The sequence below is a fragment of the Mixophyes fleayi genome, chromosome 1 (assembly GCF_038048845.1).
Source record: "Mixophyes fleayi isolate aMixFle1 chromosome 1, aMixFle1.hap1, whole genome shotgun sequence".
Lineage (NCBI taxonomy): Eukaryota > Metazoa > Chordata > Amphibia > Anura > Limnodynastidae > Mixophyes > Mixophyes fleayi.
In genome coordinates, this window is record NC_134402.1 from 253,505,928 (window position 1) to 253,578,016 (window position 72,089).

Consider the following 72,089-nt stretch of genomic DNA (forward strand, 5'->3'; position numbering starts at 1 on the left):
AATGGTCACAGGCAAACAGCAATAGTCTGGAGCAGGGGTTGGCAACCTTTTTCTATCGGAGTGCCAGCTAAAATCTAGACAAGCCCAGGTGTGCCAGTTGTGTGTGTGTGTGTGTGTGTGTGTGTATGTATATATATATATATATATATATATATGTATATATATAAATATATAAATATATATATATATATATATATATACACATACACACACACACACACACACACATACACATACATACATAGTGCTGCCTAGAGAAATTCATTTTTTTTTTTTTCAAAATTAGGTCTCCAGAGGGTACTCGGGCCACCAAGCAGGCCCAGGCAATTTGTAGCCGCCCCCTCCCCTCTCGGCGGCTATATATAATTATTTCTCATTTTATGAGGCTAACATCATATTAACAGTAAGGGACCAGCAAAAAAAATTGTTATGCCGCACAGTAGTGCCCCAGTTCACATCATACCTCATAATTGTGCCCCCAATTCATACTTTGCCACAGTTGCCCCAAAAACACATAGTATGCCACAGTTGCCCCCAGAAACACATAATATGCCAGTTGCCCCCAGAAACACATAAAATGCCACAGTTGCCCCCAGAAACACATAATATGCCACAGTTGCCCCCAGAAACACATAAAATGCCAGTTGCCCCCAGAAACACATAAAATGCCACAGTTGCCCCCAGAAACATAGTATGCCACAGTTGCCCCCAGAAACACATAAAATGCCACAGTTGCCCCCAGAAACACATAGTATGCCACAGTTGCCCCCAGAAACACATAATATGCCACAGTTGCCCCAATACATTTTATGCCACAGTAATGTCCCCAATATCTTTTATGCCACAGTAATGGCCCCATTGACTCTTATGGCATCAGAATTGCATCATTTTTTTTTTTAGGACACAAATAAATGAATAAAAAATTATCTAATTTTATACTTACCTCTTCTAGCAGTGATCCGGTCCGCATAGGTGCTTGGGAGGAACTGCGCAGCTGGCACTAAACTGCTGCGTAAGCGCTGAGCTGTTGCGCTTGCGCAGCAGTTCAGTGTCGGGGAAGGAATGACAGCCGGAGAAGAGCTGAACCGCTGCGCTTGTGCAGCGGTTCAGCTCTTCTCCGGCTGTCATTTAGAACAGTTGGACAGCCGGTGTGCCAGGACTCAGGGGGCTGCGTGCCACCCCCGGCGGTTGCCGACCCCTGGTCTGGAGGAAGGCAAAAGGTCAGGAAACAGATAATCACAGGAACACTGGAACGCTGGAGGACAGGAAAGGACCTGAAACTCTGGCACAGGAGGTGGGATCCAGAGAGGCTTAAATAGTTCTGCTAGCCAATGCCCTCAGCACTAGTAGTGCTGTCATCGTTCCAGCGCCGTAGCGCTTGTCATACTTTAGCGCCGTATCGCTATCTTCATGCAGCGTCCCGTTGCCTAGCAACGGGAACGCTTTCTGGCCTGTAGCTGGCTGGCCGAGCGGAAGGGGAAGTGATGCGTCTGGTTGCTAGGCAACCAGACGCGCTATGTGGACGGGTAGGCAGCTGCCGAGTGGCGCCTGACACCCAATCCTCAATGACTGGGTGCCATAGTGTTTTGGGTCGAAGCAGAAAAATTCCATGGACCTCTTAAAAATTGCATCATATAGACCTTTAGTTAGAGGTGAAGCAACCATGCAGGGCCATCTTTTCCATTGGGCACGATGGGCAGTTCCCGGGGGCCCCACGGGCAAGGGGGTCCCATAGGCAGGGCTCTTAATTAGAATAAATAATCCTGCAAAAGAAAAAACCTGCAAAAAAACCTTCAAGGGTCACTGAGCAAGTACATCTCTCTATCTCTATATATCTATATCTATATCTATATCTATATCTGTATCTCTATACATCTATATATATATATATATATATATATATATATGTAGGGGCCCCGGTGCACTACTTTGCCCGGGGGCCCATACTGTTGTTAAGATGGCCCTGCAACCATGTGTATCAATGACATACCACTGTCAACTATATGCCGTACATAAGGCGACTAAACATATGGTTGGATCAGCCAGTGGAGGCCCGACGCTGTTTCCCATATTGGTCATTCTTAAACCTGTGAATGTGTTTACAAACAAACTAGACCTCGCAGAGTGTTCAGACTACACTACTAGCTCTTGTAGCTGTTGAACTTCCATCTTCCAAAATGCTTTATCGGTTCAATGGAAGAATCTTCTAAAGCACTTAATTGAATGGGTGCCATACTATATGCTTTGTCAAGGCAAAAACCAATGCCGACCTAGTAGAACATATAAACTTGATTTAACCAATCAGGAGGTAACTTAATAATCATGCCAAGGCTATAAGTATACCTGCCCCTGATATTAACTTGTTCCTATAGCTGATTTTTCTTTAAGAAGATGCTGATAAAGGTACGTACCAACCTTGTCTGTTTGTAGCCATATAATGTAGGTGTTTCTAAGATTTACATATAAAGAACATTACATATTAATCGGCAATAGATTAAATAGTAAAACGTAAATGCCTACACATGAGATATTTAATTACAAAATCAACTCTTTCAAAGTTGATTGCATGGAGATATATAGTTTTAGCTAGTTGTATTAGCAGCGAAAATACATATGTTGACTGGAAAGGCACATAAAGCCTCTCATGTTTGGGAAAGGATGTTCCAATGTTAGTAGGCATGGTGACACCAATCGATTTCATCGAGGCCAACAAGATTTCTATATCTGTAAAAAATCTTGCGGTAAGCTGGGTAGGCCACTGCACTTAACTTGAAAGCAGTTGTCATATAGACACCATTATAATTCCTCCTCATATATAAAATGATGCTTCTCATAGGGCAGTAACAAAACATGTCCAAGCTTGCTGTGGATCCTGGTTTCTATGTAGGCCTCTGAAAAAACATAAACCCATTTAAACACGTCCCTACCCTGCGCCTCCAGCTGTACGGCTGCACACTTAGCTAGGATTTGCTGTTATCCAGCCAAACATGTGAGTGTGTAATAACTAGAGATGGGCGGGTCCGGTTCTCCGAGAACCGAACCCACCCGAACTTTGGGTATCCGAGTACCGAGCTGAGCAGCTCGGTACTCTCCCGCCCATTCCGAATCCAAATCGAGGCCGAACGTCATTGTGACGTTGTCGGATCTCGGGACTCGGTTCTCGCGATACTTCAACTTTATAAATACACGCCTCCACAGCAATCCATCGCCATTTGACAGAGGGAGAGAGCAGGGTGTAGTCATAGGCTAATTAGAGCAGGGACAGAGAATACAATATTGTTCTTGCAATTGCTCTAACCAAAATCGCTAGTGCAGAGAGGAGGATAGAGGTTTATTATTTTTTTCTTCATATTTGGCACCCCCCAGCGCTTTTGGGGTGTCCCCCATAATTGTGCATTAATATTTCTGGCTGTCAAAAGTCATATCTGTCAGCAGTATCTACTAAATAATTTTTAGCACTCCTCAGTGTTTTTGGGGTGTCCTCCCTAATTGTGCATTAATATTTCTGGCTGTCAAAAGTCATATCTGTCAGCAGTATCTACTAAATAATTTTTAGCACTCCTCAGTGTTTTTGGGGTGTCCTCCCTAATTGTGCATTAATATTTCTGGCTGTCAAAAGTCATATCTGTCAGCAGTATCTACTAAATAATTTTTAGCACTCCTCAGTGTTTTTGGGGTGTCCTCCCTAATTGTGCATTAATATTTCTGGCTGTCAAAAGTCATATCTGTCAGCAGTATCTACTAAATAATTTTTAGCACTCCTCAGTGTTTTTGGGGTGTCCTCCCTAATTGTGCATTAATATTTCTGGCTGTCAAAAGTCATATCTGTCAGCAGTATCTACTAAATAATTTTTAGCACTCCTCAGTGTTTTTGGGGTGTCCTCCCTAATTGTGCATTAATATTTCTGGCTGTCAAAAGTCATATCTGTCAGCAGTATCTACTAAATAATTTTTAGCACTCCTCAGTGTTTTTGGGGTGTCCTCCCTAATTGTGCATTAATATTTCTGGCTGTCAAAAGTCATAACTGTCAGCAGAATCTACTAAATAATTTTTAGCACTCCTCAGTGTTTTTGGGGTGTCCTCCCTAATTGTGCATTAATATTTCTGGCTGTCAAAAGTCATAACTGTCAGCAGAATCTACTAAATAATTTTTAGCACTCCTCAGTGCTTTTGGGGTGTCCTCCCTAATTGTGCATTAATATTTCTGGCTGTCAAAAGTCATAACTGTCAGCAGAATCTACTAAATAATTTTTAGCACTCCCCAGTGGTTTGCGCTCAGAATGGATTCAAAGCAGTCCACATATGATCTAAATGAGCAACCAGGTTCTGTCACCAGTCCTGATGTTAGTGTTCCCAGTACGTCATCTGGCCAAGGCGATGTCAAACAACAGAGTGTTTTCAAATTAGTGCAAAAAACAAAAACCAAAAAAATTTTTACTGTATTGAAGCGAAAAAGAAGTGTAACTGAGCAAAAGTTAAGTGACGATAAAAAAAAAATTGCAAGCATGCCATTCTACACACGCAGTGGCAAAGAGAGAATGAGGCCTTCACCTTTGGCTATTAGTGGCAGATCCCAAAAAGTTACCCAGCCTACAATTGGTGCACAACTACTGTTACGCGTCAAAGCCGAGCTGCAAGATAATAGTGAGGCATTACAGGAGAATATTTGCTCTGATTCACAAATGACAACAATCCCTGTGGAGAGTCCATCCAACAGTGGGATGTCTAATCGTGAGCATTCTGCTGATGTGTGCCTTAATAGCCCGAGTGTAGCCGGTGATACCCAAATTGAGGATGCCACTTTGGAATTAGAAGAGGATGAGGGGGAGATTTGTGTAGGCGACGAGGGCGCTAATGAGGATGTTGATGAGGATGAGGTTGTTTGTGTAAGTCCTGCACCAGTGGCAGCAGTTCTGGCACGTGACAAGAAAAAGGCCATTGTCATGCCTGGGCATAAAACAAAAAAATCCACTTCTTATGTGTGGAATTATTTCTACCCAAATCCAGACAACAATTGTATAGCCATTTGTAGTGTATGTGAAGCCACAGTCAGTCGAGGGAGGGACCTTAACCATCTTGGAACCTCGTCTATGTTACGCCATTTAACGAGAGTTCATGGCAAAGTGTTGGGAAAAGCTGAAAGTTCTTCCCAAAAGAATACAAGCACTCCCTCATCAGCTAAGACCCTCCGCTCACCGACATACCGACGGCTACAAAATACACCCACCACACCATCCTCATCAATATCCTCAGTAGCGCTCGGAGTTAGCCCGGCATCCCACTTAAGGCTGGATGACTCCGGCACTATTATTGATTCCTCTGAAGAAAGCGTTAGTCCTGCTGCTGCTGTTGCTGCTGCTGGGGGTGAATCGTCATCCCAGAGGCAGGTGAATAAAATGAGCAGTCCTACATTTCAGCAATTAACTGTGAAACAATCATTTGCGAGGGGAAGCAAATATGACAGCAGTCACCCAGTCGCCAAGCGAATCACAGACGCCATGGCTGCAATGTTAGTGTTAGATCTGCGTCCAATCTCCACAATAAACGCAGCTGGTTTTTCACAATTAATTGAGGTTTTGTGTCCGCGTTACAGAATTCCATCGCGACACCATTTCTCCCGTAAAGCTATTCCACAACTATACCAAAAAGTGTGTAAAAATGTAGAGATTGCGCTGAAAAATGCCATTCTGCCCACTGTTCACTTAACCACAGATATGTGGACAAGTGGAAGTGGCCAAACCAAAGACTATATGACTGTGACAGCCCACTGGGTTGGTCATTCACCTTCACCAGCAGGAACAGCAGCAGCATGTACACCACTACGTAACATTTGTCACAGGCAGGCCACTCTTTGTATCACCGGCTTCACTAACAGGCATACGGCTGACAATTTGTTACGCAAACTGAGAGATGTGATTAATGCATGGCTTATACCACTCGGACTCTCCCCAGGGTATGTCATTTCAGATAACGCCAACAATATAGTGCAAGCATTACAGCTGGGTGATTTCCAACATATTCCCTGTTTTGCTCACACCATCAACTTGGTGGTGCAGAGCTTCCTACGAAATAACCGCGAGGTGCAGGAGATGCTTTCGGTGGCCCGTAAAATTTCAGGCCATTTCAGGCATTCAGCCACAGCATGTAGGAGATTACAGCAGCTCCAAGAGCAGTTTAACTTGCCCTGCCACCAACTTAAGCAAGAGGTGGTAACTCGGTGGAATTCCACCCTGTACATGCTTCAGAGGATGGAGGAACAGCGCAAAGCCATCCAAGCATATTGCACAAGTCATGACATTGGGAAAGGAGGGGGGATGTATTTCACTCTTGCACAGTGAATCCTTTCAGTGCTGTGCAAGGTGCTGAAACCATTTGAAGTTGTGACATGTGAGGTCAGTGCTGACTCTGCTAGTTTGAGCCAAGTCATTCCTTTAATTAGACTATTGGAAAAGCAGCTTGAGAAAATGAAGGAGGAGCTGAAAGCAAGCAATTCAGCAAAGTATGTTGGCCTTGTCGATCAAGTACTTAATTCGCTTCACAATGATCCTCGAGTTATTAAGATCTTGAACTCGGATCAGTACGTTTTGGCCACTGTGCTTGATCCAAGGTTTAAAACCTACATTGAGTCTTTACTTGTAAATGAGCGAGATGTGAACTTTTGCAAGGAGCTATTGCTCAGCAAGTTGGCCGCTGAACTGGGCCTCGGCTTGACGACGTGTCCTCCTTCACTTTCTCAAGCTGTTGCTCGTAAAAAATTAAATTTCCAAAAAAGAAGCAGGGAAGACACAGGGGGCAGACGAGAACAATTTAACATCTGGGCTGGTTTGAAGGATTTTTCAAAAAAATGTGTCACTTTGCCCATAACTCCATCCAATATGAGTATAAACATGCAAAGGATGGTGGAGGATTACTTTCAAGAGGTAGTTGATATGGAAATGTCAGACAGTCCCTTTCCTTACTGGGAAGAAAAGCAGGCCATTTGGAAACACATGTACAAACTTGCTTTGCAATACCTAAGCTGCCCACCCTCCAGTGTGTACTCTGAACGAGTGTTCAGCACAGCAGGGAACTTAGTCAGTGATCGCCGTAGAAGGTTACTTCCCAAAAATGTGGAGAAAATGATGTTTATAAAAATGAACTACATCTTCCACGAGGAAGGCCTTCACCATCCAAGACATCCAAGCACTGACTGTTCTCTAATGGCGGATTCAAGCGGCGATGAATTGATAGTCTGTGATGATGACGTACACACTGATGAGGGTGAGGATTAAGCTGAAGATGATGCCGATAACATCTTTTTAAAACTTTCTATGTAAGTGTAGGGTGCAATCTACCCCCAAAGAGGAAAGGGACTTGTGGCATTTCCATATCACATACCATCTTGAAAGGCTGCTGTTAGGGCAATTTATCCTTAAGGGTAGGGTGTCATAGACGGAGTGACCCTAAACTGGCTTTGTCCATTTTTCATAATATTGTACAGTCTATAATGGCTGAATTTTTGGGTATTTTATACAAGTGGAGGGGGGCCTAGAGAGACAAAAACCAAACTGGCTTTTTCCATGTCAATTAATATTGTACAGTCTATAATGGCTGAATTTTTTGGTATTTTATACCAGTGGAGGGGGGCCTAGAGAGACAGAGTGACCCCAAACTGTCTTTCTCCATGTCAATTAATATTGTACAGTCTATAATGGCTGAATTTTTTAGTATTTTATACAAGTGGAGGGGGGCCTAGAGAGACAGAAACCAAACTGGCTTTCTCCATGTCAATTAATATTGTACAGTCTATAATGGCTGAATTTTTTGGTATTTTATACAAGTGAAGGGGGGCCTAGAGAGACAGAAACCAAACTGGCTTTCTCCATGTCAATTAATATTGTACAGTCTATAATGGCTGAATTTTTTGGTATTTTATACAAGTGGAGGGGGGCCTTGAGAGACAGAATCCAAACTGGCTTTCTCCATGTCAATTAATATTGTACAGTCTATAATGGCTGAATTTTTTGGTATTTTATACAAGTGGAGGGGGGCCTTGAGAGACAGAAACCAAACTGGCTTTTTCCATTTCTTTACATATTTAACTATAAGTGTAGGGTGTAATATACATTCAAAGACGATGGCTGCATTGCCAATATGCATAGATGGAGAGGAAGACAATCTGTTTTGTGTGTAGAATAGGCCTACCAACAAAGAATTAAACTGTTTTTTTTGATGATTTATTACCTCAACAATTACATTACTTGTCTCTAAAACAGTTGGAGCACTAAATTGGGTTAATTTAGGCCCAAAAACATGGATTTTCCCAAAAAATAGCAAAACAAAACCAAACAAAACCAAAACCAAAACCAAAACACGCAAAGGCGGTTTTGCAAAACCAAAACCAAAACCAAAACACGACGGTAATCCAGATCCAAAACCGAATCCAAAACCAAAACACGGGGGTCAGTGACCATCTCTAGTAATAACCTCCTCCATGTTTGAGCCAGAATCAAAAGAATAATCCCTGGTATTAACTATGATCTGTAATGGGTTGTGTATGAAAATGTAGTGGGTGCATCATACTCGCCGGAAGCAGATGTCGTCAGTCCCACTTCCATAGTTTCTTCCGCGCTGAAAGGATCTGACCCCAGGGGCGGATTGGGAACATAAAGTGGCCCTGGGAAAAAATCTGGAAGTGGCCTCATGTGGGCGGGACCAAATCAAGTGTAGGCAGGGCAAACACAAAAAGAGGCGGGATTAATACAAAGTTGATTATGCCATCAAAAGGCTGCTAGACTGCCCATTACATACCACCGTTGTCCCAACATTCCCACTCATGGGACAGAGCCCTAAATCAGGACTGTCCCGCTGAAACATATTCATGTTTATTTAATAACATGTTGCAGAGGAACTGCCAATATAGAAAAATACAGTTGGCAGACTGTCCTGCTCTCTCCTACCTGTTCTTGTTGCTTTCCCTACCTGTGGTTGCTGGTGTCTCTTGATCAGTTGCTACTTGTCTGGATCCTGGAATGCTGGGTGCCCTATTTGGGAAAAAAATAAGTACATGAAATATATAAAATTCCAACAAGCTCCGGTGTTAAATCAAAAGCACCCACATTTAATAAATAGGCTTCCCTCCAGCTCAAACATTAAAATGCTAGAATTCACATTTAATAAATAAACCTATTTTCCTCCAAACAGCCCCAGCAATAAATTAACAACATTTACATTTAATAAATATAACCATTTCCCATGACCGTGCCGGCATTAAATAATTCATATTTAATAAATAGCCCTCTTCCCAAACTCAGCCCCACATTCAATAGCCACAAACCACCCCATCATTAAATTACAGGTCCTGTCACCTCACCTTAAATCAATAGACTCCACTAATAAATTAAATAGCACCCACCATTAAATAATTTGCTCCAACTTGCAGTTCACCATTAAATTACTAGCCTACCTGCCACCCAAATTAAAGTAGAGAACGTCCACAGCTCCATTAATAAATTAATAGCATTTATGTTTAATAAACCTATTTACCGCACCCATCACTGGCATCAAATAAATCAAATTCCATTTAATAAATAGACCTCATTCTTCCCAAACTCACCCCCACATTCAATTAATAGCCCCCAAACCATCCCTTCACCATCACTCCACAAACAAAATAACACCCATTAGTTAACCACCACCTACCTCACACCCATATTACAATGCCACAAGCCCCCTTTGCCAAAACACTACATTGCCACAAGCCCCCTTTGCCAAAACACTACATTGCCACAAGCCCCCTTTGCCAAAACACTACAATGCCACAAGCCCCCTTTGCCAAAACACTACATTGCCACAGGCCCCCTTTGCCAAAACACTACATTGCCACAAGCGCCCCCTGCAGCCTTCACACACACACACACACACACACACACACACACACACTTATTGTCCTCAGCCCCCCCTGCTGCCTACACACATGGTCATCAGCCCCCCCTGCTGCCTACAGACACACAGTCATCAGCTCCCCCTGCTGCCTACACACACACACACACACACATTGTCAACAGCCCCCCTGCCTTCACACACACACACATTGTCATCAGCCCCCCCTGCTGCCTACACACATGGTCATCAGCCCCCCCCTTGCCTTCACACACACACACATTGTCATCAGCCCCTCCCTGCTGCCTACGCACACACATTGTCAGCTGCCCTCCGCCCTGCTGCCTTCACACATACACCTTGCAATCAGCCCACCTGCTGTCTTCACACACACACACACACACACACACACATTGCCATCAGCCCCGCCTCCGCTCACATATACACACACTGGAATCAGCCCCCCTTCCGCTCACACACACTAGAATCAGCACCCCGCCGCTGTGCACATACACTCACAGGAATCGCCCCCACTTCACTCACGCACACGCTAGAAGCGGATAGCAGGAAGGAAAAGACAGATAAATGTGGTGACAGACAGTGAGAAGATAGGGCATAATAAACATGAAGAAATATACTCAAGGGAAAAACTAAAACTGATTGGTATAAAACTGCAGCTGCACTGATTCCACAGGGGTAGACCAGCTGAGCTGAGAAATAAAAGATAAGGGGAGAGCAAAGAGACAGAGAAAGGGAAGGAGAAAAAGTGGAGGAATAAAGAGAAGAGAGGAGGCAAGGAAAATGGAAGAATGAAACTAAAGGAACAGAAAATGAGGGATAAAGGTAAGCTATAAGTACAAAGATACAGTGAAAAAAAAATAATTAACCGAGCCTTTATGTTACAGGTCCCCAGGATTTTGTGCAGCAAAAGAACCACAAGAAAATCCAAGGACCTCCTCTATTTATTCTATTGACTGATGCCAAGAAGCTTACTGAAAACTTTAATCCTTAATAGGTAAGAGCCAGGTACACTCTCACAAATATATTGGGCTTGATTCATTAATAAAGTACTTACTTTTTTTACTTAATTTTTATCCTGGACAAAACCATGTTACAATGTGAGGGTTGAATATTAGTTATTATTTTGCACATAAGGAAACTACTGGCTTTTTTTCCTAGATCAACTTTTAAATTTCAATGTACAAATAAGCTATCAAGTATGTGTGTACTACATGATAAACAGACAGCATTTTCCTTATGTGCAAAATAATAATCTAACTTGCACCCCTTGCATAGCAAAATGGTCTTGTCCAGAAAACTTAAGTAAGAAAACTTACTCAATTTCTTGCTTAACATTCCTTAATGAATCAAACCCATTTGGCCTAATTCATCAAGGCATGCATGCTGAGCGTTTTTAGTATTATACTCACGTATTTCGGCTTTGCGCACTCCCGAATTCATCAAGGCATGTAACTCAAGATGTTGAATTAGGTTGTAGGTCTGCTGTGTTGTACACAAGACAATGCAGGATACATCCAATATCTATTTGGATTATAAAATCGCATAAGAGAAAAAAATGGCTAAATGAATGTCAACTGGTAATAATATAGACATTAGTGATAAAACAGTTATAAAATAGGGAGGGGGGGGGGGTTATATTTTTTTTCCATCAAATTTTTTTATTCGGATGCTGTTAATGTTTACTGAAAATAAAATAATTTTTTACGGTTGCTTGTGATTGCATACACATGCTATAGCATGCCTACGATAGTAACATCACTAGGACTCAGACTAGCCCTATAGCTGGTGCAAGAGATACATCATAAAAACAAGTAAATTTTAGACACTCAGAGCTGGCTGTGTGTGCTTGAGTTTGGCACACCCTTACTGTACAGTGACTACGGCAAAAAGCCCCTTCCCCATCCCGGACGTATGTCCCGGTTCTGGGCATGCGTAGAGTGAATTTGTGTACAATACGCTCCTTGATTAATCAGGCCCATTGAGTTTAAGTGTGTTCGGCTTTAGGGCCCCTCTTATCATACAGTTAATAAGTGTAGAGGAGACCCCACACTGTTTTTCAAGCTTCATAAATTATGCTTACGCTGATGATCAGGTATCTATTTTATCTATACTTGACCCATAAAGAATAAATGCGTTTTCAGTTCTTGTATTCATTGGTGCCACCCTTTTTTTTAACTATCTATATCTGGTAAACTTGTGTTTTTGTTTGTGCAAAGAACTATGTTTTTTAGCTCCAAGCAATCATGTGATCAGCTGTAACTAACATCAACTAATCAACAGTACACTGTTGGTTAATAGCCAAATTAAAAGTTTGACTATTTTGCTGAAATCAGTGGAAAACACATGCTAGATATGCCCAATGAAAATAATGTGATTTTTTTTTAGAGAATTTTTCCAACTGGAACTTACTAACTTATTATCTGCCTGTTATGCTAAAAGATTAATAGCCAGTAGAGTAGCCCACCCGAACTTAGGGGATCTGAGTAGGCTTGCGAGCCGTGTCGGTATCTCTGCGCGTCCTCGGATCTGAATCAAGGCAAAAGGTAATTGTTGCGTTGTCGGATCTTGCGGGTTTTGGATTCCATAAGTACCTCCCCAGGAGATCCAGCGCCATTGCTCACACAGTAACAGGGGTAGCAGTGTTCTTGTCTCTCTCCAGTCTCCAGTGACATTGCTCAGTGCCATTGCTCACACAGAAACAGGGGTAGCAGAGTTCTTGTCACTCTCCAGTCTCCAGTGCCATTGCTCAGTGCCATTGCTCATACAGAAACAGGAGGGGTAGCAGTATTCTTGTCACTTGACAAAAATTTACTGTAAATGACTGGAAATTAATGTTATTGAGGTTAATAATAATGTAGGGGGAAATAAGAGCCAAATTATGTGATTAGTAATAAAAAAAAATAGGGATTTTAGAAAAATCGGGATCTAAAACCAAAACATGCGAGGGCAGTTTTGCCAAAACCAAAACATGTTGATCCAGATCCAAAACCAAAACACGGGGGTCAGTGAACATCTCTAGTAACCAGATTCATCTCACACTGCAGTTCAAATTCCAATAACCTGATCTGTAGCTGGTGTTTCGTTATTTCCCAGCAGAGAAGAGTGTGAGAAAAACAAATATATTCGTTTGTACCATTTTTTTATATATATTATATCATCTTGAAGTGTACAGTTGAAAAAAAATATATTTTGAAACTGATATTTCCCTTTAATCTTGTAAGACATGACATAATCAGTAACTGAACAGTATATTTTAGAGGGAACCCTGTTGTTTATATGGTAGATATACTAATGCATTCCTCACTTAGCTGAAACAGCTGAAGACCATCTCTTGACTCCTATCTTCATAAGCTGTTTGTTAACCTCTTCACAAAGGTGGCACATTAGTGTATTTGTTAATCAAAAAATATATCACAAAGCCATAAAAATGAGGTGATGAAAACTTGTAATTAATCATCCTAATGTGCTCTGGAGGAACTGTAATTGCAGTTGTGTATTTTTCCAATAACTTGCAACATGAAAGCTTAAGCAGAGGGTATTTTCATAGAGTGGGTTATACATTCAGCCGTGTTCGCTGCACTTTTTCAATATTCGGTCCAGTGAGTATGGAGGAAAACACACTACAGATGGATATATAACTGTTTGATGGGTCTGACCTTAAAGTAAATATTTTTCGATACATATATTATCCTATAATTATCTCCATGCAACCAAAGAGTCATTATAATTTCTACACAGAATACTATTTTGGAGAATATGCCTAGAGGCAGTAGTGGATAGTGACAGGGGCATTTTAGAATACGTTGATTTTTTAACCTGGAAACTCCAGCATTCTAAAATGAGGTTAAGCTCAGTTAACCTAATCACTTTTCCCTTTGTACACCAGAGCAATACCACTGACAAAATGCTGCTTGTGGCCTTTTGAGAAGGAATTGCACTGGTTTGATGGAAAAAGTGTTTCCTTTATAATGCTTAGAGGCTGATATATCTTACTTCACCTAAACTCTTATCAACCTTTAACCACTTCAATTAAATTACACAAGATGTAAGTGTGGCAAATCAAATAAATTTTATTTAAATGGTGGTGGAGAAAATAGCAGTGCACGACTACCGCCAGGCAAACAGGAAGTCCTGGCATCAACCAAGAGACAACTGCAAAAAATGGGGAATCTAACCCTGGGTGCACATATCTACCTCCAAGACACCTGTCATGGGCACTACTGAACCGCAACTCTTCTGGGTTAAAGGAACGTACCCACAAGTCTACCTATCGGGCGGTACTTGGACTGAGGCCATAAACAAATGCTCTGAGAGAGGCGGGATCAGTGTGCCCATTACCGTAGTGTGCGCCCGACCACTGGGCATCGTTTCCAACTGCTTTTTTCAACTCTCCATCCTCTATTTCCACTGGCACTGGCCTGAATGCCAAGCATAGTATATCGATCCCGGAACAGCTCGCCTCTGACTGCAGGCATTAATGTAACAATCAGGGAGGGTGGGCAACACCAGGAACTCCAGAGACTGATTCTATCATAATTTTTAATGTTTACTAACTTTTAAAAGTTAAAGGAGAATTAAATATTACAAAGGGGGCTAAATATTTTTTTAACCAAAATCTGTAGTTTTCTGTGTAATGACTTTGCATACTTTGTTTTACAAACTATGTTGTTTAAGCATAATTACTATGCTGAAACAGACACAGGGCATTGGAAAGTCCAAATCTCCCAGAGCAGGCAAAACAGGACAGAAGGATAACAGAGGGCAGGAATTGGCCCGAAGTAACATAAAACGCAGAGGTTGTTTATATTGAAGAAAATGTATGGAGCTTAGCAAAAATTAACTTAACATTGAGAGGTTAGTAATTATCAGCCAATCAGTTCTAAGGCTTAGGGAAGGGCTAGGCTAGGGAAGGCTTCTAAGGTCGGTAAGTGGCAGTTGGCTTTCTCTTGCCTTCTAGAGAGTTCTCCGCCCACCTAGGCCCTTTGCTCATTTTTGTTTTTGCCTGTCTGCTGTGTTTGTTGCTCTGCTTTTTCTTCCTGTACGGTCCAGTTGGCAGAAACCAGTCCAATCAGCGGCCATAATGACTCATTTGAGTGGCGTGTTGGGCACGCTCCCCTAACAGGGATGGGAAATTAATTAGACTACCCCTTGAGGGAGTTATGGGGCACCACCGCTTAGGCGGGCCTCAGCTAATGAGCCAATATGGGGTAGAGTTGGGCTCCACTGACTAGAACTGTCCCAATATTTAGTTCAAAGTTTACGGTTTATGGCTATGGCTGAACGCTGATTGGTCTTGCTTATGATTTGCTACCATTTCAATTACATTTAATCTGTCAATAAATTTTGTGAACTTTCATTTGCCAAACAAGTGTCTTGTGTGTTTTTTTATAGTGGTAAGATAACTCTTGGTAAGTGAAATAATATTAAAGGTAAAAGTTATCAAACGCTAGGCGGATTATATAAACTGCTGTGATATTTCTGGATCCATAAATACAGTAAAGACTCCATATAAAAAAAGGACAATTTTAACCCTTTCTCCATACTTCCCAACATTTACTCAGTCAAAGTTAGATCAAATTAAGCCCCACCCTCGCTCAGTGTAAAACACACACCCTATTTCACAGAAAACATGACCTTATCCACCCAAACACACCCACCACCCACTGAAGCCCTATACACTTGCCCTTTTGGGGAAGATATACTCTCAGAAGTCTAGCTTTTCATTAATACTTCACTTCAACTGAATTTCACAACCACACATAACGTATGTTGCATAAGTAAAAGAAAACAATCTCATGATTTCATGTTCAATATGGAGAGACTTTCCACTTTGGGCTGAGTTTGCTCACAAAAATCATATTAATTTTGCCACTGACAAAACCCTATTCTTTGTGAATGGTACCAACCCTAATTGCCTGGATCCTTTTCCTCCAATCTTAATAAATGATTCCTCTCAAGTCCAAGAAGCCACAGACAAAGCTACACCTCATCATCAAAAATGGAAGCTAATCATTGACCTGCTCCTCAACTAAAACATGGAGATAAAATCTTGTTTGCTACACGAAATATCAGATTAAAAGCACCTACTGTGAAGTTTTCTCTACGATTTCTTAGTCCTTATGAAAAATGAAACAAATGAAGCAAGTTAATTCTTCTGCCTCCATCGTTATAGATACCCAAAGTCTTCCATGTCTTCCAAAAATTTGGATTTATTAAATAACATGCTCCAATATTTAGCGCTGCAGATAAAGTTTGAGATGTATGCCTGATAACGTACAAAAAGCAGGTGTAATACACCAAATTAGAAAATCATAACAAATAATCTTATAAAAACATAGGGTTTTCATTTTATAATTTGGTACCTAAACAGCTTTTGACATCATTTATTGGGATTATAACAATACCATCATACAATCCATAGGTCTTCAGTGATATCTCACAAAAGATATTTAAAACAAACCTACAGCCAGAGTTTGCCTACTGGGTCACTAAGAAGACAAAACAGTAAATTGTTTCATTTTACTTAATGGAACCGTAAAACACTTTGTAGATTCAGAAATATGGCATCAATATATTAAATTAAGATTCTCTCAGTATTTCTGTTGTATATACTCCTGTACACCTATTCAAATTGCTATGTTATCATCTGTTCAATCAGAATCGGCTGTAAACAATAACAAGAAATGTAAAACCTGGAGTGCTCCAACAGGTGCCTAAGATGTGGACCTGGAATGTCACCCACAATACAAAAACATAGATACATATAGAAAAAGGGGATAAACATCATAAGACGCTACATATAACAAAGTGTATAGGACTGACATCACATGAGTCGAAGGTATAGTGGTTAGCAAAATAGTTCTTTATCCCATCCACACAATGATGAATAAATCTTCTTTGCGACACTGGTATCATTCAAGAAGTGCTCAAACTCATAAAGCAGATATATGTGAAAAAAAGAAGGTGCAATAGTACTACCTTCAATCAAAATTGATTAAAAAACATTATAAAAACATATGTAAATATATATATATATATATATATATATATATATATATCTCTCAAATTACATTTTAATAAAAGTATTAACACTCCAAACATGCCAGGCAATGGCCGTCTACTGCATTTGACAGATGGTAATAGCTCATAACAAGGTTTAAACCTGCCCTGTAGCTGGTGCAAGTAAAACGACTCAAAAACACGTATTCAAGATGCCCAAAGCTTAAATCAGACAATGTGCATTCACTCGACCTTCACATGCCCTTACTGTACATTGATGATGTGCGTACGCACCTTCCATCCCCCATTCCACCCTTCAAATCATAGAGATATGACACTAAGTCCATTAAACAGGGTATGATTTTTACATACCGGTGGTAGTCAGTTTCCTGATGACTACAATAACGACAAGAAAGACACCGACATAAACATCACGATGATCATCAATGCGATAGTGAATAAATATCTACATACAATTATTTAGATGTACTGTATCTCCGGCAGCAGTTAAATTTATAAGTTAGATTGGTGCTTTTAAGGCTTTTATTGGTACTTTTCTAGCACCGGGTCCAATGGGTGGACCCGGTGCTAGAATACATTATAGAGGCTTCGGGTTCACCCATTGCCGCCTTAAAAGCGCCAAGCGCACTGTGAACACTGTAAATGACAAACTTAGCAATCGCTGGATTTTCTCTATTTCCAATTTACAGGTGACAGGTATAACTGCTGCGAGATACAGTACATCTAAATAATGGTATGTAGATACTGCATTGATGGTATGTAGATACTGCATTGATGGTATGTAGATACTGCATTGATGGTCATCGTGATGGTTATATCAGTGTCATTCTTGTCGTTATTGTAGTCATCGCCAATACGTACCCCAAATGCATAAGAAACATGATTACAGTATATGGATTCCTTGGCAAGATACATTATTTCTAAAACTTCCATTTGGAGCTGGTATCGATCGATGACACACTTCTTGCAGCTGGACACTGGTTACAAATCTGTACAGAGATCTCCTGAAGCATGGGTTATGGAAAGTGTTGCTTTTATATATTTTTCCCTATAGAAAATATATAGGCACTTGGAGGGACAATAAATATTGTCTTTTCTAGTGAAATAAATTCTTTAACATTTTAGCATTTGTGGGCTGAGCAATAAACCATAGTAGACTGACCATTTCATGATCTCTATATTGTATATTGGTCATTAGGATTTGGATATTCAATAATGCAGGAAACAATTCAGACCCATTTCTTCATTCTGCTGCACTTGTCACTAAGATGAATTTGTTATTTGCAGTTACAACATTCAGGAAGGATTATGAGATTCTAGTGCTTCAAATCTCTGAATCTTGTCTGGACAGAGGAGTCACTTTATTAAAGAATCACACTAGCTAGCACTCCTAGGGCGAGCAAATTAGTTATAGCAAAAGTTTGAAGTGGTCAAATGTCTAAAGGTGCTTTTTAGAAAGTCATGAATATAAGAAAATGTGAATCTCTCCTGTCCTATAGCAAAGTGATTTAATATGGGCCTTTCTGTTTGAAAATCCTTCCTCCACAACAATGAATCATGAGCCTAAACATCTTCTCCAACCACCTGTTCCTTTCTGCTCTGCCACAGCCACATTTCAGATAGACAGTTTTTAAATCCCAGATCCTGTGGAAACACAATAATTATTATAACACATATCTCCTGCAACATATTGAATAACAAAGAGTCCTATCTTACAGCAGTAGATGTGTACCTGTTTTGCAAATCTAGAAGCTCAAGTAATAGGAGGAAATTCAGGTAGACAGATTAGTAAATGGTAATGATGGGAGGGCACAGTCCGATATAGGGTAGTGATGAGAGGCACAGTCAGATACATGGTTTTGATGGAGAAGGCACAAGCTGGTGCATGGTGGTAAAGGGGGCACATGCTAACACATGGTAAAGATAGAAGGGTTAGAAGCTGGTATATGATAGTGATGAAAGGGAACAGACTGGTATATAATGATGATGGGGCACCAGCGGGTGATTGATGGCACAGGCTGGTACAATGTTGTGCATAGAAGTAAAATGTAGTTATTTGAGGAACAGGCTGATATGTGGTGCACAAAATGGCATGTGGCTGTGATGAGGGCCATAGACAGATACATGGTGGTGATGGTGGGGCAGAGGCATTTACAAAATGGTAAAGAAGGCATAAACAGGTGCAGTGTGGGGAAGGGAGCACAGGCTGATATAATGTTATGGGGCAAACTATTAGACTAGTAGATTAGTCTAATCTTATGGAGGACTGGTACAATGTGATTGGGGCCCAGGTTGGCATAATTTAAATGGGCACAACCTGATATAGTTCAATGGGGCAGAGACTGTTATAATTTGATTGACACTGGTGTAACAGTGATCGGCACAAATTGGTGTAATGTTGTGTTGTGCACAAGCTGGTTTAATATCATGGCTGGTATATGTCACAGTAATATAACATAATGTGTTTAGCAGGACTGGCATAACATACCAGGCAAAGACTGGTACAATGTGAGGTGCAAGAGCTGGTATAATGTCGAGGCAGACATTAAGCAAAGGAGTGTGGGAAGACAAAGTGGGATTGGAGCCAGGGCCATCTTAACAACATTATGGGCCCCTGGGCAAAGCAGTGCACCGGGGCCCCTGCCTATATATATATATATATATATATATATATATATATATATATATATATATATATATATATATATATACACACACACACAACAGATACCCAAAACAAGGGGGCGCGTGACCCACTTCTGTGTACAAAGTCAATATACAATGGTATTGCTTAAAAACAATACTGGTGTAAACACAAAGTCCAGTTTGCAGGAGGCAGCCAGTCCCAAAAACAAATGGTGAGTCTATAATATCTAAAAAGGAAGGATAAAAGGAACAGGGCGCCACATAGTGTATTACCACAATAAAAACACAACAAAATTTGTGAGAATAAATGGAGTGTGGTAGATTGGAAACACACAGGTATATTGTGATTAATTGTAAGAATCACAATATACCTGTGTGTTTCCAATCTACCACACTCCATTTATTCTCACAAATTTTGTTGTGTTTTTATTGTGGTAATAAACTATGTGGCGCCCTGTTCCTTTTATGCTTCCTTTTTTTATATATATACATATATATATATATATATATATATATGTTGGCAGGGGCCCCATTGCACTGCTTTGCCCGGAGCCCATGCCCTCAATAAAATTGTCGGGAATGATGAAGTCACGCCCGACATTCAGTCGAGCAGCACGGAGGAAGGCAACGGGAAGGGAGCCGGATTGCCACCTGACCGCGTGACCGCAAAAGGTAAGTTTTTTGTTTTTTTTTGCAGGATTATTTATTCTAATTAAGAGCCCTGTCTACGGGACCCACTTGCCCAATTTTCTTTTCCTTTTTGTGGTTCATTTATTTATTTATTAACCCATGGAGGTGGTGACTGTGCATTCCCAGATGCATCATAGCCAGCCATTGCCTAAGTGGGGGGTGGGGCTGCATTGGCAGTAAGCATGCAATAATAGGCATCCTGACAGCTATACCATAATTTGTTGGCACACACATTTTAGTGCATCGTACAGGATGCACAGCTTTTAGTCTCATGAGTGACATGAGGTAATGTCAGTCTGTGACACTCAAGTTAATTTTGCAGGAGCGGTCATGAGACGCATATATATAATATGGGAATGATCAATACAAGGGGGCATTATATGGGGAAGAATAAATACAAGGGGGTATGAAATTAGAAGAATCAATATGGGGGGCCTGATATGGGGAAGAGTCGATATGTGGGTTGTGACATGATGTGGGGAGAATGAATGCAGGAGGTCATGATACAGCACATTTGTGATAAGGAGAGGGTTGTTGGGACACAATATCTGACAAGGGGAGGGTTCCCACTCTCCATATTATATGGAGGTCACTAAGATGATATTGTATATTGGTCATCAGGATGCTCTCTATATCTCTATATTGTATATCTGACACAAGGATGATTTCTGTATTACATGGTATTAATAGGATACTCTCTGTATTGTATATTGGTCACTAGAATGTTCTCTCTATTGTTTAGTGGTCACTACGATGCTCTTTATGTTTTATGTCTGTCATTAAGATGTTCTCTGTATTCTATTGAGGCCACTAAAATGCTCTTCGTATTGTATGGCAGTCACTAGGATTCTCTCTCTACTGTGTATTGTACACTAGGATGTTCTCTGTATTGTATATTAGCCATTAGGATGCGCTTTGAATCGAATATCAGTCACTACGATGCTGCCAGCATTGTATATAGATCACTAGAATTTCCTCTATATTCAATAGTGGTCCATGTATTTCTGTCACTAAGATGTCCTATGCATTGTATATAGGTCCCTAGAATGCTCTCTATATTATATGGTGATCACTATGATTCTTTCAGTTTTGTATGGGTATCACTAGGATGATCTCTGTATTGTATGATGGTCACAAGGATGCACGCTGTATTGTATAGATGTTACTAGAATGATCTCTGTATTATATGGTGACAATAAGGATACACTCTGAATTTTACTGCAGCCTCTAGAATGCTGTCTATTCTGTATGGTGGTCACTTGGATGCTACCTGTATTGTATGATGGTCACTACAATGCTCTCTGTATTGTATAGCTTACTAGAATGTTGTCTGTATTATATGGCAGTCACAATAATGATCTGTGTATTTTATTGCAAATCAATAGCATGCTGTCTGCATTGTATATAGGTTGCAAGAATTTCATCTATAGTGTATAGAGGTCACTGGAATCTGGGACAGCAGTACCACTATGCGACCTAAAGGGGTTGCCTAGAGGGCTAAGATTTAGAGGGTGTCTAAAACACTGAATGAGTGACATAATGTCATTCAGTGTTTTTATTTCTGCTGTAGAAAGTGCTGTGCTCCTGGGAACTTAGTTTAAACACACTCCCCTTCCTTATTGGCTGACAACAGAGAGGAGGAGGTGTTTAATCATTTAAATTAACTTATGTGCGTCTTACCTTTGAATATGCCAGTTGCTGCTTCTTCTGTGATTGACTGAGATTGTGATGCTGGGCTGAAACACAGGAGAGGAGGCCAGGAGCTTCACAGCATCAATGCTATTTCCCTTCCATCACCACTTGCTCCACACAAGGTAAAAAGCAGGTTGGTGGGGTAGAGTGGCATCTAGGGTGCTTCCACAGCCCTGATTATAATAGCCTCAGCATTGAATTCTAGTTAGATGGGGCTGGTAGGTGTTCATTTCATTATAGTGCTTTGACATACGGGGCCTGATTATTCAATAAGCTGATTAGACTGCAGCCTAGGGCATCAGGCTTTCGGGGGGGGTGCAAATTTATGGGGGGTCAAAAATTGTGACAAGGAGAGGTATACACTGAAATTCATTTTTAAAAATAAATGAATAGTTTTTTCCAAAGTAAAAAGAAAACACAAAAATGAGTAAAGGATTTAATCTTGACATATTCCCATGGTAAAGGTTGGAAAAAATGAGTCATCCTTGGGCAGGCACTTAAGCATAAGTGAGTAGGATAGTCAAGGATGGCAACAGGTGCAGGCGTGACGGCTCACTCCAGAACTTGACCTTCAATAGCGCTTATTCATGCCTCCGCTCTGCTATACAGTTTGATTTTAATGAAAACAAAATGAGTGAAAAAGATTTTCGTGACCTTTTAAAACCATTAGTGCAGGGAGAGGGTAAAAGAAGCCGGATTTTAAATTAGGTTCATTGTTACCTACTGCATATTAGCCTGTAGAGTCGATGGTACCAGCGTATTAGCCTAGTGCAGCCTAAACGCTTAATTAGGCCTTGTTGGCATAAAAAAAAGTCATATATTCTATTGGCTTTATAAAACCACACTCACGGTAGACAAACCACATCTGCATGATTTTTGTTAAGCCCATTTTTCTGGTGTTTTGGTAGAAGTGCCTGGGACATTTGCATGTTTCTGTAGACCAAAAGTCACCTCGTATAGAGTTCGGACTAAATACATCTAGATGGTGCAATTTTGCACCTCTGTTAAACCATGTTGCACTACAGGATGGGAAAATTTTAAATGTGGAGACAAATTTAGAATTGGGACGGGGCACGGACTAGCTCACCTCTAGATTGCAGTGAAAAAATTAAGCTGCCCAGTATTTGTATACTACATATCCTTGAAAACAACCACTGCCCCCAAAAAGAGGTACAAATGGCATTGGGAGAGTGTAACTGCTTCTTGGGGGCAAGGGAATGCCAGCTAACATGTGGTGAGAATACACTGGCAGAATGAGGTTGTGTTGCAATAGTAGATGATTTGTTGAAACTTAGCAGACAGGGAGTAATCAAAGAGACACAGTACTGAACTAGCAAAATCATATTCACAGTGTTTCAGAAATACTCTGGCAGTAAACAGTCACTGGTAAATCAGAATCTTTGACACTAATTCACAATAGCAAACAGTCCTTGGTATAAATGATGTTCGCTTAAGGATGTATTGCAGACAGGCTGATGATAACACAGTCTAAAAATCACAAACAGCTGAGCACTTATAAAGAACAGCTGCACTGCTGAGACAGCCAAGCCCCTCTGTGTCAATGGAAGAAATGCTAAGTACTCTAGTATATAACTGTAGTAGATCTACCTGTGAGTAGCCTGCTGCAGATGGAGGAGATGTTGGTAAATCAAGCGGAGTAGTCCGTGTCACAAATAACTATAAACAGAAGGCAGAGTCAGCAACCAGTACCAACGGTGATGGAGAGCCAGGGATCAGGAGCCAGAAGTCACCGTAATGCAGATCCAGGGGTCAGGAACCTGAAGTCACCATGATGTAGATCCAGGGGCCAGGAGCCAGAACCCAACTGGAGGAGAGGATAGGGAAGGGAGAGGATACGGTAGCTATTGTGTAAACTCTGATACTGACAATATGAAACTGGATAGATAAGGACCTACCTCAGAGAGACCCCCAGTAGGATTAGGGAAAGGTCACATCTCCAACAGTAAATGAACTGCTATTGCCCGTAGATGTCAAGAAAATGGCAAGTGTAAACCAAAATACTGTGGCAGTATGTATATGAAAGAAGCAAGCTGAGAAAAGGTCAAATGCAAATCATATGTGACTCCAAACACCATGGCTGGGACAACTTAAAGTTTTGAGTACAAATAGACAAAGGTAATGTAAAGTATGTTTTCTTTTATACTGTTAGGGAGAATTTAAAACGAGTGGGACATTGACAGTGAATGAGACCCCAGTAAGATTCATCTATCTTACGATGGCCAGGCTTCATGCAGCAGCAAGGACAGGTTGGATATGAAATGTTAACATTCAAAATCTTGATGCTCAAATTGTTGACACTATAATGACAACACTCATAATGTCGACATTCATAATATGCACATGTTCATAATGGCAACACAGTTAAAATGTCAACATGTAAAATGTGGACAGGGTTGTAAAGTCCACATTCAAAATGTCAACATAAATTAACTAATGACACATTAAAAACGTCAATACATTGGCATGCCCTTTCCCCAAACAGCTTATCCAACCCTAGCACTGCCCGCATAAACTGGTACTAGCAAAATTGGGGGGGATTTCTCACGGCCCTGAGTGCAAGCCCTACTTTTGTGTTAGCTCTGACTGCAATTGCTGTGATGTCGCTTACCTTTGTGTGTTGCGCTAAACATAAGTCAGCTTGGCGCTGGTTTGTGAATGGTTTCTCATGATGAGAGAGCCATCCTAGGAGTCAAGGTTCTCATTTCCCTAGTGCTCCAGTTACTAGAATTGATTGAAGGGAGAAATACAGGATGACACAAGTCTCCTGTGCCCCTTCCTCTGATCACAGTAGCATGGTGATTGAATCATAAGTTAAGAAAAAGAACCCTTCCTCTTTTGTCACTACACTTCTCGCTTCGTTAGTCATTGTGCTTGCTCCTGTGCAAGTGTTGGGCTGCAAGGGGTGACAATGCTCCTGAGTTTGTAGTTCGAGCCCTCTTTGTCTGTGCTTGGTGCTATTTGTATATCCGTACTCCCCATTTAATTTGATCTTACCCCATTTAAAAAATAGTTGATGAGGCAGTAGTAGTGTGTAGGGTGGGGGAGGTGGTACTTAATTTTAAGTTACAAGATGTTTATTAATATTATGTGTAAGCATCATATCACTCCATTTTGGTCTTTTAAATTGCTTTCGTAGGTCCCATTTGTAACTGCTGCATTTTAGGGGTGAGCGGGAAAACAGAAAATTTATTTAAGTCTTACTAACGAAAATGCCTCAATAGAGAGAAACGTCACCAAACACTTTTCAACATTTAATCTGATGTTGATTTGATATGTAGTCTAACAAATGTACACAGCGAGGTCAGAATAATCCTCCAAATGTATTTGCCAATTAAACAGTTTTTGTCCCAATTATTGAAATAGATATCCGCAAGGGTGCAATCAGTATGTTAACTTTTTACATATGCGGTCGATCTGCCTGTCAGTACAAAACAAAGGGGGGGGGGGGAAATAGGTGATTTACAAAACAGTATTTTACAGTAAATGTGCACTGTTGACCATGAAACGCAGCAACTACTGAATAAATAACAGGGGTCTGATGTCTGGTTCAGTAAGGCACGCAAAATGAATCACCATACTACTCTTTTGTTTCTTTTTTAAAATACACATAAATCAAGCATGCAAACGTCCGTATTCAACAAGGAGCAGATGTAAAGGTACGTCTGATGATGAATACAGGTCTAGGTCCACTCTGGTCTAACAGACAATACACTGTAGGATACGTCCAATACATGTATGGAATATAAAGTAACAAAAGAATGCACAGAAGAAGAAAAAATTAGTTAGTGTCACCTGTTAATAACATAGGGCCTGATTCTTTAAGAAAATGTAAATAAAAAAATTGAATAAGTAGACTCCTGGACAAAACCATGTTACAGTGCAAGGGGTGCAAATTAGTTTTCTATTTTGCACATAAGTTAAATACTGACTGTTTTTCATGTAGCACACAAATATCAGCTTTAAATTTCAGTGTACAAATAAGCTATCAAGTATTTGTGGGATACATGAAAAAACAGTCAGTATTTAACTTATGTGCAAAATAGAAAACTAATTTGCACCCCTTGCACTGTAGCATGTGTTTGCTCCTTAATGTCTGCTCTATATACAGTTTCTCCTGATTGCAAACACATGTTGTAGCATGCACACGCAACTGTCATCACTAGTAATCGGCACTTATCCCAGACCCGTAGCTGGTGCAAGTGTTACAAATGAAAAACACTTTGAGATACCCCAAGCTTTAATTGTACGCTGCTGTGCACTTTAGCTTGGCACATCATTACTGTACAATGACTGCATACATACGCCCAGTCCCCTCCCTGTTCCGCCCCTGAAATTGTAGGCTGTAGTGAGGATCCTTTGCACTCAAAGATGAACTGGACGTTGCTGTGTTCTCTGGAGTATGGTTTGTTTCTGGACATGCACAGACCGATTTTATGCAAAATATGGCACATATTGCCGTTTGCGTGCCTTAATGAATCAGGCCCCATATGTTTAGCTACACATTGCTTTACAATTATTAAATCCTTCATTAGCAACAGATTAGTACTCAAATAAGAAGCTGTGTTGCATGATAAAATGCCCCTTATACCAAGAGATACATATTGGGGCAGCACGGTGGCTCAGTGGTTAGCACTTCTGCCTCACAGCACTGGGGTCAATCTCATCATTTTGGCCCTGCCCCTGCGACAAAATACCATTTTGGTAGCGGGGGCGGGGCCAAAAATGATGCGATTCACAGCGAAACGCGTCATTTTGACAAGCAAGTTGCTGTATGCTGGATACTTGCCTGCTCTCCTGGGAGTTCGGGAGACCTGCCCGAATTTCGGGAGTCTCCTGGACATTCCGGGAGAGTTGGCAAGTATGAGTTATTAATCATTTCCTTGCCTATTCTTGCAATTTTGTAAAACAGTCAAAGCAGCAGTATGATTTACTGTATTTGATTTATAATTGTGAAAGTGTCTATGCACCCAGCCGAAGAGGAAAGTGTTTATTCTTTTATTTAAATGGTGGAAAGTGTGATTATGTGTCACTGGTTTATTTTATATTATTCATTTAACAGAATGCAGTTTACACAGCCCAGCAGACTCTCAGGATTAAATAAACGTGTAAAAGTTACATCATATGGGAAGAAGCAGGTTTTCTGTATGTGCAGAGCAACACACTAAACTCTCAAACTTGCATCCTGCAAGTACTGTTTGTGCAGGATTAGTAGTAAAATTACTGTAACCTAAAACAACCGCAATTGGCAACATAACACATGTTCATTTGGGGGTGTAATAAACTGTGATTACATTCTCTTTGCAGATTTACGGTAGAAGGGCAGTGTCAGATCACGTCCTCTTGCCACTGAGGTTTAAAGTTTCAGCAGCTCTGGAAACACAATGATGTGGATCACACAAGCTGCAAAGTGACAGCGCGGCCACCTTACCGGACTGTTTTTGCCATGTCTGAATAACCTTGTATTTTACAGTCGCTTTGATCAGGATAGTAAACCTGTGCTTGCTAAGCCAGGATAACCGCAAGCAGAGAAACCGCTGGAGGGGAAATATGGGTGTATAAAGAAATAATAATTGGAGTTTTGCTGCAACCTAATTCCATAGAAGCAGTGCACACCCAAATGAAGAAGTTTTGACTTGTCACCCAGGAAGCAATGACCTACTTGTCTGTCTATCTCTCTGGTTGAGATTCGTTTAACTTAAGACTGCGATCATATTGGAATCACAGTGACATCTGGCTGATTTGGTCACTGTCAGCTAAGCACACGTTGTATTTTCTATGTGTAAACTAGATTAGACGTCAAACCTTTACCAAGAGTCCTGCAGAAAGCATTCTAGATCTGACCTGACTTAAAAAAGAATGGCTGATTCTTCCACGCTGGACCTGAGAGATATAGAGATCAAGCTGGGGCGCAAGGTGCCCGAGAGCCTGGCAAAGTCCCTCCGAGAAGATCACTGTGACTGGAAAAAGGATGCCACAGACGGATACTCTCACTACACAGAAGCCCGTGTCAACCTCCCCCAGTCCAGCACTCTGGAAAGACTGGAAACTAAAATACAGCTTCTCAAACAAGATATGGTAAGTATCACTAATGACAGGTATGGGTGCCTGCAGATTCCACTGACAGTGCTGCCTGTGAATACAGTATAGCACGGGGCTCTATGTACACTATATATCATCTGCTGGGTTTTTTTTAGCAACTTTCAGTTTATGTTAAGTTTCTTGAGCTATAAATTGAGGCTTTTATCATCGGGTGACTGCTGTGAAAATTAAGCAGCTGCAATTCCTAAGTAACAGGTGTCCCTTCCTGTTTAACATCTGCACATTTAGCTGCGAATTATTCCAGTGGCCTGTATTCCTCACTACAGAAGGATCTACAGACTATACACTGTACCAGAGTTAGCCAACATATGGCTCTCCAGCTGCTTTGGGACTACAAGTCCCAGCATAACAGCGGGACAACCACATGTTGTCTTAGCAAGTTTTCCGGCATGAGTGTGGAATATAACTCGCTTGTTATTTGTGTAAACAAAATACAAAGTATATATATTAATTGCATTTTGTTAGGGATTTTGTGATGGTGTAAAATAAAATACATTTTATAAGGGAAACAAGGTATTCTTAATACTTTAATGAGTATTTTGACAAAAGTAACTAAAGTATCTTTTGTTGTACCTTGTTTGTTGGGTAATGAGACTAGGACAGTAATTTGGAGTGAATCTAAATTACATCCAAATCAAGACTTTCTAGAGCTGAGTTGAACCTGGGACATGACTTTCTGGGTTGGGCTGTTTATAAAAATTATAATTGATTTATTTGAATAATTATGAGTATATTAGTTACCTCTATGAAACTCATGTAAACATCAGCTATTCCCTCTAGTGGATAACTATTGCTATTGCAACAGCTGTCCCTGACTGAGTTGGTACCAAGGGGCCTGAATGATCAGGGAACGCAAAGTGAATGCAATTTGTATTTGTTAAAATTGGACGGAAATTTTACACACAAATGTATTCAAGTGCAAGCAGATCTCAAGAAACCTTACAGTTTGTATACGAGTATAAGAATGCTCGAGCGATACGGTACTTTCTGTATTCAGACAGACAGAACACACCGCAGGATACGCACATATGCATTGTGCGTATCCTGCGGTGTGTTCTGTCTGTCTGAATATAAAGTTCCATTAGAATGCATGGAAAAAAAATAAATACATTAACAACTCTTAATACTATAATCAGTGATAAAATACATTAAAAAAAAGTTATAATTTTATTACATGAAATACATAATTCAGAACGTGCCAAATGCCTGCTGTACATTAAATGCATTTTTACAGTTGCTTTTAATTGCAAACATATGTTCTATCATGCATACACGCCCGTCATCACTATCAATCGGCACTTACACCTGCCCTGTAGCTGGTGCAAGTGATACGGCTAAAAATCATGTACCTGAGAGATGTCCAGAGCTTGAATCAGACAAATGTGCGTGTGCTCAACCATCGGACGCCCTTACTGTACAATACCTACTTGGATCGGCCCCTTCCCTCCCCCATTTGTATTGGAACTTGAATTGCATGCACTTTCATTTACTAGTGTAAAGAAATTTTGTATGTGCAGAGCAATTTCACACAAAATGCGTCCAAAGATGAGTCAGGCCCCAAGTAAAAGTAGCGTTAAGGTTGCCCAACAAAAGTTGGGTTTCAAAATGCCTTCACTTTTTACCAATACACACTAAATTAGCCACAATAAGGGTCATATTTATTAATGTGATGCAATTTAGCCCGAAAAGTAACATCTCTTATTGCTGCTATTTGCAGCATTAAGATATGCTATTTCAAGAAGAGTTATTATTATATTCTGGGATTTCTAGGACTTCCAGGTGCTTCTGATAAGCGTCTGTTGCTGTGAAGACCGTTAAAGTAGGATATAGCTTTCTCCGCTTGCTGATCATATTGGCGACAGACTACTTCTGGGTTCTCTCCAGAGTTGTATACATTAAGTATATGTGCCCATAAGGCTGAGCATTTGCTGATTCACTTTGAGACTGGACAGCAGTGTTTTCCATTGGATCACACCTACTAACGCCATCCCCAGATGACATTAACAAGCTAATTAAAGCTAAGCATTTCAAAACTAAATAATTTAGACCGCTTCGCCATCCCCATAGTGAACTATGGCAACAACGGTCTTGATCTAAAGTATAGTGAAAGCAAGAGATATCACAGAATAGTAATAGATAGGTCTGAAACGTATATTTACCATAATCCTGGAAAAGCTAAAGTGTTTAATAAATAGCCCCTATCATAGAAAGCAAGTTTCGCAACTTTATGGGAGACTTTTTTACTGGATAAGACTACATAATAACTAATGTGTGGGGCATTCTATGTTTCTATTTCATAGGGAACTGCATCTCTCAATATTGCAGGACCACTGGACATAATTATTATAGCATTATATGGTGTTTTAATTACTTCTTTAGTTACTTTAGTTAGAATCTGAGGAGCGCTGCATGTCAAAATCATATTTGCTGGTGTGCAGCAACATTTAAAATAATCATGGATGATTAAAGATTTCCATTCATTGTTAGATACAGGATAGATACAGGATAATGGGTTTTCCAATAAGAAACACCATATCTGGGAGGAACAGTGGTGGTTAGGTTTGCTGCCTCACAGCACTGGGGAAATGAAACTATATGTGGAGTTTGCATGTTTCCCCCATGGGTTTCCTCTGGGTGCTCAGGTTCTCTCCCAGAGGCCAAACATACTAACATTTTAAATGGCTTCTGATAAAATAGACCCTAGAGTAGGTTTGTGTGGTATGATATTTAGACTGTATGCTACAAAGAGACAGGGACTGATGAGAATGATTCAAAATACCCTGTAAAGCACTGCGTAAATTGGTGGTGTTATACAAATAAATTATAAAAAAAATACCTGTAGCTCTAGCCACATATGTGAGAGTATTACATTGAGAAATCTCCCAAAATACCCAAAGTTATAGTGTTGCAATGTCTGAAAATGATCAGCTTAAAAGCAATGTGTATCACCTTACCTTAATCCTTCTGAGCTAGAAGGAATTTGTACAATTTGTTCCTTTGATACATTTAAGTATTTTGACTAGTAGGTCTTAATCTGTGAGGTTTGTGTCATTGGTGAAGCATGCCTTTATTTTAGATGAGGCCCACTTGGCACAATTAGACAGACAAGCACAGGATACAAGCAAGACCAATGTATAATGTATTTCACTCTTTGCAGACTAGTGTATTTGTAATGGAAATTGTACTATAGTATTGGTACATACCTATGGTGAGTGAGGCCAAGCTTTAAGCTTCTTGGTGGGAATGAGTGTATGAGGCTTGGTGAAAAAGTTCTGAGATCCATTTGTGTAGACTTACCATGAGGTTTTGTTTTTTTAAATAACTTCAATCCATATATTTCTTTCATGATATCCTCTTATTATGTCAGATCATAGTCTGGTTACCAGGGAAGGAGGTCATTTCTCTGGCTTTGTGATTTGGAGCATCATATTACTCAGTGTTTCCATGACTGTGTTTTCACAGTGTGCAGCCATCATCACATTGCCACCTGTTGTTAACGAAACCAAAAATAATGGAAAAGCTTAAATATAAATATATTGTAAATAATAGTTCAGGAAATAATAACTGTGAAATGAGTCCTGTTGTCCTCATGAAGTGTAACTTTATTACCTATATTCAATAGGCTGAATTGGGAAACATTGTTTGACATGTGCCACAGGGACTTAATAGCCTAGTGACCCAGCCCAAGGTAGCCCAGCCCAGCCAACCCCTTGTTATAAGCAGAGTTCGAAAGCCTTAAGCCTCTGTAAAATACCATGAAAATTCTATGTAAAGATCTTCTTTGTATACAGCGTTTTAGAGGTGCAAGGCCCTAATTAGCACTACAGGAAGCAAATAATAATAGTATTCAAAACAAAAAGAGGGTGGTATCCGTGAGGATATAAGATGCAGGTTCTATAATCTATACAAGTAAAGATAACGCAAAGAGCGAGAAGCGTATTATATATAGATATATGCTGAACATAATAACTCACTGTTCAGCATATATATTGCGTTTCTCACTTTCACAAGAAATAATATATTGAATTTGTATGGCATTGTTTAGCTTTTTTTTTCGTCATTGTATGTTACCATTTTTCTGATAAAATCTGTCAATGACTTCACTGGCTAATACACTGCACAGCTTAATTTTTAACAGTTTATACTTTGTATACAGTTAGAGCAAATAATTTTATGAATGTTTGCTGTCAGATTAGCGCTGCACACTTTCCCAGGTATTGTATTTATCATCATATCATCTTCTAGTTATCAAACAATATGAAAAAACCCCCCAAAAAAAACAACTAGTGGATAGATTCATCTAGTACTGAGATTTAACATGTATAACTGTCTCCTTTACTTCTGGAACGTCTGATGAAGCTTTATAGTCCGTAGGCCCCATACTACAGGAAATACAGGTAGAGATGGGTGAATTGACTTGCAGTCTAAAATACAGGCCACTTGGAATGATAATTTGAGGATCCTTCAAAACAACCATATTATTTGAAATGTCTCAACTGGATCTCTGTTGTCATCATCCTCATTTGATCAATGCTTACAGTGTTTTGGTTGATTTAAAAACTTTTACATAGTGTATGTGTAGAAATTATTCCACTGCAGTGTATTACTTTAAGGATCTCTCACATAAATATAACTTTGACATGTAAGTATTAATTAGCACCATTGACATCTGCAAATGCAGGGCCCTATCCACTGCGGGGCACCCCTATCCCACTCAGTGGCGGACCTACTGTTGGTGCAGCAGGTGCTGTGCACTTGGGCTCATGGAGATAATGCATACTTGCCTACGCTCCCAAAATTTCCAGGAGACTCCCGAATTTCGGGGAGTCTTCCCGGACTCTTGGAAGCATAGGCAAACATCCCAGACCCCGTAAAATGTCGAAATTCACAGCATTGAATAGCGGGGGAGCTTAATCGTGCCAGTAAGCCCCGCCCCCCACTATTCGATACCGTGAGGTTTTGTATTTTAAGTTAGGGGCGGGGCTATAGTGACATAATGACGTCGTCACGCCCCCTCTTACCCTCTGTCACATGATCTGTACTCTGATCTCCCGGAGTACAGATTTAAAAAGTTGGCAAGTATGAGATAATGTGGCCCGATGCATGGCAGATGCAGAGGGTCGGGGGCCCCGGTTCCCGCCTCCCTGCATCGGGGTCCACTGCTCGCTAGTTCCGCCTCTGATCCCGCTTGAGAGTCCATGGCTAGAGTCTCTTGTGGCTTCTTGGCTGTTTGCTCATTCACACCCCCATAGACTGCATGTACATCTCTAACTTTTGCTAGTAATGAACTGCAGCGATACTGGAGGCTTGGGAAAAACAGTTTCAGCTTGCTGTTCCCAGGCCTTTATTAAAGAGCAGGAGCAACTTAGCTAAACTTTAAAGTTTAACTGGAAGTTCTCCTTTAAACCAGGTTTCAGAGTTTGTTTTATCTAGACTGAAGCTAGTACCAGCCGTAACAACTCAAACTCACATGATTCTGTTGCCCCAATAAGGTCCTGAAACACAGCGTTTAAGGATGCTGTGAGAGAGAAGTTCTGAGCTCAGGGCCTGAGGTCACCACATGCTAATATGCCCGAAGCACCCCATGTGTTCGATGGCAGGCTAATATTTGGTAGGTTAAAGCAAGCTCATCTTTAATTTAAAATCCGGCTTCCTTCACCCCTCCCCCCATTAATGTTTATATTCCCATGTTTTCTAAACTCAGCTTCATTAGACTTTTTAAAAGGGTCACAGTAATTTTTGTCACTCTTATTATTTTCATTAAAATCAGAACTGTATAGCAGAATTGAGGCATGAACAAGTGCTACTGACGGTAAAGATGGGGAGGGGACTGTCACTCTGTGCCTGTCACCATCTTTGTCTCTTCTACACACTTATCCTCAAGTACCCGCCCAAGGATGACTTATTGCCTTCAGCATTAATCATTGGAATATGTCAGGATGAAAACCTTTGGAGTGCAACTATTCTCTTATATTGTAAAATTAATTTCATTTTATACCTCTCCCTATCACAATTTTGCACCTCTAAAAATATTGCGCCCCCAAAAATATTGCGCCGTAACTAGACATTTTAGTGCCCTGGGCGAGACAGGGCACCGGCGCCCCCCATCTAAGTGGGAGGGGCATTTGACAAGTGGGTGTGGCCAACCTAATGTGGGGGTGTGGCTAGTACTTTACTGAAAAAATTCTGTTACACATATTTGCAAATGCATGATTTTATATATATATATATATATATATATATATATATACACACACACATATATATTTTGGTGGGATTCTAATGAATTAACTTTATTGATGACTGTATGGCAGGGCAAACCGACCTTCATCAACAATCACTTCCACTGCGGAGGTAAAAGGCAGAAGATAGGGCTAGGTAGCGGGCGGCTGCTGCGCCCTCTTGGGCTTGCGCCCTGGGCGACTGCACCGCCCGCACCACCCTAGTTATGACTCTGCTCACTATACTCATGGTCCCTGTGGCTGACAGGCAGGCAGAGAATCCTGTCTGGACGCTCTGATTAGTGTTTTAACACAATCAACGCGGCCGAGCAGCATACTGTGCCTGCCTGTCAGCCACCGGTAACACGGGTATAGTAAGCTGCCACTGGATGCCCACTGCTTCTCTTAGCAAAAAAGGGGTAGTAGCCCAAATCACCCCCCTCCTAAAAAAAAAATTCTAGGGGGACAATTTTTGTCTGCATGTAGAAATAGAACACAGTCTAGGCAGAATAAATAATTTCTCCCCACTCCTATCTTATGTACTGGGCAATATGACATAACATGCCCCATCCTGGCACTGACAATACTAGTACCACTGTATTTTGGTTGTTTGCCATAGTAACTTGTTATTGTTAGGATAACTATGGTACTATTTTTTTTAAGAAGGGGAACATCACATTACTTGCCCAATTCTCATATTACCCCTTCCACCCGGTGACATTACATGACCTGTCCCATTACACATTCATATAACATCACATAATGACGTCATCCCCGGGTACCGTGGCATTGGTGGTGAGGATCAGCGCGTCCTGGTTGATGCAGGAGATGTCGGGCAAGCTCCTCATGATCACTTTGACACAGGACAGCTGCAGAGACACCAGTCGGCTCTCCGACCCCGCTTGCTGTGCGCGGGAACACTAACACTAACACTCGGACAACGTGCTGCAGCCGGAACTACATCTCCCGTGATCCTCCGCGGCGCGATTATGGACCCCGGTGGTTGCAAGGAATAATTCTCTACTCCCCGACATGGACTCATTAGGGATGTTGGGCTGGCAGGGAGAGACCCGCTTTAAATCGCGGACTGGAGTTGTAGTTCTTTCACATACTCTGTGTCACCGCAGTCACCACTGTGGAGGCAAAAGGCAGAAGATAGGGCTAGGTAGCGGGCGGCTGCTGCGCCCCCTGGGGCTTGCGCCCTGGGCGACGGCACCGCCCACACCACCCTAGTTACGGCTCTGCCCCCAATTAAATCCTAGCACTCTATCCTGAAGCGTAGTCAGCCTGTTGGATAATTAGGTCCTTTCTCACCTCCAATAAGAGCCCATTTCAAGTCAGAGGTGTAGGCAGGACATGCTCTGAATCACAGAAAAAATATATTGTTTTAAGAGCAGTGGTTAGATATTTCACATGGAGGGCACTGTGCCAGGTTTACAATTGACAACATGTCCTTCCTTGCGAGGTTTTCACAGTGAGAGAGAGGAGTGTCCCCTTATAAAAAGAGAATATTTTCTCCTTTTTTGTAAAGTCATTTACAACGTGAGAAAGATATAGGATATGGAGAGATCCCTGATGGGCAGTGACAGTTAGTCCACACTGTGATAAAACATAGTATGGAGAGAGACCTGATGGGCAGTGACAGTTAGTCCACACTGTGATAAAACATAGTATGGAGAGAGACCTGATGGGCAGTGACAGTTAGTCCACACTGTGATAAAACATAGTATGGAGAGAGACCTGATGGGCAGTGACAGTTAGTCCACACTCTGGTAAAACATAAAATTGCTTCCAAATAGGTGAGCGTTTTCCCATCACAGACGGCTTACCTGTCCTTTAGCAACCCCATAGTCTGTAGAGTTTTTTCTATGACAGTGCTTTATATATATCTAAAAGTCTAGTCATCTCTTGCCTGTCTGTCTATAAAAGGTAAGATATGTAAGTATGTTTTTTATCACTTATTTATGTGTTTAATGAGCAATATGCTAGATTTTGCTTTATTTTTATTAAGTACTTTTTTTTAACGTGAAGAAACCCATCATTTTGATTTATTATGCATTATGGACTATTTAATGGACATTGGAGTGAGCTGGTAAACTCTTTATAATAATACAACGTTGAATTTCTGTTGAATGATTTTATTGTATGTTATAAATATAAAAAAAAAATCCGGCTCTGAAAAAAGCAGCTGCTTATGTCTCCTGTCATCACCTGTCTGTCATCACAGTCTTCAGCAGTGAAATGGAAAATAAGGAGTAAAAAAAACATCATCATTTATTTGTATGCATCTACATGTTTTTATATTGTCCATTATACATACTTTTTCAGATTTTAAGGAAAATTTCCAATATATGTATTTTGAACATATTCCTTAACTCTCAGTTTTCTTTGAAATTGTCTTGCTTTTGATTTTATTATATAAATGTGTTTTGACTCCAAAAGTGAGTTCCTATTACTTTTGCTTTGTGTGTTTATATGTCTGTATTGTACAGCCTACTTGCCTACTCTCTCAGAATTTCAGGGAGTCCTCCCAGACTTCTGTAACTGTAGGCAACCTCCCGGACACTTGTAGAGTTGGGGCGCCATTGACGCCTGCACAGTTGGCAATTATGTTGTATAATGGTCTCAAGAACTGATACATTTATTGTCCAGAGCTCACTAGATAGAATGCTCTCAGTAATGTAAATTGGCTACTAGAAAATAGGAATTTGTCATATATTTCATTAGCTGTGTATAGTTACATCTGCATTAGGCAAACAACACCCACATGTTTTGGCCACGCCTGTTTTCCTACTGTAGCACAAAGGTCCCCTTGATTTTTACATGTTGACATCTCTGGTCTCTGGTTTTATCCTTAACAAATGTTGGCAAGCCTAATCAATACCCACTTATGCAGTTTCTGTGCATTTTTTGCAAGGGAAATCTAATAAAACAACTGGCTCTATTAATAATTATTGTATACTATACAATGTTTGTTGCATTTAACACATGAAACCTATTCAGAGTCCATTGTAAAGGCAACTTATAACTAGAGATGGGCGGGCACGGTTTCCTTGAATCCGAACCCACCCAAACTTTGGGGTTCCGAGTCGAGTCGGCTCGGTACTCTCGTGTCACAGTAGAGCAGGCAAAGTCATAGAGTAGAAATAGGAGGGTGCATATTTTTCTGAATTTGCACTACAAAGTGTTTGGGGTCTCATATACCTCCTTATAAAAAAAGCTGTATTTGCTGAGTGCTGAAATCCTAATATAGCACTCTATATTTCTGAATTTGCACTACAAAGTGTTTGGGGTCTCATATACATATACCCCCTTATAAAAAAAAGCTGTATTTTCTGATTGCTGAAATCCTAATATAGCACTGTATTTTTTCTGAACTTGCACTACAAAGTGTAGGGTCTTATTAAAATGGATTGACAGCAGTAGACAGATGAGCAGAAGCAGCAAGCAGCTGCTGCCACCAGTCCTGATGGTAGTTTTCCCTGTACGTCATCTGGTAAAGCCTATGTAAAAGTGCATAGTCTTTTGAAGTCAGGGAAAAAATCACACAAAAAAACACCTTTTACCGTGTTGAAGAAAAGAAGAGCTGTAATACAGTGTCGAAGTCGTATAATTGGATGAACGAAAGTATATTGGTTAATATTGTTTTATTGCCCGATTGCACTTAGTATGCACGGCGATCGCACGGTAAAATACGCACGCACACACTCGCATGACAACATTTAGTTATTTATGTAATTCATATTCATATTGGATCCATTACACAGTAATTTATGAGCAGACAGTATTTGGTTTATTATTAGTTTATATATTATGATTATATGTACACTTTAGTGTTATCTAAGGTTCAGATTATGGGAAATGTGTCATGTCTGATATCATACGAATCCCCTATTCATCAGCAGCTGTCCGGTTCCATCGCCGAAGAGATCGCATATTGCATACTCTAGTTATCGATATTAGGGAATAAATAGCCAGATTGATATCAGACATGTGATATGCTAATGAACTCATTGTAACTGGAGCACATCCCCTGGAGAGATGACCCCCACCTTTGGATTCCTTAGATTGAATCAGCCTATGACCTGTTTACCCTGGAATCACCCTTGTCTGGACCTATAGAAGCAAGCTACGTCATCTCTATTGTTCACTGTGTAACACTGACTGCATATATAATCATAGCTGCACCCCCAACAGGCTCAGACTTCACTGATCACAGTATTCAAAGGTGAATCACTGTCCAGGGGTGCCCGTGGTTAGCGCAGCGGTATGTATTTATCTTTTGGTATTGGCTGTACTGTACTGTATCATAATATAATAATGTATTGAATTGTTGACTAGTCCCATCTGCTAAAATAAATCACTTTGTGCGTTAGAAACACAATACAATCGCCTATGCAATGCTTATTTGAAAACTATAGAATTACTTTAATAACAGGAAAAGTTAACTGTCAATAAAAAAAAATTGCCAACATGCCATTCTACACACAGTGGCAAAGAAAGAATGAGGCCTTCGCCTTTCTCTGAGTGCGAGATCGAAAAATGTTATTGAGGTTTCTTCTTGTAAGGTCACTCGTGACCAAGTAAGACCAAGTAATTCAATGTCCAAAAGTGGTGCACAACTACTGTTACGTTTGAAAGCCGAGCTGCAACACTAAGGCATTAGAGGAAAATGTATGCTCAGAATCAGAAATGACACCAATCCCTGAGTCCTTCCACGAGTGGTATGTGTAATCGTGGCCATTCTGATAGTGTACCCATAAAGAAGGGCCCTTTCAGCATTTCTGCTCATGTGGGCCTGAACAGCCCGAGTGTAGCCGGTGATACAGCAATTGAGGATGCCACTTTGGAATTGGAAGAGGATAAGGGGGATATTTGTATAGCCGACGAGGGTGCTAATGAGGATGTTGATGAGGATGAGGTTGTTTGTGTAAGTCCTGCACCAGTGGAAGCAGTTCTGGCATGTGACAAGAAGAAGGCCATTGTCATGCCTGGACATAAGACCAAAAAAGCCAGTTCTTATGTGGGGAATTATTTATACCCAAATCCTGACAACAGTTGTCTAGCCATTTGTAGTGTATGTAAAGCCACAGTCAGTCGAGGGAGGGACCTTAACCATCTTGGAACCTCATCCATGTTACAACATTTGACGAGAGTTCATGGCAAGGTTTTGGGAAAAGCTGAAAGTTATGGTAAAAAAATAACAAGCAGTCCATTATCAGCTAGGACCCTTCTCTCACCTACATCCCGACGCCTGCATTCTACACCCACAACACCGTTTTCATCAATATCCTCAGTAGCGATCGGAGTTAGCCCTGCATCCAGCTTAATAAGGCTCGATGATACCTGCACTATAATTGATTCCTCTGAAGAATTCTTGAGCGTTAGTCCCACTGCTGCTGCTGTTGCTGCTGCTGGGGGTGAATCTTCCTCCCATAAGCAGCCCAAGAAGAAGAGCACTAGTTCTTTACAATAATTAACTGTGAAACAATCTTTTACTAGAGGAAGCAAGTATGACAGCAGTCACCCAGTCGCAAAGCGGATCAGACGTAATGGCGACTATGCTAGTGTTAGATCTGCGTCCAATATCCACTATAAACGCATCTGTTTTTTCACAGTTAATTGATGTTTTGTGTCCCCGTTACAAAATTCCATCCCAACACCATTTTTCAAGAAAAGCTATTCTTCAACTGTACCAAAACATTCGTAAAAATGTACTAATTGGGCTCAAAAACACCATTCTGCCCACTGTACACTAAACTACAGATATGTGGACAAGTGGAAGTGGCCAACCAAAGATTATATAACTGTAACAGCCCACAGGGTTGGTCATTCACCTTCACAAGCAGGAACAGCCGCAGCATGTACACCACTACGTAACATTTCTCACAGGCAGGCTACTCTTTGTATCACCGGCTTCACTAACACGCATACAGCTGATAATTTGTTACGAAAACTAAGGGATGCCATTGATACATGGCCTATACCACTTGGACTCTCCCCAGGACATGTTATTTCTGATAATGCCAACAATATTGTGCGAGCATTACAGCTGGGTGAATTCCCTCACATTCCCTGTTTTGCTCACACAATAAACTTGGTGGTGCAGAGCGTCTTGAAAAATAACCGTGAGGTGCAGGAGATGCTTTCGGTTGCCCGTAAAATTTCGGAACATTTCAGGCATTCTGCCACAGCATGTAGGAGATTGCAGCAGCTCCAAAAACAATTTCATTTGCCCTTCCACCAACTTAAGCAAGAGGTGTTAACAAGGTGGAATTCAAAGGATGGAGGAACAGCGCAAAGCCATACAAGCGTATTGCACAAGCCTTGACATTGGGAAAGGAGGGGGAATGTATTTCAGTCTTGCACAGTGGAGAATCCTTTCTGTGCTGTGAAAGGTGCTGAAACCATTTGAAGTTGTGACGTGTGAAGTGAGTTCAGACTCTGCTAGCTTGAGCCAAGTCATTCCCTTAAGTCAACTTTTGGAAAAGCAGCTTGACATACTGAAGGAGGAGATGAAATAAAGCAATTCCGCAAAGTATGTTAGCCTTGTAGATCAAGTACTTAATTCGCTTCGCAATGATCCAAGAGTTATTAAAATCTTGAAGTCGGATCACTATGTTTTGGCGACTGTGCTTGATCCTAGGTTTAAGACCTACATCAATTCTATGCTTCCAAATAACTGAGAACTGAACAGTTGCAAGGAGCTCTTGGTTGGCAAGTTGACTGCTGAACTGGGCCTTGGCTTGACGGCGTCTCCTCCTTCAGTTTCTCAAGCAGCTGCTACTCGTAAGAAATTGCACTTTCCAAAGAGAAGCAGAGGTGACACAGGTGGCAGACCACAACAGCTTGACATCTGGTCTGGTTTGAAAGATTTTACCAAAAAAAAGTGTGACCTCGACCATAACTCCATCCAATCCTATTATTAACATGCAAAGGATGGTGGAGGATTATTTTCAAGAGTTAATTGATATGGAAATGTCAGACAGTTCCTTTCCATACTGGGAGGAAAAACAAGCCATTTGGAAACCCATGTACAAACTTTCTTTGCAATACTTAAGCTGCCCACCCTCCAGTGTGTACTCAGAAAGAGCTTTCAGCACAGCTGGGAACCTTGTCAGTGATCAACGTAGGAGGTTACTTCCTAAAGATTTGAAAAAGATGATGTTTATCAAAATTAACTACATCTTCCACGAGGAAGGCCATTACCGGCACTACATCCAAGTACTGACACTTCTCTAATGGCGGATTCCAGCGGAGATGAATTAATAGTCTGTGATGATGATGTACACACTGATGAGGGTGAGGATGATGCTGAAGATGATGATGACGACATCATCTTGACAGTGTAGAATTCATTTTACAGCACTGTTGGTCTAACATGCCTTTAGGCCATTGATAGCTGTTTTAGTGGGGGCCCAAACAAACCAAGCACTTCAGCCACAAAAGTGGCAGCCCTTGTCGCTGACGTGCTTGGTTTTTTAAAGTGTGCATGTCCTTTGTAAGATCCAACATATGGGTGGATGGGAGGGCCCAATGACAATTCCATCTTGCACCAATAATCTTTCCTGGCACTGATGTGTGTTTCTGCTATTACTCTAATAAGCCCATTGTTAGCTTGTTTAGGGAGGGCTATGTTGGACTTGCACTTCAGCCACAAAAGTGCCACTCCTTGTGGATGAACTGCTTGGCTTGATCAATTGCACATGCTACCTCTCGTAATTGTGGGTGACATTGTTATCTTGTTTATTGAGGGCCGAAAGAAAATAAGCACTTCAGACACAAAAGTGCCACTCCTTGTGGATGAACTGCTTGGCTTGATCAATTGCACATGCTACCTCTCCTAAAAGTGAATGGAAATCACTGGAAATTAGTGTTAGTGAGGTTAATAATAATGTAGGTACAAAATAATAACAAAATTAAGTGATTTTACCCCAAAAAATAGCTAAACAAAACTAAAACCAAAACACGCAAGGGCAGTTTTGGCAAAACCAAAACCCGAAGCTAATCCAGAACCAAAACCAAAACACGGTGGTCAGTGAGCCTCTCTAATTATAACTCTAATTTCTCAGCATTGTGCTGTCATCTGCCTGGAGCAAATTAAACAATGAAAGCAAATGTCTACTTGCACTGAAATGCAAGTTAGTAAATACCCTTTTTTGCTTATTTTTATTACATGTTACAAGCAACTAGAGAAAAATGAAATTGATCGTTGCCTCATTTGAATGTAATTTCTCTTAAAGGGACCTGTAACACTGCAGGACAAAGTCATAATGTAGCAAATATTTTTAGCATAGTTATATTTATATCTAACAACAGTCTTTCCGGCACAACATACTAGAGAGGACAAATTATCAGATGGTTCAACACACACTTTAATGAAACTTTTCAGGATTCAGTGCGTAAATGTTTATCCTGGAACTTGTTTTGATTAAACAACGATCGGTTTCATTAACTCCAGGGTTAACTTCCAGTTATACTTATACATCAGTTAATTCTTATTACTTTGATGGGACATGTATTTCTTAAAGAATAAATATTGTACTAACTGGACTTTGACTCCTTGGCTTCAATGTAGTTGTTACAACAAATAATCAGGAGATATAGCAGATTCACACACATTAATAATAACATGTCAAGAACCTCTAATTCCTACTCTCATACAGCTTTCCCCACTGTTCCAGGGTTCAACAGACCTCTCTTACGACCCTCTGACATAAGGCATACATGAGAAACATGAGGCCAGAACTAATCTTCAGGATCAATAGGATCACTCCCTTCATGTATATAAACTTCTATTATCTATAAAATATATGGAACATGAACTTAAACAAGAGGATATATACAAATAGTCCTATGTAACTTGATATGAAAAATATAATAAGCATAAATCTAATTTTATATTCTTCTTACATGCCATAATGTCCTCTTACATCCCTCTTTTATAACTATCCTCAGTTTATATGTATGTGTTCACCATACTACAAACACATTCTTACCTGGTTAATTTTAATTACATGTTTGTCTTGCTTTATTACGTGACTCAGTGTCCTGGAGGTATGTCTGTCTGTCTTTTAATAATTCCTTTTGTGGAATATAATAGCTTTCTTGTGGTTCTAGAGTGTAATCATATCAGTTACTTACAGTGTTGAGACAGATCTTGTTTTGATACATGTTTCGTTTTACAATAATATGTAGTGTTTTGCTTTCAGGTTAGTAGATTCTTCTCAGGCTGTGATGACATCTTATTGAAACAACATATTATCTGCATAATCAGGGACAGGCAATTTCATACCAAGAGAAGTCCTTTCAAAGGCTGAGCAACAACCTCCTGGTTTTAGTGCTAGTTGTTCTATTATGTTGTTTAGTTGCTCATGTACGTCTTGTCATTTTTCATCAATGCTTGTCAGAGCATTTTTAAACAACCAAATATCATCCGTTTTGTATGTGAACATAGCCAAGGACAGATAAAGACCCGGGGAGATTTTGTAAGCGATTTCAAATTGTTGCAAATCGCTTGAGATCACCAGCTATTTTATACGCAGACTCGCCAAATGTATTAACCTGCGATTTTGACATTCCAGAATCCAATCTCCGGCGATGTATGTTGATTATAAAACACCTATCCCACCTGTCGTTTAGTCAAACTCGCATGAGATTCAATAGAAATTCGCTGAAGATTCAACAGAAATAGAAACTAACCCGAGGTTCAACAGAAAATAAAAATGCATGCTGTAAGAGCTATCTGGCCAATGTTAACATAACAGGAGGCACAATACCAGTTTTAGTTATGAGGGTAATCATAATTTCTTGTGAGGAGCAAAAATTATTGTTAATTATCTTACTGGGCCAAATTATTTTATGAATAAATTAGTGGGCCACATTTCATTAATGGTTATATGTAAGGGCATTTTTTTTATTATTATTGCTATATTATAGTGGCATAATATTTCATTACCAGTGGGGGCAATAATCATTTTGTTTTTGATATGGCAACATTTAATATTTCCAGATGGGGACATCATTTAAAGTACATCATTTTGGCACTACACGTGGCAGCATGTACATGTTGCTGCAGTGGATAGCTGATGCGTTTGCTAATCTCACCTATCCAAAGTATCGTATTAATTCTGGCGATTTGTACAGCAATCTCATGTGAGTTTACAAAATCGCAGCTTCATACATATGGCAACTTGTATTCTTAGAATGGCCAAAAATAGGAACGTGTCAATTTTGGTTACATCACTTTACTGACAAGTTACTGTCAACTTGCACTTTCATACATCAGCAGATTCATTTTGCCCCTAATGTACTTAAAACATAAAATCATGTCCCATCCATGCCAGTATACGGTATGACCCATTCATGCCAGTATACGTTATGACCCATCCATGCCAGTATGTAATGTGCGGTACTATGTGATGTGCTCTCATTTATCCAGGAACATGTCTTTATATTCATTGCATCCTACTTATTTTATATAGTATCAACTATCTATACAATGCTTGGTCACTCTTAACCATGACCTATAACTTACAAGACTCTACAGTTTAAATTTCCTAAAACTTCTACATTGCCTCAACCCTGAAACTCATTGTTAAAGGATGTAAAATCCTTAAAATGATCATCTTGCTTGTATCACATTACAAATCCTTCATTTATACATCTCAGACCACTTCTACAAGCAGTGACAATCTAGTTTTGCCAACATGCTGCCTACTGATGCATTCATGAGTGAAGGGTGCAAGTCCATTGGGCAACTATCTGAAGAGCCTGAAGACCAGTCCCCAGCAAATTAACCTTTGTAGACTTGGTTTCACTTAGGATATTATCCATTACAATTGCTACATGTGCCTTTGTCCAATTCTACTGGAAAAGCCCTGAAAGTTTTCTTGCAATAAACAAACAGCCATGTTCTGCTAAGGAATGTGTGTGTGAATATTTTAGCAAGTAGTATTCTTATGAAAACACAGCACTATAATAAAACTTCACACAAGAAATAGAATCCAGTCACATTTAGTGGAGTAACATGAGTGGTGGTTATAGTCAAACAAAGATAAAGTTTTGATTCCTCAACACAAATAACATTGTCTGTGTCAAATTACTTGAAGAACAAGTCTAATGACAAGATTAAAGCCAGACGTAACTCTAAGCTGTGTAAAATAAGGTCTATATAAGCTATGCATTGGTGCTAACCACAAGTCACTCGCTACAAAGCCAGTGACTTACATGAGAGAACGGGGAATTTGTCTACTCTTGCACACATCCTGGTACAGCACAATGCTGTCTGATATTTGGATTTGGTTATTTTTACTACAAATACCAACACTTTGCTCTGTAGACAGCATAGTTTTACAAAAACTTAGCTATCTTGAATTTTAACATGATTTCCTTTTTTTCCTTTTAGGTGAGCAGTATTTGCAGCACTTGTTCATAAATTATAGTAGGTGTACACCTTAATGTACACTGTACTTACAAGTACACTGTTCTAGTGTACAGTGTATATGTGTGATATATTATTGTGCTACCCAGAATTTTTTTTTAATAAGTTTTTATTTAACATTAGTTGGATGCAATCATTAACAGGTTAAAAAGTAAACAGTCAAGTAGGATCCGAGATTTTACAAATTAGATTAAATAAAATTATGACAAAATAAAATTTTTGCAAAAAAACAAAACTGCCATAACAAAATACAGACATATCAAGTCTGATTCAGGGAACAAAGAGTATATAACAGTAGAAATAATAAGCAACTTAATTAGTTGAGGTTGGGGTTTGGAAAAGAGGTGGTGGGGTAAAGGGTGGAGTGAGGGGAGGTGGTCTTTATGATATGTAATTGTGTAATTGATAGTAACCGTTATTGTGGTAGGTGTAATACCCAGAAACTGTTGGGTACTAGGACCCAGTGAACCAGGACTGTCTCACAGCATGATACTAGAGAGACTTTAAGACACAGAAAAGTCTGTCTGTGAGGGCTGCTGAAAAGTTCTGTGTTGTGTGTGACAGGAAAGAAAGATAGACTGTTTATACAGTGACTCAAGGAAGCAGAGTAACAGAGAGAGGGCTGAGGAGGCTTGTGAAAAGAGAATATAGAGGAAATCAGATAAAAAAGACAGCTAATGAACTGGAGTGACAGCAGTAGTGACCAGGAAAACTGACAGAGTGACAGAAGAGCAGTAGTGAACAAAGGTGGTGAGACACAGTGAAAAAAGAAATCTGAGACAGACATTAAAAAGTGTGAGAAAGATAGCATTATAAAGAGAAATTGATAAAGAGATCGAGATAACAGAAGAGGATGAGACAGTGAGATATATTTACCTATTTGCAAGTGACAATTACTCTGACAGGAAAACAACATAAGTGAAGGGATGAATCGAAGGGATAAGGGACTATGGTGATAAGGGTATATACAAGTATTGTCTTTGTGAACAACTATGGGGCCCATACCTGGTTAAATGTATTATTTTTATTGTGTAGATGGTAAGTGATTTCTATCATATCGTCAGAAAATTATAATATAAATATATGAAGCATGAATAAAAATGCACTGTTCATATTTAACCTGACTTACACTGCCAGTGCAATATTTATTTATTTTTTGTTACTGAACAATTACACAATTGCCACAGTCATCACAAATGTAAACCTCTAAAGGCTAGATTTACTAAACTGCAGGTTTGAAAAAGAGGAGATGTTTCCTATAGCAACCAATCAGATACTAGATATCATCATCATTTATTTATATAGCGCCACTAATTCTGCAGCGCTGTACAGAGAACTCATTCACATCAGTCCCTGCCCCATTGGAGCTTACAGTCTAAATTCCCTAATATAGACACACACACTCCCACACAGACAGACAGACAGGGAGAGACGGGTCAATTTTTTTGATAGCAGCCAATTAACCTACCAGTATGTTTTTTGGAGTGTGGGGTAAACCGGAGCACCCGGAGAAAACCCATGTAAACACAGGGAGAACATACAAACTCCACACAGATAAGGCCATGTTCGGGAATCAAACTCATGACCCCAGTTCTGTGAGGCAGAAGTGCTAACCACTAGGCCACTGTGCTGCCCTAGTTATCATTTATTTAGTACATTCTACAAAATGACAGCTAGAATCTTATTGCTTGCTATGTGCAACATCTCCACTTTTTCAAACCCGCAGTTTAGTAAATCGAGCCCTAAGTGTACTAGAAAAACTATCTGACATTATAGTAATGATAACTGAAGCACTGGAAATGCTGATCTGATGCAGATATTGTGTTCATTCCCCACTATGTACCCCATCCCTCTCTTTCCTCTTTGTACCCTTACCCCCCCCCCTCCCCCTCCACATACACACAATTTTAATTTCTGTCCCCACCAATAACACTTCACTTGACCTCTGTGCTGGACAGAATTCTTAGTATGTGTTCCTTTTGTGTATGGACATCTGCTCAGTATCACTTCTCTTGTCCTTTCTTCTGGGTATAATTCTCAGTATTTGTTCTAATTGTTTATGTATGCATAATTGCACAGTGCAGTTGTACATACAGGATGAATCTTAAGTCTGCTGTTAATGGGCATACCTATCACTGCCTTGGTAGGATTTCAGCCCCCGGCTATGAGCTTATATCTTTGGGTATGATTGCTGTTGTAAATTAGTGTAATTAAAAAGTAAACCTTGTGCTCACATATCTTTAACGTGCGTGCATATTGTGAAAGTAAGGACTAGTACATATTTGGTGCTTTGAGAAGTATGGTATTGTACTACCCATAATCTGGCCAGCTGCCAGTCACCAAAATCATATATTTTCTTTATATGCTTTATTCCTTTTTGTTTAGAATTGGCATTGTTATAGTTTACTACCACTTTTCATGCATATTTGGTAGTATGAAATATATATTTAGTATACACCTGTATATTATTGAGAGCTGTATAAAAGTTTGAACTAGACACCTTATCATAGTATGTCTTGACAACAAAGACACCATGGTAATGAGCAGTGTAATCTAACTCTGTTTTTCACGTTTTATATGTTTGTTGGGTTATTGGTGCATGGATTGAATGAAGGACATATTTACCATACTGAATAAACCCTCATACTGAAATGTTGTGACATCTGGACTAGAGCCCAGTCGAGGTGCAGCTTTTACTTATTATGTTTAATATAGGGAAGCATGCATATAAACATGTTCAGCCGATATTTTATCTTTATTCTCTGGCAGGTGTAAGGAGAATGTTTTATCTTGTTAGGACGTTTGAAAAGGAATACAAAAATATCACTTCAACGTCAACTAAACTCAACTTGAGATAGTCGAAAACAATTATAGTTGAACTAATTGATTTTGCAAAGTTATCCTCACAGTTAATAGTTTGTTGTTTACAAAAGCTATGTTCTTGTACAGTTGGCAATATTGTACCATGCATTTTATTACTTGGTAAGTAGTAATGGCCATTATTTACAGAAGTACAGAGAGATGCACACATTTCTAAAATGAGTCAAGTTTCTGCAACGCTTTGGAAATTTATTTAATTAAATACAATCTAAAGTTCTTCAAGTATCTGCTATCATTAAACTATCACTTTACATTTCACCAGCACTTACAGTACTCACTAATGTAAGAATAACTGGACACATGTACAGCTTTAGTATACATTATTCACTAAATATTGTAGTTCTCCCTAAACCATCTGGAAATTATAAAAAAAAAAAGCGTTAAATATTTTACTTATAAATGCATTGCGCAAAGTTGCACCGAACAGCCAATTTGCAATGTAACCTTTTAAAGTGTAGCCTTTAGATTAGATTTTTAACTGCTTTGTTTTGATGATATTGAAGGTGTGAACATCTACAATGACTAGCCTTAACTACATAAATAAATTATTTATATGCAAAAACATGCTGTCTTTCTTACCTAATCCCTAATCCCTGTTTTTTTCTGTATGCACCAATCATCTTGATTAAACAGGTGCCTGGCACGTGGATATACATTATTCACTACGCACTATGTAAGAGTGAATATTGCAAATCCCACTTCAAGGGTCCAGTGCTGCACTAATCTATACTACTATCGCTGGCCCATTTCAAATTGTCAGTGGTGTTTTCCATGCACTTCTCCTGTGGGCTCTGGAGAAGGGGCCAGAGGAGAGCAGCACTAGACTTTTGAAGACTTTGGGGCCCCGAGTGGATTAAGGGAATGATGCACTCCAGATAAGTAAAATGGTGCATGTATCTTAAATTGCTATTGTAGTATTATAGTTTTAAGGTCTTTAATCATGGAGAATACAATGTTTTTATTATGCTTAGAGAAAGTATGGTTGTTATTATTATTATCCTCTATTTATAAAGCGCCAATATATTGCATAGCACTTAACATGGCACCATGATACAAACAAATTGCATACAACGACGTTAAAAAAAGAGCAAAAATGGCTTTGCTCAAGTAAGCTTACAAATGGTGGGGAACTGCTCGTAGCTACAGTAAGGCAGAAACATTATCAGCCAGCAATATTAAGCCGCCAATTGTGACTGGCATTTCTGCTACCAGTGGTGTGGTACGGTCAAAATGGAGACATGAAAGACGAACTAGTCATTCTAAAAACCTTAAGACAGTTTGCTGTTGGTATTCACCATGGTTAGAGCAACTCTCACTTGGTCCAATGACATCAAGGACACCAGCAGGATTGTAGTACTATCATGGGTTGGGAAGTCCCATTGTAAATAATGTAATACGTTTAAATATGTTTATTTTTCTTTATAAGTTTAGCATATTAAAATGGAAATACCAGAGTAAAAGTGAAGTAAATGATTTGATGTTACGTATGAGATTATTATTTCCCAGCTGTCCATATTGGGCAACTGAGTGTCCATAAAATGAACATTTAAAATTAATGTACTGTAATTACAATGTTCTTAATTTCAGAATCTTCAAGTGGTGAGAGATCTGTAGGGTTTTGCTCAGAAATCCCAGTAGTTGCTGTTATACTTTAATAATGTTTGTTGGTATTTAGCCATAAAAGTGCAATGCAGATTTTGATTATGCTGAAGATAAAATAATTGACAAATTGTTTCAAGTTAGTTTAATAATTGCCTGGTGACTGCAGCATTTAGAAACTAGTAGGCCAACATGCCAAACGATTTTCACAGATGTACTGTACTGTACTGTACTGTACAAAGTAGTCAATATGAAAATTATGTATAGTACTATTCCCCAAACAACATTTTCCCTAAATCTAGCCTTACTGCTAATATTTCCTCACAACATAGAAAAGAACCTTATTTATAACTTTAACTGTGATAGCCCGTCTTTTGGATCGAAATACCTTCTGCTCTCTTTTAAGTATATTACATACATTTCTAGGGATATATCACTTCATTTGGCACAGTGAGAGTTGCCTCAACTCTTCAAACTCTGGAATTTAACATAAATGTATTCACATTATCTGTTACTATGGAATTTTTGAGATTTATGGTGCTTGTGGCGTGGCATAGTGAGTTGAGTTTATGTAATTTATTTAAGTATTTGGAGGTTAAAATAAATGCAGGTCTTTAATTTTAACCGTCTATCTTTGCTTTTTCTTGTCACGACAGAACTATCTCCGAGCTGCTGATGTTAAACTGATGAGGCAGCTGCTTATTGTCAACGAAAGCATTGAGTCTATCAAGTGGATGATGGAGGAGAAGGACATCATAACCAGCCAGGGAAGCAGTCTAAGTGGGAGCCTTTGCAGTCTACTGGAGAGTCAGGATAGTTCATTGCAAGGAAGTTACACCAGTTTACATGGCTACAGTGATGGAATGGATGATATATCAGTGGGAAGCTACTTGGATACCCTAGCAGACATTGTTCCAGGACATTGTACTCCAGATTTCGATCAATACAGTGATACACAAGAGAGCCGTGAAAACTATAAACCACTGTGCAACGATTCCAACCATAATTATGATGAGTATTATTGCTTTAGATAGACCAAAAAATGACAACAGTCCATATTGGATGATTGGTGTAGTTATTACTGCTTTTAATAGATCCTAAAAACAAATGAGATATACACAACTGTATCAAGACCCATGTACATTGTTTCTGCTATTCCATGTTAATGAGATAAATGCTCAGTTACTATTTATTACATAACTTGTAATTTTACATATTTTATACTGTTTTTGACTAAAAATCTAAATTAAAATATAATTAAACTGTTTTTATGAAAAAATTTGGGAAAGGGTTATGAATTACAATAAAACTGCCACCTCTTGCTATGATGTAGGTCATTAGTTTGTATTTCAAATTCCTACCAATCTGTACTCAACAAAATAAAAAAGTGTCACTGTGTTGCTGAGCAATAATACCTTCATTAGGATGTTATTCATTCACTACCAGCGTCTATTTTGATGGTGCACATAATTTCTGAATTTTTGTTCAGTACTATATTACCAAACAACATATAAAGACTGTAAGTGGCCTCTTTACAAGAATAAATGTTATTTTGACCCTGTAAATGTTATTTTGACCCTGAAGAATGTTTGCGCCCATTAGATTAGACCCATCCTTGTCCCATACTCAACGATATAGGGCCTTAGCCAATCTCCTCATTACACAGCCTACCCTCACATAACTACTAAATAGTTTATATATATATTATATGCATTTTCTATCTTCCATATTCAACCAAATGCTACTTTAAAACTTGGGTTTGGTGCTTTCCTAGCTATAATACAACATGTTTACCATCTTTAGAACTAAAGTGATTATTTACGGTTCATGCCAGAAAGATAACATTGATATATAGCACAACATTTGTTTAGGGGTATCACTTGTTTTAAAAAGCTCCTTTGACCATATGCCCCTATGTTTAACAGACATTCAGTACATACAGGATTTTTTTAAAGTACTTCATGAATGCAACATGTACCATTTTCACCATTCACGCAATTCTGTATGCACTAAATATCTGTTTAGCAAAGGAATCAATGGTCACTGAAACAGGATGAGCAGAGTTTAAAGATGCCTTTGTGCCTATGCTCTAACATTTGCCCAATGGTGAAATACAACAATAGGTGGAAACTTTCTAAATAAGCTGACCGTAAGCCTCCTTACAGTATGAAGATTAAAAAGTAATACTGTATGTATGGTAAGAGAAAGATAAGTATTCCTGCATTTGTAAAATCAGAAATTATAATATGCTTTATTAAGGGTTATAATTATTATTAGTTTAGAACTTTCATACAAGTGAATTAAACAGGAATCCTTATTTGGCTTATACAATTATTATGGAAAAATCAAAATGGTTCTAACAGCTGCCAGTGTTTAGAATAAATGAAGTGATGGACACTGGAAAAACTGATCTTGAGATATTGCAATATGTCCCTGAGAGTTTGATATGTATCTAAAATCCCTGAGTCTTATAGTGGAGCTCTGAGAGGTCTTAGTGAGTATTATTTTGCAAATATTTGGGAAATTAGTAAATAAATGTGTAGCAGTAAAATACACTCTGTGGCTACTTTATTAGCGTGATCTTTCTGTATAGGACCCTCCCCAGAATAGCATGATTTTTTTTTTAACTGGATTCAACAAGGTGATGGAAACATTCCTTAGAGATACTGGTGTTACTACCATGTTGACATAATATCATCACACAGTTTTCTTGGCTGCACATTCTGCAAATCCTTTCCACCTCATCCCAAAACTGCTCTATTGGATTGAGATCTGGTGACTGTGGAGGACATTGGAGTACACTGAACGCACCATTATGTTCATGGAACCAGCTTGAGATGATTACTGCTTTGTGACATGGAGCTTTATCCTGATGGAAGTAGCCATTAGAAGATGAGGAGACTGTGGCCATGACGGGATGCACATGGACGGCTGTGGCATTTAAACAATGCTCAGTTCGTATTCAGCAGCCTAATATGTGCCAAGAAAGCATTCCCCACACCATTACACCACTACCAGCCTGCACCATTGTCACAAGACAGAATGGATTCATGTTTATTCCAAATTCTGACCTTACCATCTGCATGTTGCAGCAGAAATCAAGATTTGTAAGACCAGGTGACATTTTTCCACTCTTCAACTGTCCAGTTTTGGTGAGCCTGTGCCCACTTCCAGGCTCGATTTGCTGTGCATCCAAATATGCTCTTCTGCATAACACTGTTGTAACGCATGGTTATATGTGCCCACTTCTTTAGAACGATGTACAAATGGGAACAGATACAGGTCAAAAGGTTGATAATGCAATCGTTTGAGTTGCTGTGACATCACTGTTGTATGAATTCACCAATCCACATTGAACATTTTCTAAAGCAAATCTTCCCACTGCCAGCTCAGTTGGCCTATAACTTAGCAACCTGCTGCAGAAGAATGAAGGAGAAGCTAAATTTTAAATTGTCAGGACAGATTTATAGTTGGGGTAGGTCATGTCCTAAATGAATTTAAATTTCAGTGTAAAAATAAAGTCATCAAGTATTTGTGTGCTACATGAAAAGCAGCCAGTATTTTCCTTACGTGCAAACTAATAAACTAATTTGCATCCCTTGCATTGCAACATGGTTTGTGCAGCGGCAAATTTACTCCTTCTTTTTGCTTTGCTCTCATAATTACTCAGGCCCCAGTTGTTTACACTGTCTTTTATCCTTTTTTTACCTTAGAAAATCCAAGGATAAGTAACCGTCTGTGATTTTGTGAAATTTGTTTTCCAGCTTTTCCGTGTTTGCTCCTTCTTGCTTGTCTCTCCAATCTGCTTGCATTTTCAGCTCCCTCCTCTCTGTTTGTCTTTTCTCCCATTTTATCATCTTTCCTTAATTTTCTTTTCATTCCATCCTTTGCCCACCAGTAGTGGCACCCTTAGCCAGGGCCATCTTAACAACATTATGGGCCCCCGGGCAAAGCAGTGCACAGGGGCCCTTACCTGCACAACCACTCACTGAAATAAAAATGTAAATTTGCCCCCTTCATCATGCTTCTGGTCTCCGCCCCCTGCCCATATGTCAGATACTGTGCCTGGGGCCTCTATTATTCTTCTATTTTCCCCCTTCACTTACCTTTTTATCCCTTTCTTCTCTTCTTTTTTGTTTTGTTTCTTCCTCGCTTACTTGTCCGTCACTTCGTGGCCCCTCCGTGCTGCGTTCCTCACTGAAAATGTTGGGCATGATGACATCACGCCCAAAAGAGGGGAAGTGAGAGGGAGCCGATTCGCCACCGCGTGACCGCAAAAACGTAAGGGTTTTTTGTTTTTTTTCAGAGCTTACTTTGGAGCCCTGCCTATGGGGCCCCCTTGCCCGAGGGGCTCCCGGGCAGTTGCCCAGCGTGCTCAATGGGAAAGACGGCCCTGCTCTCAGCCACAATAAGCGCACCCGTTTCCCAGTAATGTGGGGAGGAGCCGCTCCGCTGGACATGTCTTTTTCATTAAAAAAAATGCTTTTAACCATGGTGCTTGAAGGCCTGGGAGCTGTTACATTGCGAGGACTGTGAAATGATTGTTAAATACTGGTCAGCTGCAGGCAGCACACATCACCACACAGCCTGCTGCTGGTTCTTACACCTTTTACACTCTGCCATGCCCCACTCCACCTGCACCCTCCCTCCATAATTAATAAAGTGTTTCCTCCCCCCTTTCCCTTTGACCAATGTGCCTGTCTCCTTGCCTCCCTGTCATTTATAGAGCCTATATTCCCCCCTCTTTTCAGTGCTAAACCCGCTCCCTCAACCCCCGCATGTTTCAAACTTGCCCCACTTGTTTATACCTGTTGCCCAGCCAGGCCATGTACCCCTTGTCCCCTCCATATACTGCATGCCTATTGTGTTGCCAGTACCCCAGGCTGTGTATCCCCGTCCTCCCCCCCCTACCTATGGCTTTACACCCCCAATAGGCAGCAAGCCCTTTCCACCCTTTCGATCACATTTAATTTGTGTATGGTGACAGGTCACCTCAGTATATACACAACCTTGCCTGAAGTGGCTGTCTTAGGCAGTATCATGAATGGCCAGAGTTTAGAAAATGCCAATTTCCTTTAAGCAAAATTTAATTAGTGGGATTTACCTTGTTGGTAGTCCTAATAATGCAGAACATTATCATATGTATCTTCTAAAGAGCCCATAACTTATATACTAATGTTAATGGTAGATTATATACTGGATGAGAAAGGTAACAGACTATTTCACCACACCTATTGCAAGAGATGCACTTTATATGTTAATATAGATAATGTATCATTATTATAAACTGGATTTTTTTTATGCAATGATGACTGGGTTTTACTATTTTGCTTTCCCCTGCTGAGCACAAATGATGTATCATTCAAGGAGTATTATAATTCCACTGCCCATTCAATTTTGCTTAATTTTTTTTAATTTTTTTTGTACATGAGTGATATCGTGTAAGTGTAATTTTTTTAATTTAGGGGATGTATATGCGCAACCACTTTTGAGGTGTGCGTGCAAAGCCACATGTGACTAAGGCATGGTGTAGTGCTGGTCATAAGATCCTTAGGGGCCGATTCAATTCGGCCACGTTAGTCTAGAATTAACGTGGCGTTAGTACTATTACGTTTAATACAGTAATTTTACCCTGGATTTTTACTTGCGGGCCGAGAGGTGCGAGCAAAAGTCAGCGTTAAAATTACCGTACTAACGGTTATTTTTTACCGTACTAACAGTAATAGTGCGCAGGCCGAATAGAATTGGCCCCATAGTGTTACTAATAACTCTGAATCATTACTTTCCCAGTTGGGTATTTGCCCAGCTTTTAGTCTGTTAATAACTATCCCTCTCCCCCAACTTTTAAAATAAAATGCTTATGTTGTAACGGTGAGGAGAGGGTTCCTATCCATTAAAGAACCTACTATATGGATTCATGGCTGAATATGACTTCTATAATTTTCTATTAACAGAGTTTAACATCAATAATAATTTACTTGAATTGCGTAATTGTAATTCATATGTAAACTGGGTCAGCGGATGTTCATGCAAACTTAGACTGAGGTCTTTGAATGAGGCCGGGGGGTAAATGTATCAATCTGCGGGTTCTTCAACACCCGCGTGTTCAGCCTCTTCCACGATTAAATTTCAAGCGGCGCTGCATTGTAAAGGGTTAACTTCCCTTTACAATGCAGCACCGCTTGAAATTTAATCGCGTAAGAGGCTGAACACGCGGGTGTTGAAGAACCCACAGATTGATACATTTACCCCCGGGTGTATGGAGCAAGATGCTTTGTGTTACAGCATCATTGTGTTGGTAGCAATTCTACCATCACTGTTGCCTATTTACCCATCATTGGGTCAGCTAATCCATCTTCCCCCCCACCCTCTTTTAAATTAAGATGGAGGTTTGTGTTGTCACTATGGGAATAGATTGGTCACATTGCCATAGTGCCTGTTAGAGAGAAGCAGTTCCCCGACCATTGAAGAATGGGCCTGTATAGCTTTGTTTTTCTGTAGATAGATGTAGGGCCATGCAGATTTCATAACTGATCATTGTACTGCAGCAAAGTATTTTACCGCTGCAATTGATAATTTGCATAAATAATTGCACACGCTTTGGAACATTTCCATTACAGGGACCTGCTGGAGGTTTGAAAGAAACACTTCTTAGGATACTACAAAAGCCATTTCCCTCATAACTATGTGATTGTTTTGTTGCAGATCAGCAAGTCCTTTTATTTGATTAAGTATGGCAGATTACCCTATCAATTTCACATCACCGATAAAAGTAGATCTAGTGTATGATTATATATATAGTTTGGTGGTCCTGCGCCATTCATTAACTTTTAATACCTACAACCGGCCTCAATAAATTCTGCTGGTGGATGAGAATTTGCGCCTTGACAGAGGCATGTTGTTCGGTAGGGGGGTTAATTTTAGAAATGCGGAACATATTTGGAGGCATAAGTAGATTATGTCCTTGTTTACCTCTACATTGAAATGTTTAAATGAAGCTGCCAAGTATTAGTTAGTGTGTTCCACGCAAGTGTATTTTCCCTGCATGCACAAACGATTGCATTTATACTCTTTGCATGCCGACATGGTTTGTTTGGGTCTGGTTTTGTTCTTTTAGCTGTCCTACACCCTTTTGATTAAATTCTGCCACCCTCATCTTTATAGACCTGATAGAGTGCATCTCACGGACGAAGGTATAGGTATTTTACAGACCGAATTTATGGCTTTGGTGGAAATTCTAGGGTAAGTTGTTGGCGGTCTGTGTGATAGTTAAAGGAACACAGCTTTTGGTGGGAAAGCAGTGCAGTCAGCAGTTAACACATGGCACAATAGTTTATATTTGTCCACGGGATTCTTCCCCCTTCGATCTATGTCTCTGTTAGAGTCTTTTGTGCTAATACCCTGCGTATTGTTTGTGCGAGTGTTGCGTTTGAGCCCAGAAGGGGTGTAGTCTCTCTGACTCCTGTTGGCCATCCCTATGTTTGCTTGTATAATATGAGCTGGTTAGCTGAACTTGCATCTGCTTTTGTTGCCACCATTATTTATACAATTAAAACTGTGGTCTTAGTGCGCCAAAATTCAAAGCTGTGTCTGTGTGCAGGGAGAAAATATCAGCAGTTTGGCATTTAATATCCCACATGGTTATCAAACACAGTTGTACGGTTTTGCAGGTTCTCATATAACATGATTTGCAACTAGAACAATAATGAAGATCACAGACTGTGTGTCTCAAATAGTAAGGTGTTTTTATGTTGTAGAATAAAAAGAGTATTAATTATCTTTCTGTTTTATCTGCTGAGGGACATTGGTTGAATTCTTACTGTCTCAGCAGTCATTTGTAAGTATAAGCAGGTATCATTATGACTGCTGATGTTTTGGTAGGCCATAGGTAATGCATGTTCTTAGTTTGAGATGAATCATCAGTACTGATATCATATAGCAATCATTGTGATTAGATAATTACCAAAATGAAATTATTTTCTCAGGTGGTGCTACTACTAATTGTCCTTATTCTGAATTGGCATGCAGTGCCTCTGTGCTACCAGGGGTGCTGCTGTTATACCGAGACAGTTCTCTTTGCCTGCAAGGGGTTAAGCCTTCATCATCTGAGACAGCTCATGATCACATGTGTCTGGCCTTTATTAGACTGCCTTTTCCAACAGACTAGTGCCAGTTCACTTATCCCTGCTGCTGGCCTCTCTCTGATACTCCCGTGATCTGGTCCTGATTATCTGACTCCTGTTTGTTCCAAAGTTGTTCATCTTTGCTTGTGACCCAGACCCTGACTTCGTTTGACCTTGCTCCTGTCTACTCCCTGGTATTGTTTGTAGATCTCTCGACTTCTGACCCTGGCTTACCTTCCTACTGTATGTTCCTGTACCTGCAGCTAACCTGTTGTGCCTGATATCCAGCATCTCCAGCTAAACCTAGTTATCCTGATGAACCTGTACCTGCTGTTAACCTGTTGTGCCTGGTCTCCAGCTCCTCTGCCAATCCTGGTAACCCGCTATCCTGTGCCTACAGTTCACCCATTTTATTCTGGTATCCAGCACCTTCGGCTTCAATGCTAAACCTGGTATCCTGATTTCCTGTTATCTCCTGTGATTCTGTAGTGCTGTACAATATCTACCTGATTCAACTCTTATCTGTGTTATCAATACCATTGAACTCTGCATTTGCAACCCGCTATTTATATGGACTTATGCTATCTGTTTTACCACTGATTGCACCTAGTTATACCTGTGTGATTGTTGTCCTAATAAAGACTCTGCTTCATTTCAACAAAATCTGTGGTTTTCATACAGGGAAACCTAACACTAATTATCATATTACTTAATCATAAACAAAGAGGAAAAATAACTATCTTATATTTGTGCATTTCTATAGACATTATACAACTACAAGCTTCATTAATTCTAACTAAAATCATATGTAATTTTATTTGTACAACGTAAATTCTTTAAAATTAAACCCAAAGAAATGTGAAAAAGTCAAGAATATGTATCAATTCACCCTATATAAAAATTCTGGGTAAAATTATGATATCTCAAATAATAAAATAAGACTTAATAGTAGAATATATAGGACATTTTTTGTATACAAATTATTTCCATACTGTGCATTAAAGGAGGTCACTATAATAGCATGCTTAGTCATTAATATTATATTAAAATGTCTGTAATAACATTGTCTCATATTAGACAAGAACAATCTCACACCTCTGAAATAGCTGTTAATTAATGTTTTTGGCAACATTGTATTGCTTTCTGGCAACTGTGGGCTGCATCCACATGCAGTTTAAATTGACAATAAATGTGGAGGATATTTTATTTTCTATTTTATTTTAATTATTTTATTATGATAAATGCATGTTCTCCAAGTAAACTAAGTATGTAGACCAGATGACTGTCAGTATGGCAGCACCTCTCCTCAAGCTGAAGGTTTCGTCTTCTCTGAACAAATGACATAGTAATAATCATCATCATCATTTATTTATATAGCGCCAGCAAATTCCGTAGCAATTTAAAATTGGGAACAAATATTGATAAAACAATACCGGGTAATACATAAAAACAGAGAGGTAAGAGAACCCTGCTCGCAAGCTTACAATCTATGGGACAATGGGAGTTTGAAACACAAGGGCATGTGCTACATAATATTGCACACTGGACCAGATAGAATGCAAACATAAAGAGAGTGGGCTGTGTGTGTACCAATGTTGGTCAGAGGTTTGTTGTCTTGTGTTAGCTGTGTAGAGGGTGGTAATAGGGGAGATTAAGATGGTGGTTGAGGAATATCATAAGCTTGTCTGAAGAGGTGGATTTTCAGAGAACGCTTGAAGGTTTGGAGACTAGAGGAAAGTCTTACTATGCGAGGGAGGGAATTCCACAAAGTGGGTGCAGCCTGTAAAAAGTCCTCTAACCGAGAATGGGAGGATGTGGTGAGAGTGGAAGAGGGACGCAGATCTTGTGCAGAATGGAGGTGTCGAGTAGGGAGATATTTTGAGACAAGTGAGGAAATGTATGTCGGTGCAATTTTGTTGACACACTTGTATGTTAGTAGAAGAATTTTATATTGGATTTGTTGAAATACAGGCAACCAATGTAGAGACTGACAGAGTGGCTCAGCAGAGGAAGAACGGTTGCAGGGAAAATCAATCTAGCCACTGTGTACGTAATAGATTGTAGGGGTTCAAGTCTGACTTTGGGAAGACCAGTAAGGAGGGAATTGCAATAGTTGTGTGAGAGAATTGTGTGAGATGTGTGCGTATTCTGGAAATGTTCTTTAGATGTATGTAACATGATTTAGATATGGAGTTGATGTGGGGAATAAATGATAGTTGTGAGTCAAGGATAACACCTAGACAGCGAGCTTGCGTGGCGGGATTTATGGTTATGTTATCAACAGAAATAGAAATGTCAAGCAGGAAGCTTCTGTTTTTGGGTGGGAATATTATTAATTCCGTTCTTGAACTATTGAGTTTGAGTTGGCGAGAAGACATCCAAAATGAAATGGCAGAAAGACAGTCAGTAACGCAAGACAACACAGATGGTGATAGATCAGGAGAGGATAGATAGATTTGTGTATCATCTGCATAGATATGATACTGAAATCCAAAGGAGATTATTAGTTTTCCAAGAGAAGTGGTGTAGATAGAGAATAGCAGAGGACCTAGGACTGAGCCTTGCAGTACTCCAACTGATAAAAGAAGCTGAGCAGAGGTGGATCCAGAGAAATTAACACTGAAAGAGGGATTAGATAGGTAGGATAAGAACCAGGATACGACAGTGCCTTCAGTCTCCACCTTGTTGCAAACAAAACAATAGCAATGTCTCCCAAAAGTGGCTTTGTCGCCATCCTACCAGAAAAGAAAGACAAAACGTCAGTAAGATTGGCAGATGAGGATGGTGGAGTTCCTGCAGTCCGTCCACCTTTCCAAGTGGACTGCTCTTGCACAAAGGTTCTTTTTTTAGCTGCAGATGATTAGTGGCATTTCTGTCAGCCAGTCAGATACAGGTTCAAGATCCACTACCTATTCTTAAGCAATTGCCCATTGATCATGAACTCTTTTAGACAATAAATTCTGGTGAATTTTAGCCTTCAATTCTCTGTTGGAAAGTAGGGGATAATTAGTTCACCACTCTACAGTAGATGTTTGTGGCAGAGTGGTTCAGACCTCTGAACTTTTGCAGATGTGCCCAGGGGTGATGTTAAAATGCTACAGCAAGGTGCTTGCTGTAGCCTTATAATCATGACCCAGTTCTGGAGAAAGTTCTGCAATTGTTTCTAAGGTTGTACCGATGCTGGCAGCCCCCAGGAAGAACCACTTGGTTGGGGTAGCTATCAATGACACACCACTTCCAGCCAAGCCACTGAACCCTGAGAGGAGTGGTAGCAAGGTACAAAGGATTGTTGAAGGTAGAATAGTAATGGATGATGCAAAAGTCAAGGGATTGAAGAGTGTAGCATAGTGGGGGACAAAGCAGAGGTCAAATAATTGGAGAAGGTAGAATCGTCATGTACAGTCCAACAAAACAAGTCCTTTCAAAGCATATTTTTGGTAGAACTGAGAGACTTATAAAGGCTACAAACAGGTGAGATGAATTGTTCTGATTGACTTGACCTTTTCACTGAAGGGTTGATTGCAGAGTAGGATAAGTTGTGCAGTAGTCCATGTGAGGTGACTGGCTATATTGCTCTTCTTTAAAGACGTTATTGTCGCACTAGTTTTATTTATTGTTGCATTTAGTCTTCTACAATATTTTTTATTTGTTTTTGTCTTTTTTTTTCAATTTATTTTCCATAACAAAACAAAATAGAAACAAAAAACAAACAAGCAACAGAGAAAAAGGAAAAACAAAAACCGAACTCACCACAAGAAACAATTTATAGATCTGTGTTCACAGATTTTTGATTATATAAAGAAATTAACAATATGTGCACAGAACAGGGCACCCTGTAAACCTCCCTCCCACCTTTCCATAATCATATAATAATTAATCAGAAAGCACCAGATCATCAGAACCAATATAATATCTAGAAGAATACCAACTGAACCATATTTTACGATACTTTGATTTAACCTTCCTACATGTAAATATATATCCTTCATGTTGGACAGTGGCATTAACAAGCACTTCTACTTATGAAGCTTTAATAGACCAGGAGCAAGCCAGGCCCATGCTATCACCAGCCAACACCATAAGGTTAAAGATATAGCTAGCTATATACTTGTTTCTATTATCTTCTTGAAAAAAAACACAAAGGTACAATTGAGGGACCATAGGAACAGTATTAAGAACACACTCCCATACCTATGACAAAAATCTGTTTACTACTGGGCATTCCCACAACAGATACCAAAAATCAGCCATCAGGGAACAACATTTAGGGCAAGACGAACTACTTCTCCTACCCATCTGATGCAATCCAATGGGAGTATGATATACTCTATGCAATATATATATTATTATTATTATTAATTTTTATTTATTGGGCGCCACTATGTGTCCGTAGCGCCGTACAGGGACAAACGAAATTACAATACGAGGTGAGACAGCACAGTACAGTAAACAATAAGCACAGTAACTCAGTGAGCTCAAAGCACAGCTAGAGAGAGCGGGGGAGGGGAGAGGGGAAGGTCCGCCAACGACGGAGTCCAAGAGGGAAGGCACGTATGACAGGGAGACCCCCAAGGGGAGAGGAGGGAGCGAGAGGGGACGGGGGGAAGAGGGTCCTCAAGGAGGAGGGCTAAGTAGCTGGAGAGCAGAGTTAACAGTGGTGAAGACAGGAGGAGAGAATACCCTGCTAAAAGGAGCGTACAATCTAAGGGGTGGGGTAGACAGACAGAGAGACACGGGGGAGAGATGGAGGATGGAGGATAAGGATAAGGGAAGGGGAAAGAGTAGAAGAGGCAGAAGAAAAGGTAGGAAATTAAGTGGGAGACTGGAAGGCTTTAAGAAAAAGGTGGGTTTTTATATAAATTAATCTGTTGGTAGTGAAGGCAAGAAGTAGCACTATAAAGATTTTTAAGCATATAACACCATTCCTCATCCAGAAAAGGGCCCAAATCTACTTCCATTTAGATCCGAGTTTATCTAACCAGATTTTATTATAGGACCCATATAGTATTTTGTGTGCCCACTATTTGCAAGAGGCACTTAAGAGGAGATGGCTGAATCAATGGGGGAGAAGTAAAAAGACTGGAAGTCAAGTGCATGTCTTAATTGTAGATAGCAGTAAAATGTAGAATTGTGAATTCCCTTTTCATGGGATAATTGCGCAAAAGTTTTTAAGCATTCGGATTCTTACAACTGCCCCATGTTCATAGTATCGTATCTACATCATAAATTATACTCCTGTAATTTATCAAGTTCAGGGAGAGAAGAGTTATTCCATAAGGGAATCGAAGGATCATTGCCTCGAACTCCAAGTATATGATGGGAAAGGCACCAAATCTCCACAACTTGCTTGATAATTGGTGCAACCTGACAATAGCATTTACCCACCAGCAATATCCCTAGGGTAGACAAAGGCACAGCCCCACTACCGTAGGACTCTGCTTGCTCACATAGAAAACCTAGCAGAGCTACCGGTATTTGAGTCCCCACCCATCTAATCAAATAAATAAGCTGGGCTGCATAATAATATAATCAAAGATTTTGAAGAGCCAAACCTCCATCAGCTAGATACAAATAAGCTGAGCTGCATAATAATATCGAAAATTTGGAAGAGCCAAACCTCCATCGGCTAGGTACACACTGGCCTGATAATTGCACGAAAAAACTCCAATCAGCCGACCAATTGGTCAGATATCGTGTGAGTGTGTATAGTGACACGATGAGCTAATGTCGTCCCAAAGTGCCGAGCATCGTTTCATTTGGTTAGTCGTACTGTTTAATATTTTCTGACCAATTACCGACCGATCATCTAGCGTGTATGCATGGTTTTTTCGGGTTGGGTACATTTGCCTGATTAACATAATGCCGACAGTGAGTATACCTACATAAAAATTCTGATGCTTACATGCCCGATTAGAAATAAATATAGACTGGCCTTAAAACAGATAGACAACATAGCCGACGGTCTTCATCTAAATTCCGAAGAGTAGTAATCCTGATAGTGCATCTTGATGTCACTTAAAATTGGACCGTAATTTGTTTTGCTGTATCTGATACCATAATACCTAGAACTGGTGTGTATGTTAACTGGGTTCCTGGGAGATTAGGAGGAGGATGTGGCCACTTAGTTTGTAGAAAAGTAATGTTTTGGCACACTGTCATGTTACCTTGCAGTGTTAGCCTCTGGTCTTCCTGCTCATCAGTTTCTGCTGTATTGAGCATGGCAAATGCAGAATTTAGCAGAAGCAGATTAACACTGTTTCATGAGTACTATTGGTTGAGGAAATCTGCAATAAGTTAAACAGGTGGCCAGGACCTCCATACCTGCCAATACCTATGCTTTTACTGCTACCAGGTAATCTGGCCTTGCCCATACAATTCTCAAGTGTCCAGTTCCACACTATTGCCTACACCGGACAAACCAAAATAATACCACCCTACACCAGCAGCCCATGTTTGCCCATTTCCCCATGCCTATATATGTAGACTTCAATCTATGTATTTGATAAAATTTGTGGCTACAGATTTTCTATTTGGTAAGTAGGATTTTGTGGATTTTTTCAAAAGATTTTTTTAAGATATAATTTCATGAATCTAGTTTAAATAATACAAACTTGTAAACCAATTTGAATTTTGAGTACATGGTTTCCAAAAATATACATGGTTTATGGAGGATTTTATTTATTGTATTTTTCTGCTTTCATGTGGCAGTTTGTCACGGTTCAATGCAGGAATACAGCTAAGAAGCCACGGATATGGTGAAAAACTCTCAATGTTTATTTGCTGAAGAGTACAAAACAGAAGGAGTAATAATGAGCTTGCAGTAAATACCAGGTACACGGCTGATGCAGGTAAGTAGGAGGTATGGAGAGATCCCAAGCAGCAACAAAACCAGAAGCACAGCAGAAAGAAGCAACAACATTGTAACAACAATAACCAGCCATGTATGCTGGGAGTGACAGGTATACATAGGGAAACACCCAGGGGTAAGGGATAATTAGTGTAGCAAGATTAACTCCTAAAGGACTAGAAGCAGGCACAATAGCAGCAATTCTGGTGATCAGAGGTACTGCTGCTAACACACAATAATAAAGTCTAATAGTCCTGAAGGCAGCAGCTGCAATACAAAGAAGCAAGCTCCAGGCAGATCGTGAAAGTACCCCCTTCATTAAGGGCGGATTCCAGATGCCTAAATCACCAAAAGTGATTGAAAGTGTCAGAGTCATAGTCCACTATGGGGGGCCCAACATGCCAGTCCTCGTCTAAGGGCGGAAAGGCTAAGGAGACCAGTCCAGATGGAAGTTCAAACACCGCAAACCCTGTTATCTTCTTTCGCCTTTTCTTCTTGCGAGGATTAGCTGGAACAGCAGTCTGAGCCAATTGGGTGGAGCACAGAGGTGTCTCTTGGCCAGGTGAGATAGGTGGTATTGCTGATAGTACAGAGGCCCCGCAAGATGGCATAGCGGGAGTTGTTACAAACTTTCTGATTACTGCCTCAGTAAAAGATTGTAAGTCCGATAAGATCGGATGATCAATCTCAATAAATGGGTTTGCCCATTCCATAGCTTCCCCTCTAAAGTACGATATTAAGAACAGTACCTGTTTCTTAGGGTTATTAACGAGCTTTGGTACGGAGGTAATATGTGAAGCAGGCACGGACTGGGCGGCAGACTTGGCAGCAGGCTACCAAGTCTGAATATGGTGAAAAACACTCAATGTTTATTTGCTGAAGAGTACAAAACAGAAGGAGTAATAATGAGCTTGCAGTAAATACCAGGTACATGGCTGATGCAGGTAAGCAGGAGGTATGGAGCAGCAAGAAAACCAGAACAATGATATATATCACCATGCTCATACTCCCGCAGTCATTCCATGTGATAGTGATGACTACTTGCTGTGAGGTAATGGGGAGAAGTAGGGAGGTGGGTGACCACAGTAGTGTTACTCCAAGTGGCACTACTGAGGCTCAAATCTGAAAAATATACTTAGTATTCTAATAAATTCTCCATCATCTCTTCCAGTAAAAAAGAAAAATACAATGTATTGCCTTCGGTAAATAGCAAATAGTAATCTTTCTCTCCCCCTCTCAGTCAGGTGAAAAGCTTGGGCCTATTCAGAGTACTAGTTAGCTGTGAATGCTGAGCTAGCTCCCAGTTCATCTTAAAAGTTTAACATGACTTCTCTTTATTTATTTATTGTTTAGAGTATACATATTTGCTAACATTGAGTTTTTGCCCTCTGGAAGGGGGGCATAATGGGAGGACGAAAGCGGCATTTTGTCGTGGGGGCGGGGCCAAAATGACACGATGCACTGCGAATTGCATCATTGAGGCTCCCATCCTGCCCACTTCACTAAGAAGTTGGAAGGATGCAGGAGAATTCGGGAGTCTCCTTGACATTCCGGGAGAGTGGGCAAATATGCCTTAATATGAACCATTAAATCAGTTAAGCTCACAGTCCTGTCTGTGGAATCTGACTAATTTTTTTATCCTTGTGACTGTGACCTTGAGACTCATACAAGACAGGACAATTTAGTTCAATGTGTTCAAGACACTGCAATTATAAGCTTCACTGTCCTGTGCAAAACAAAATATATTCAAATCAAATGTTTTGAAAGTACTATTTTTGGCAAAAAAAGTCTAGGGTAAAACAAGGCCTTATGTAAAGGGTGTCTGCTCCCTTTCTCAAAGTTGATTGACAACACATAGCCTATGATACAGTACTTCCTATAGACTAGAGCTTAAACACTTTACATACCCAGTGTCGTTTTAGTAGGTTGAGTCCCAATAAGCAGAGTTTCAGAATACAGTCTTGGCTTGAGCCCTTTCTTTACTATGTTATTATCATTATAACATCTTGTTGACATTGATTGGCAAATGTACACATTTAGGTGAGCAGATCAATCTGAAAAGTTAATAAACAGACAAATGACATCACCAGTTAGTTTTGCAATCATTCCCATTTGGAAGAGAAAAAGATATCTGATTACTTTGTTTGTCATAACAGTAAACAGAGCAAAGGGGAAATCACTACCAACTGAATAAAGACTCTTTCTTCACTGGAGTCACTAAATAACTAAATGTTCCGGCTTTGCAAATTGAAAATTGCTAAGATATGTTATCTGACTAAGGAGGCTAGTAGACACGTCTCTTAGTCGAATAATATATTGTAATGCTCATTTCAAAGAACTTATTTAGACGCAGTATTGTATAGGTCACTTATTTGAAATAGTGGAATCTACCATGTCATAAAATATCATATCCTAATCTTCACAGTATTATATTTTGCAAATATCTAAAACCCAATTTAAAAAAATGATCTGTGCATATTTTCCCATTAGCTGCTGTCTGGTGGAATTCATATTGACAAACATACTAACTGAGCTCGCAAAATCACACCATCTTCCCTCTTCATTACCATTAGGGATGTGCACCGGCCACTTTTGGGGTTTTGGGTCCTGATTAGCTTGAGGTTTTGGGTTCTGATTTGTTTTGGCAAAACAGCCCACGAAAGGTTTTGGTTCTGATTTTGGGTTTTGGGTTCTGATTTTTTTTTAAAAAAGCATAAAAAGTGCTAAAATCCATATTTTTGGGTTTTTTCACTCCTACGCTATTATTAACCTCAATAATATTCATTTCCACTAATTTCCAGTCTATTCTGAACACCTCACACCTCACAATATTGTTTTTAGTCCAAAAGGTTGCACTGAGGTAGCTGGATGTTTAAGCTAAGCTACACAAGTGGGCGGCACAAACACGTGGCCCATCTAGGAGTGGCACTGCAGTGGCAGACAGGATGGCAGTTTGCAAGAGTTTGCTAGAGGTGCAAGATGGAATTGTCCTTGGGCCCTCCCACCCACCCTGATGTTGTTGAAATAGGACATTCGCACTTTAACAAACCAATCAGGAACAGTGAACGTAGTTTAATCTCTGGTACTAATATTTCTGGACTGCAGGAACAGTGAACGTAGTTTAATCTCTGGTACTAATATTTCTGGACTGCAGGAACAGTGAACGTAGCTTAATCTCTGGTACTAATATTTCTGGACTGCAGGACTATCTCTGATCGAGATCGTGGAGGAAATTGACGAGGAGGGTGTGGCTGGTGTGGATACAACAGGACCAAGTGATTTAGGTGTCCCTGGACTGCTGACGGTCCTAGCCACAGGTCCTGAACTAAATACTGAATTATGAAGGTTCTTCAGGTGATGTATAAAGTAAGATGTCCCTAGGTGGCCAAGATCCTTACCCCTGCTTATTTGAGCTTTATATAAGGTACATATGGCCATACATTTGTTGTCCGGATTGGGATAGAAATAATTCCAGACCGAAGAGGTGGATTTCTTGGTCTTCTGGCCAAGCATGACGATGGGCTTTTTCTTCCCATGGACAACAACTGTTTCCCCCCCCTGGTGCCTCATTTAAGATAACCACATCAGCATCCTGCTTGTCAAGTTCCTCCTCAGCGCCAGCTACATCAATATCCTCCTCCCGGTGTACAACATTCACACCTTCATTAGCCAAATCTGTAACTGGACAGTGGGTGATCCTTCCAGCATATGCAGAGGGCAATGGTGGAAGGAGCCACCTCTTCCCATACAGTGATGGGAAGGTCAGGCTTCCCAACCACCAACACCCTTGGACTCGCCTTGGGGATTTGTGATGATATCACTTTAGAAGACAGAGTTGTTTGCTGTGTTGTTGATGACAGCTTAACTCTCTTAAATTTTTTAGAGGGGGGGGAGGAGGAGGGCTTAGATCCTTGGGTGAAGCTGAACCACTAGTCAACACGGGCCAGGGCCTAAGCCGTTCCTTGCCACCCCGTGTCGTAAATGGCATATTGGCAAGTTTACATTTCTCCTCAGATGATTTCAATTTTCTTTTTTTGCTAATTTTAGTGAACTTTGGCTTTTTGGATTTTACATGCCCTCTACTAGGAGATTGGGCATCGCCCTTGGCAGACGACGTTGATGGCATTTCATCGTCTATGTCATGACTAGCGGCAGCAGCTTCAGCATTAGGAGGAAATGGTTCTTGATCTTTCCCTACTTTATCCTCCAAATTTTTGTACTCCATTATAGTTTAATCTCTGGTACTAATATTTCTGGACTGCAGGAACAGTGAACGTAGTAAAATATTGCAGTACTAATATTTCTGGACTGCAGGAACAGTGAACGTATTTATATATTGCAGTACTAATATTTCTTGACTGCAGGAACAGTGAACGTATTTATATATTGCAGTACTAATATTTCTTGACTGCAGGAACAGTGAACGTATTTATATATTGCAGTACTAATATTTCTTGACTGCAGGAACAGTGAACGTATTTATATATTGCAGTACTAATATTTCTTGACTGCAGGAACAGTGAACGTATTTATATATGGCAGTACTAATATTTCTTGACTGCAGGAACAGTGAACGTATTTATATATGGCAGTACTAATATTTCTTGACTGCAGGAACAGTGAACGTATTTATATATTGCAGTACTAATATTTCTTGACTGCAGTAACAGTGAACGTATTTATATATTTCAGTACTAATATTTCTTGACTGCAGGAACAGTGAACGTATTTATATATTGCAGTAGAAATTTTTATATACTTTTTTTTATAAATTTTTTATATATTTTTTTCATTATTTCTGTATACTTTTTTTATATTTTTTTTAAATTATTTTAGTATAATTTTTTTATATATTTTTTTTTATTTTTTTATAACTTTTTAAGAATTTTTAAATAATAATGGCCTTAGCAGAACAGAGCACAGGACACACACAGCACCACTGGACTCAGCAGGACAGAGCACAGGACACAGCACCACTGGACTCAGCAGGACAGAGCACTGGACAAAGCACCACTGGACTGATCAGCAGGACAGAGCACAGGACTAAGTAACCACTGGATTAAGCAGGACAGAGTGACAGGACACAGGACACAGGAGCACCAAACTACAACCTCCCTCTTCAATGATCTGAGACCGACTGAAGATGGCGGCCGCAAGTGGGGAATTTATGCAATCCAAGTCTCGCGAGATCCGACGCGAGACTTGGACGTCATAGCCTCGTTTTCATTTCTTTTGGCCGCCGGAAATTCCCAAACAGTGCTCGGATCCCATCGGATCCGCACTGTTCGGGTGGGCTCGGATTAGCGCAAACCGAGCCCGCTCATCTCTAATTACCATAGGCTTTAGTAAGCAACTACAGCCAATGGGGTGGGACTGGGGGAGTTAACGCAATTTTGAACTGATGTATAGTATTCAAACAGTTTTCTTAACTCACTGTTTCCAGTTGTAAATATATACCAAGCCATTCCTTTACAATTTTTTAAGTGTGGCAGGGCGCATTATCCTGCTGCAAGAGGCCACTGCCATCAGGTAATACTGTTGCCATGAAGGGGTGTACTTGATCTGCAACAATGTTTAGGTAGGTGGTACGCGTCAAAGTAACATCCACATGAATGCCAGGAGGTTTCCCAGCAGAACATTGCCCAGAGCATCACACTGCTTTTGCCGGTTTGCCTTCTTCCCATAGTGCATCCTGGTGCCATCTTTTCCCCAGGTAAATGACGCACATACACTGGCAGTCCCTATAATGTAAAAATGGTTCTGGCGCTCACGTGCTCATTGAAGACGCTTTCGGTGATGTTCAGAGGTCAGCATGGGCAATCTGAACCAGTCTGCAGCTACGCAGCCCCATATGTAGTAAGCCATGATACACAGTGTGTTCTGACACTTTTCTATTATAGCCAGCATTAACTTTTTCAACTTTTTCAAGTAGAGCTACAGTAGCTCTTTTGTGGCATTGAACTAGATTGGCTAGTCTTCGCTCTCCATGCACATCAATGATCCTTGGGCACCCGTGAATCTGTTGCTAGTTCACCGGTTCCGGTTGTCCTCCTTAGACCACTTTTGGTAGGTACCAACCACTGCATAGTGGGAACACCCCACAAGACCTGCCGTTTTGGAGATGCTCTGACTCAGTCCTTTAGCCATTACAAATTGGCCCTTGTCAAATTCCCTCAGATCCATATGCTTGGCCATTTTTCCTGCTTCCAACACATCAACTTCAAAAACTGACTGTTCATTTTCTGTCTAATATATCCCACAATTGAGAGGTGTAATTGTAACGATACAATCCATGTTATTGACTTTACTTGTCAGTGGTTTTAATGCTGTGGCTGATCAGTGTATGTTGTTAGTAAAATGAGACACTGTTACATCATCTTTATTATTAAGGATGTGCACAATAGGTCACTCTGGCATATGTTATTTATGTACTGACATTCATCCTAATGAAGGCCTTTAGATAATTAACATTTGAATCACTTTTATCCACCTGGCTATTTGCATGTCAGTAGCTTCAATCTTTAATGACATGTATATAACATCTAGAAACAATCCTCTTTCACATAATCCTTCCAAATGTTCTGTTCCTACTTCACAGATAACTGCTTATTTTGTTACATATCTCTTTGGAAACCGTATTGCCTGCTATGTGTGTATGTTACACAGAACACATCAGAAATCAGAAATAAAACAAAAAAATGTATTATTCCTTTCTTTACAGGCCAGATAGATGGATATATTTAGCGACAGTAGAAACTTTTATTGCATGTCATGTATTTCTGTTTTATTATCAAACTATATTAAATACATTAGCAAAATAGAGGATATGGACAATACATAAAAAAAGGATAGCAAAAACGTAAATGCTTCTGCTATACTCTGTTGCATTACTGGTGGAGAATAATAGTCAAATCTCAGGTGCATT

At 40.0% G+C, this 72,089-nt stretch overlaps 1 protein-coding gene across 1 annotated transcript; it reads left to right on the forward strand.

Annotated features, from left to right (window-relative positions):
• Positions 1-27,304: 27,304 nt before the first annotated feature.
• On the forward strand, positions 27,305-51,614 carry LURAP1L (leucine rich adaptor protein 1 like). The gene is made up of 2 exons (XM_075209671.1): positions 27,305-28,027; positions 50,851-51,614. Exons 1-2 carry the CDS (start codon positions 27,809-27,811, stop codon positions 51,226-51,228), a joined length of 597 nt encoding a protein of 198 aa, XP_075065772.1. The 5' UTR covers positions 27,305-27,808; the 3' UTR covers positions 51,229-51,614.
• The last annotated feature ends 20,475 nt before the right edge of the window (positions 51,615-72,089 follow it).

Excerpts from the sequence above, each read along its gene's own strand:
- LURAP1L (XM_075209671.1), top strand. The coding sequence starts at position 27,809 with ATGGCTGATTCTTCCACGCTGGACCTGAGAGATATAGAGATCAAGCTG. Across the intron at positions 28,028-50,850 it reads AGCTTCTCAAACAAGATATG|AACTATCTCCGAGCTGCTGA; the intron begins GTAAGTATCACT and ends TTGTCACGACAG.